Consider the following 72,089-nt stretch of genomic DNA (forward strand, 5'->3'; position numbering starts at 1 on the left):
TACATCTTTTGAATGTATAATAGATTAATAGCATGGACTAAAGTCACTTGCCCTGAAAGCAAAGAAGTCCTAACCCATTTGTACTTATAATTTCTTCTGTTTTACATTTAATAGTACTTAAGATTATTTCCAACTGTCCATGGCAACAGATGGCATAGTGGATGTAGCCCTAGGCTTTAGGTCATGAAGTACTGAGACAAATTCAGGCTCAGAAACTTTCAGTTTGTGTGACCCTGGCTATCAACTTTGGTTAACTTTCATAATTCGGTGGTGATGCTACTTCGCAGGATGACTGAAAAAAAACTAGTAGTTGTTTTATTAAGTACTTGGTACAGAACTAGCCCAAAGTCATTAGTATCCAAATCTATCCTCCTTACTTCCACTCCCATAAAAATGTGGAACAATGACATATTATCACAAGTTCTTAATGATTTATCTCATGCTGACATCTTGAATTTGTGACATGAAATCTTATAGATGGAAGATAATAAAGAAACCCCAAAGATCAATAACCACTGAACACATTATGAAATTCAGCTTATTCTTGAAAAAGGATAACCTTAGTATCCTCCATCTCTATTTTGCCATGGGTTATGAGAAGGATTTTGAAAGAAAAATTAGTCAATTTGCATTGTTCTTATGATAACCATAAAGAAATTACTCTTTATAAGTGAACTAATTGTTCTTTATATAATCAAGATGTAGGAAACTGAAATAAAAGCCTGGGGGGGTGACCCTTGTATTTTTATTTTTTATTAAAGCTTTTTATTTTCAAAACATATGCACAGATAATTTTTCAACATTGACCCTTGCAAAACCTTGTGTTCCAGTTTTCCCCCTTCACTCTACCCTCTCTCCTAGATGACAAGTAATTAAAAAATATGTTAAATATGTTAAAAAAATATGTTAAAGCCAATATATAGATACATATTTATACAATTATCGTACTGCACAAGAAAAATCAGATCAAAAAGGGAAAAATGAGAAAGAAAACAACAACAAAAAGAGTGAAAATGCTATGTTGTGATCCACACTCAGTTCTCACAATCCTCTCTCTGGGTGTAGATGGCTCTCTTCATTTCAAGAGCATTGGAATTGGCCTCGATCATGTCACAGTAGCCATGGAGGACCCCTGTGTTCTTAACAGCTTGACTTTCTTCATCTGTCAGTAGGAATTAATTTCTATTTAACTACATGGGTTTCTGGTGTTTTCTGAGGCACATGCTGCATAAAATTTCTACATTTCTAAATTTCTACATTTAAATCTCCATGTGATTTAATCACCTACTTATTTACTTCATCTTTACATTGTGAGTCTCACAAGTAATAACTTAAAAATTAATGTTTAAAACTGAGATCTTTAAATGCCAAATTCATTCATCAAGTGAAAAAAAAAAGTTTCTCCAATAAGTCTCATTGTCTGTCAGTTGTTTATTCCCCCAATATTGCATACATGAAAAAGAAATTTGTAATCTTCCAGTTCAAGTCTTAACCAAAATTTTAATCTACTCTCGATTTCAAATCACTCAATCCCCATATAGGTTTTCACTGTAAGATAATTTACACTCAGTTATTCTAATTATATGATCTAGACCAAATTTTTTTTTCCCTCCGTCACATTACAGTGCTTATTCACACTATACTTCAAGATTTATCCTTTTCAACTTCTTATTTTTAATAGTTTCTGTAATGATTTTTCAAGATTGGCTTGGTATTTAAGAAATCAATTGACATTCAATTAATAATTAAATTGACATTTAAGTTCTAGATTTTCGGTTGTGATATATTCTGTTCAAGACTTAGCCTTCTGCTCTGCCATCCATTTTAATACTATTGTATACCCCTTTCTAATATATATTCTTTATTTCTTTTGCTGACATTACTTATTTATTTTTCCTTCTCTTAACTCTTTTATGTCCCCTTATGAGCCTTCTTTATGAAATTTATGGTTTTATCAATTTTGCTTCAGCCCCTCTCTAGATATTCACAGTGTTTTCCTTCATAAAATGTTTGTACTGTCTAGTTGACTAATTTACAGTTTTCCAAATATGTTTATAATAATTTTACATGTTTAGCCTATTTTTGATTAGGTGAAGAGAGAGAGAGATATATTTGGAACACAAGGTTTTGACAGGGTGAATGTTCAACACTATCTTTGCATATATTTTGAAAAATAAGAAGCTAAACAACTTCCTCAACATTATAGCCTCTGTAACCTCTTAAAAACTATCAGCTTCAACTAAAATATGTTCTATCCTCATTTCTCTTCAGAGACTTCTCTTTGTTTAAGCATAAACTCACATACCAACTCTCTTGTGGAAGTCACCTTCATAAGACCATTTGCTAATTTTCTTCCTCCCTCCTCAAATATCCTTGCATGATATGTGCAAATGTCTATGAATATTGTGTCATCTTTTTAGTCTATTTTGCTCTGATTCATGGTACATTCAGGAAATGATACCTCAGATAATCCTTAGGTAGGAAGACGTGTTCTGGGTGGTATGGTGACTGCAGTATGGATTTCCTCAGACAATTAATCTTAACTGGATTTATTATTTGTATTTCTGCATTAATGGTGTAGCTCTAAAGAGTAAGATTCATACTTTCCTTATCTATAAAAGCCCAACTGTGCATATAATTCAGTGAGACATTCATAGGGAACCAAATACATACATAAACAGGCATATACAATAACAGAGCCAAAAAATTCTAAAAAACTATGGTAAAAATTGCTAAAATTTAGATAGTGATTTAATTTGTAATGCCTTTTATAAATAATAAATCATTTTATCCTCACAATAAACCTGTGAGATAAAGAATATATTTTTTTCATATCCATTTTACAAATGAAGAAACTGAAGCATGGGATTAAATGACTTATACAATGAAACACAACCAGTAAGTATCTGAGGATAAATTTGAACTTAATTTTTTCCCACTGACTCTTGGTTTTATGTTCTATATTCTGTGTCAATCAGCTCAAATCATTAGATTCATTTGTGGTATTCATTCCATTTTTTAAAATTATAATCACTTTTTAATCTCTTTTTTTTTCTTACTATTGATGACTAGACTTTTTTTAGGTCTTGCTGAAGTGATTTATACTGAAACAACAATAACAACAAGCTATGAATATACATATATGAGATTTTCAATTAACATTTCTATGGTCATAACAGTTTAGGTTCAAGAACATCTTTATTTCTCCTCAAAATATTAAAGTCTTTGTCTTAAAATCTATTGAAACCTAGCTTCTATGAGCTACAGCTAGTGCAGAGATAGACAGTGGTGGACAAAGACAGACAGAGAGACAGAGACAGAAACAAACAAGGAGAGAAAGAGAGACAGACTCAGAGACAGACAGAGAAAGAAAGAAAGAAAGGAAGACAGAGACAGACAGAGAGAGACAAAGAGAGACAGAGACACACACACACAGAGACACACACACACAGAGACACACAGAGAGACAGAGAGATACACACAGAGAGAGACAGAAAGAGAGACAGACAGACAGAGATTTATATTACTGAAAGATGCAAAAGATCCGACTTAATAAGAAGTTCTGTTAATGGGAATCTTCTGTTTTGTTGGTGATAACATAACTTTATAGCTACTTCTATTACTATAGTACAATACCTGCATGATATTTTAGAAGCCCAAAACTAATAACTTTGCACTGGTCAATAACATATATATAGAGGAGAGGGAAAAGTGTTTCTATAAACTTTATTATTATAGAATTTAACCTATAATTCATTCATTTAGAATCTCTCAAAGAAAAATTCCCCCAGCAATATACATTCAGACCTCCTTTGAATTTTATAACCATAGAAATTTGGGCTTAAGTAACTTTTCCAAAGTTATATCTATTATGCTGAAGGTAAGATTTTGCTAGATTTTCATGAATACAAGAAGCCTGGTTCATTACCCATTATACCAGCTTCCTGTATTGTTTAAAGTTTCATTATAAATTTTATATCCAGAAAGTTTAAAACAGCTAATAATATATTTCAAGAAACTGAGTAGGCTAATATTATTTAATTATCAATTAAATGGCAAATATATTCTAAGTTTATAAACTTACATTTGAGTTTTATCTGGCTTTGAGTAGCTTCTGATATACTCAGGAGTAAAACATATCTCTGTTTGATTAAACACGTTCATTTCTGCATAAGTATGTATGAATTGTCCATGTTCCCCGCCTTCTGTAATAAATGTCTTCTAAAATTAAGCAATGTTTCAGAGAGACATGAGAATCATTGTTTTTGGTCAAAGTAATCCAGGTACTAAGAAGTAGAGAAACTTAAGCTATATTCCCAGAAAATCCCAGATTCAGTTTAGCATCTGGAAAACAGTAAAGTAAGGAGAACTCACTCCTCTAATCACAGAACAATAGACAAAATCTACCATGGAAATGAATCCAAGTAGTTCTCTCAAGCCATTCCACTTCTTCAAATATCCATACAGGGGAAAAAAAGGAAAAAACTGATTTCTTCTTTGTTTACAAATGTTTAAAGAAGATCTTTAAAAAAGAATACTGGCCTGTTTGCATGCCTCATGCTTCATTCTCACTGGGCTTAATTATAAATTATTCTTGAAGAGTTTTGTTTTAATAGTAGAGATTAATTTGGCTCTTTTCCCTGCCTTTGGGGTTTTCATTTTCTGCCTTCAAAGCCATGGGGTGAAAGTTCCATTAAGACTAATCCTCATGAGGATAAGAAAGGATTCAAAACCCTGTGAAGAGAAACTTATACATGATATCATTTTAGTGTTGGAAAAAATGATTTAAAATTAATTTTTTAAAATTTTCTTTTTTTAAATCTTCTTTTTTCTTAATTACATGTAAACAAGTATTTTCAACTTTTTTTTTTAATTTTGAGTTGGAAATTCTCTCTCCTTCCTTCCACATCTTCCTCTTTGAAATGGCAAAAAAAATTCATATAAATTATAAATATGTAGTTATGCAAAACATTTGCTTATTCGCCATGTTACAAATAAGATGTAGACATAAAAGAAGAATAACAAAATGAAAAAATAAGAGTAAGCATCACTTCTTTCTCTTCAGATAGATAGTATTTTTCGTTCTAAGTCTTCCAGGATTGTCTTATGTTATTATATTGCTGAGAATAGCTGTCATTCACGGCAGATCATCATTACATTTTTGCTGTTACTGTTTAAAATGTTCTTTTAGATCTGTTCATTATATTATGCATCAGTTCATGTAAGTTTCCCCAAGTTTTTCTGAAAGCATATGCTTGAAACTTCTTATAGCAAAAATATATTCCACAAAAATCATATAACACAACTTATTCAGCCATTCTCCAATTGATGGTTATCCCCTCAATTTCCAATCATTTATCAGCAAAAAACTGTTGTAAATATTTTTGAACATATACTGCTTTTTCATTTTTCTCTGATGTATTTGGGCTATAAATCCAGAGGAGTTATTTCTGGGTTTATCAAATTCCATTTTACAACTCTTTGGTAATAATTTCAAATTCTCTTCTTAAATGGTTGGATTAGATCACAATACCAGCAATATGGCAGTAGTGTCTCAATTTTTCCACATTCTCTCAAACATTGGTCACTTTCCTTTCCTGTCATAAAAGGAAATAAAATAATTATATGATGGTATTTCAAAATATCTTTAGTTTTCATTTTTCTAAACAATCATGATTTAGAACATTTTTTTAAACATTACTATAAGTAAACTCTGATTTTTTCTCCTGAAAACTGCTTGTTCATAATTTTGACCATTTCTCAGCTGAGAAATTCATATTCATATGAATGTGACTTGGAGACCTATGCATTTACAGAGTAATCTTTGATCAAAGAAACATTCAATAAATGTATTTTCTCTTCTCTTGTTTTTTGTTTATTTTTTCGTTTTTTGTTTTTGTTTCTCTGTTATTGTTATTGTTCCCTTTAGTCTAATTCTAACCTTAGCTGTTTCCATGGTGTTTGCTGATTTTTTTTAGCTTAATGGAATTTGAATTATCCACCTCACATCCCATTATGTTCTTTCTCTCTGATTTGGTTATAAATTATTTCCCTATCTGTAAGTATTGGAAATACTTGGACAGTTTGATAATTGTTTAAGCATTGTTCCAAATGCTTCTCCAGAATGGCTGGATATATTCACAATTCCACCAACAATGCATCAGTGTCCCAATTTTCTCACATCAACTCCAACATCTTTGTTGGTAAATTTGGAAATATGAATATTAATGAAATATAACTGGACTATTTAAAATAATAAATCTGATGAGTGTGGAAAAACATGAAAACACAGGTTTGAATTATTGGGTAATAAGTGCAAAGAAGGAAACCACACAAAAATTACAAACAAGTAATTAAAAATATCAGCAGCACAAAATAATCACAATCGAAAGCTATGCAATTCTAATGACCAAGCACGATGCCCCCAAAAAGAGATGAGATTTTACTTCTTTTCAAAAGTGAGATGGAATGGGTATGAGATTTTGACTATAGCCTCAAATTTTTTCATATGTTGTTAGTTTTATGGAACTTTTTATTTCCTTTATTTTTCTTCTTTTTACTATACTATTACTATACTTTACTAATACTATAAAGAAGGTTTCTTCAGGATAGGGAGAAGGAATGTTAGGGGTAGGCCTACCATCAAACTGTCCCTTGAAAATTCTTTATCAGAATTTTTATAAAATGAGAGACACGTACATTACAAGATAGTTATCACATACAGATGCATTTCACCTTAAGCATATAATGGTCACTCAATAAAGAGTGAGGACTCATCCTGATAAATTTACCATCTCCATTTTACTTCACACACACACACACACACACATACATTTGGGAAACATAAAAAGATATGGTACTTGTTTCCCACAAAATCTGAAGGGCTCAAAATTTGTATGGAACAGCTATTTTATATCTATTGGTGATCTGGAAAATTCTTCACTAAGGGATGAACACATGAGGACACTAGGGAATTCTGCCACAGCATATTATTTTGATCTGTAAGTCTCGAGATATGCTAGAAACTTGATAGATATTGGTTCTATCACAGGAAAGGAATACAATGAGAAATGAAGTCATTGGAACAAATAATAAAAAATATATATTTTGAACAATTAATTCTTATGTAACTTGGCAAGCACCTTTCTCAACTTATTATACTTTCTCCTTTTTCCACATTCTATCATATTCCCAAACTATCCATCTCTTTTTTTCTGATAATATGCTATCTTTATGACCTTATTTGTGTCCTATCCCTTATGTGAAGAAGGTATGCCCACATCACCTCTGCTTCATAAAATTTATCACATCCTTTATTTTTACATTTATTATTAATGTAATTATTAAAAATAATATCTGCCATTTATAAATCTCTTAGAAGTTTACCAAATATTTGACAAAATTCATCATACTTGATCCTCACAAGAATTTACATTCTGAATGAGGTAGGTGATCTTGACAGAGATTATGTGACTTCCTCAAGAAAAAACAACTAGGGATGGGACTTCTAGGCAAGATGGCAGAGAGGCCACACACATCTATCTAAGTTCTTTCTTGCCCTCAGAATACTTTTTTTCATGATATAGTCTCAGAATTAGTGCTTGACTGAAAAAAAAAACATGAATACATTATGAACAGAAGATATCCTCAAAATTTGCCAGGAAAGTTCTGTTTTTGTTTGGGGCAGGGACAGCTAGACCAGGCATAGACTGCAGGAAGGCACAGAGAGCACAGAAGGCAGCTAAAGTTGAGCAGACCAGAGTGGGGTGGGGTGTAGTCACAGCCATCAAAAAATTTGTGGAGAGAACTTTACCCAGTGTGAACTTCCTTGCCCTAGTAGCAAGCCAGTATTTGACAAAAACTGCTGGGAAAACTGGAAATAAAACGAGGCATGGACAAACACTTAACATCTGATACCAAAATCAAAATGGATTCATGATTTAGACATAAAGAACAAGATTATAAGTAAATTAGAGGAACATGGGATAGTTTACCTCTCAGATTTATGGAGGAGGAAGGAATTTGTGAGCAAAGAAGAACTAGAGATCATAATTGATCACAAGATAGAAAATTTGTAATATATCAAATTAAAAAGCTTTTGTATAAACAAAACTAATGCAAATAAGATTAGAAGAAAAGCAATAAACTGTGAAAACATTTTTACAGTTAAAGGGTCTAATAAAAGCCTCATTTCTAAAATATATAGAGAATTGACTCTAATTTATAAGAAATCAAGCCATTCTCCAATAGATGAATGGTCAAAGGATATGAACAGACAATTTTCAGATGATGAAAATGAAACTATTTCTACTCATATGAAAGGGTGTTCCAAAACACTATTGATCAGAGAAATGCAAATTAAGACAACTCTGAGATTGCACTACACACATGTAAGATTGGCTAAGATGACAGGAAAAGATAGTAATGAATGTTGGAGGGGATGTGGGAAAACTGGGACACTAATGTATTGTTTGTGGAGTTGTGAACGGATCCAGCCATTCTGGAGAGCAATTTGGAACTATGCTCAAAAAGTTACCAAACTGTGAATAAATACCCTTTCATCCAGCAGTGTTACTACCAAGCTTATATCCCAAATAGATATTAAAGAAGGGAAAGGGACCTGTATGTGTGAAAATGTTTGTGGCAGCCCTTTTTGTAGTGGCTAGAAGCTGGAAATTGAATGGATGTCCAGCAATTGGAGAATAGTTGGGTAAATTGGGGTATATGAATGTTATGGAATATTATTGTTCCATAAGAAATTACCAACAGGATGAATACAGAGATGCTTGGAGAGACTTACATGAGCTGATGCTAAGTGAAATGAACAGAACCAGGAGATGATTATACACTTCTACAACAATACTCTATGAGAATGTATTCTGATGGAAGTGGATATCTTCGACAAAGAGAAGATCCTATTCAGTTCCAGTAGATCAATGATGGACAGAATCAGTTTACACCCAGAGAAGGAATACTGGGAAATGAATGTGGACTACTTGCATTTTTGTTTTTCTTCCTAGGTTATTTTTACCTTCTGAATGCAATTTTTCTTGTGCAACAAGAGAACTGTACGGTTCTGCACACATATGTTGTATCTAAGATATACTTTAATATGTTTAACATGTGAGTTAACAGAAGTGAGTGCAAGAGACAATGTTGTAAAAATTACCCATGCATATGTTCTGTCAATAAAAAGCTATAATTGAAAAACAAACAAACAAACAAACAACTAGGGAGCAGTTGAGGGAGATTTTGAATGTAGGTCTTCTTGACTTTAAATTCTGAGCTCCAACAACTATTTTAATTCACTGACTAAAAACATAGCTCATGTAAAACATTCTAAATGATACCTTGTACCATTGCACCATGGTTATCATCCAAATATACCTATGATGGATTTTTCTTATTTTTATTTATCATTTGTTAAGTACCATGCCTAAGTGAAGGGGCAGTTCACTTCTCTGAGAGCATCCATAGCTATGAATCATAACACTCGAAGGTGTTGCAAAGCAGCTTTTTTTAGATGTTCCTTGTGGATTGGGAATGAAATAAATTGGAAGCAGAGGGGAGAGGAGAGAGGAGAGAGGTCAGAGAAAGCAACTGTCTCTCAACCTCCTTGTAACATCATCTTCTTTTCACAGGGAGAGATCCATTCTACAGGTCTGAGTTAGATATCCAGCAACCACTGAGAGGTGGCTCCCATATCACAACAATCATTCACAATTTTTTCTATACATTTATATATACGGACATATTTCTATCAATTTCCAACAAAATAATGCTAAGTACTTGAAATTAGAAAAAAATATTTTTTTTCACCATCACCAAAAGTCCGATGCTTGCCACATAGCTGAAGCATATTAAATGAATTGCTTATTTGAGAGGGAGTAAAGAAGCTTGAAGAAAGAACACAAAAAGGTGTTAGATCAGCAAAAGAATATTACTATTCTTTTTTTCTCTCATTAATATTTTACTTTTCCAAGTACACAGAGATAATGTTCAACATAGTTTTTTCAAGACTTTGTGTTTCAATATTTTTCTCTTTCCTTTCCCTCTCCTCTCCACAAGACAGCAGTCTGATATAGTTAAATAAGTACATCCTTTTAAGCATATTAACACACTTATCATATTGTGCAAGAAAAATCAGAGCAGAAGAAAAAACCCGCAAGAAAGAAAAAACAAACAAAAAGGTAAAAATACTATGCTCCCATGCACATTCAGTCTTTATAGTTCTCTCTCCAGATGCAGATGGCATTTTTCCATCCCATGTCTATTGGAAGAGCCTTGAATCACTACTTTGTTGAGAAGAACCAAGATCAACAGAATTTCAATCTTTTTAAATTATGGAAGTGAAGTACTAATGTGGGATGTCAAAATCAAGTTTAGAATTATTGCTTGGTAAGAGGGGATAGAGGAATACACTGTGGCATTTGAAAAGAATTAGGAATTAGGAAATAGGGCAGCTTGAGGAAATATAAATATATAGATTGATGTCTTCTATTTTGGGGAAAGGAGTGAGGAACAATTCAATTATGAACAAGAGTACCAGTTCAAATCTACTCTGACTTTCTAAATGTATATAAAAATCTTGGTCCTATTTTTCTGCAGAAGATAAAAAGTGAGACAATCTTCAGAGCTCTTCGTCATGCAGAATTCCTGAAGTTTTTCCTAGAACTGAATTTGATCTTCAGTCTCTTTTCCACTAAATAGAATACAAAATAAAAAGTTAATGGGGAGAAGAATAACATGAAAGGAATTGGACAAATTGGACAAAGGAGACTGAGCTATAACGGAGGGACCACCTTAGCTGAAAGTCCAATCTACTTAATTTTCTTTTTGTTAAATTTAATTTATTTAATTTCTTTCTTAATTCTTCCTGAATAACATGAGTAACCCTTATTTCTTCCCAGTCTCAGCCAGACAAGAAAAGTTTTGTTTTGTTTTGTTTTCCCTTACCTGCTCTTTAGTGATCCACTAGCAATTCTAAATAATTAATATTCTTTGTTAAAAGCTATAACCACCTGGGACAAAAATAAACTTTCTCTTAGACAAGTTCTAAATACCCCTGACAAATGGGATCATTTCTCAACAGTTGGCATGATAATTATAGTCTGGAGGAAAATGTGCTTGAGTATGATAGTGACTATAAGTGCAATCCTGTCCCTGCCTTTATGTATATGCCTTCTCAAACACGGATTGCTACTGTTCTATTTTCTGTTTGGGGGAAAGAAATCAGCCTGGTAAGTGACTATGCCTTAATACCAGAGATAGTGATTATTATATTGGAGATTCTCTTTCTTTTGAGCCCTAGAGTCTAGGACGTGGAATTATTGACGGCTTAGCCAGTCAGTAAGCAATATAGTCACTTATCAATGTACCATTTATTTTGCTAAGTGTGGGGAGATAAAGAAAGGCAAAAAAAATATTATGTTTTCCAGAAATTCAAAGTCTAATGGGATAGACAGCTCTATACAAATAAATAATACAATGATTCTGTGATCACAGAGAAGACATTAAAATTATGGCTGACTTATAAAGGCAAGTGGAACTTTGGCTAAGACAAGAAGGAAGCCCGGAGAGCCAGGAAGGAGTTTACAAGTGTGAGAGATTGAGTGAATTAAGGAAAGGAAATCATTATTCCTCTTTCTCTTGGGAATGGGCCTAGGGATAAATCCAACAAAATCATAATTAAAAGAAATAGGATTACCCTGAACTGAAATTGTGCGTGCTCCAGAAGTGGCTAAAAGATTTATACATTCTTTCTGCTCTGGGCTACACCTAAGATTGGTAAAGGGAGTAGATCATGGTGAAATTAATTGAAAGGAGAGCCTGATCTTAAGATATTTGGTGCAATTGGCATCCTCAGTCACATAAATGTCATGTCAGTTATATTCTGAAGAGAAGACAGGAATCGGGATGTTTTTAGTCAGGTTCATCCCAGGATGAAGAATACAATGTCCATCATCTAAAACCAACCTCTATTAATGGGTACAGAAATAACCTTTTATCTTGTGATCTGCCCAGCCTATTCAGAGGTGGGTATGGAAAAGAATATAAAAACAAAGACCCCTGATTTCTGCTTTCACTTGCTTCCCAGCCTAATCCATCACCTTACTTTAATCTGGCCAGGTACTGTCCTCTGTACTCTGAGAGAATGTGATCAAAAAACAGAGACTTTGGGGGGCAAAAGAAAACTGATTCCAATACCCCTGAGAGAGAGTTCATGTTCTTTATCCCTTTTCTGTAATGCAGAGTCTGCTCTTTCAGAGTACAACACTAATATGCAACTGAGAGGTCGCTGACTATCGTCACTGAGTCTTCATTTCTCTCTTCTAAAAATCACCATCCCTTGGTAGTTTTCCCCTATCCCAAGATCATCTGTGTTTCTACTTGTATTAAATATGTGTGTATGTATATGTATGTATATATACATAAATATCTATACATATACATACAAATCTACACATATATTTACATAGATAAGTATATATTATATATATTATGCATATATGCAGTTTATTGAATTACTACATTAAAATTAAAGTTAGTTATATGTGGATAAAATGGTTTTCTGTCCTACTGGAATAATGATGGCTTTCCAAACAGAATGATGCTGAACTGGAAAGAATACTTACTTGGGAGTTAGAAGAATAGGGCTCAGATTTTGAGTGGATTACTTTCTGGATCCATTTACATTGGATGAATCCCACTCCTTCATTAATCCACTATTACATCATTATAAAAATATATACTAATGATTTGGACCAAATAAACTCTAAATTTAATTGTAGATGTAATACCATGGTTTCTTCACTGAGTAGGAAAGATTCTGTCATTCTCCTCCTGACTAACACAGTGAAGGTCTTGAGTAATCCATATTGCTAACTTAATTCATTCTAGGGTGAAGGGTTACAAAATCTGAAGTTTTATTTAGGGCCTATTTAATGTTTTGTTAACAATTTTAGACAAGCTAGTGGCCAGATGAGAGTGGCTAACAGAAATGATAGCTGAAAGCCTCAGAAAATAACTACATGTGTGTTCTTAAACATTGTTAATCTATGATTAAATTTTCTTTAAAATTTTAAAATAATTTAATTATGAGCAATTGGGGAGTTTTGTAATTCTCTGTCTCTCGAGTTAGAAACAGAGACTTTTAATTATATGCTAGCACCTGGTCTTAGAAGATCATGTTATATAATTTACATTTACAAAAACCTCCATGATTAAAGAGAATAAGGAAAGAATAAACTCAACAATCAGGTGTGTCTGGAGGAAAATTGTTCCCCAGAAGGCCCCCTTTCTAAGTTGAAATTGTCATTTGCAAAGCATTTCTTAAACCCACAAAATGTTTCCAAAACTATGCTAAAAAATATGAATCAAAAGAAAGAGAAAAAAAATAGTTATTGCTCTCTGAGAAACTCACAGTATACCAGGGCAGAATACATCCAAGGGAAAACTTCTAATTTTACAAGATTAATTGTTATCAACTAAGTAAAGATGCTATAATAAGGGAAAATAAGAAAATGTTTCTTGTGAAAGATAGAATTTTTCAGGAGCCTTTCAGGAAGCCAGGGAAGTTAGGAGGAAGAGATGAAGAATGACAATATTCCAGGAATGGGGAACTACAAATAAAAATCTTTGGATTCCAGAGATTGAGCATCTTGATCAAGGAACAGCAGGGCCAGTTTCCCTGAATCAATGTCTATATGGTGGGGCATATGACTTAAGGAGATTAGAAATGTAGGAAGGGATCAGCTTGTAAAGGGATTTGAATCCAAAGAGTGCATTTTGTATTTGATTTTGAATGTAATAGGAAGTAATTTTAGTTTAAATAAAAGGGTTCTGGACATAATTTGACAAGCACTTTAGGAAGATCAGTTTGACAGGCAAGACTAAGGTGGAGAGAGATTTCAGTTAGGAAAATTATCTAGCAGTTTGGGCATGAGGTGATCATGACCTGCAACAGTAGAGTAGCAGTATCAGAAGAGAGGAGAGGATATATGTAAAATATAACATAAAGGAAAATGTAAAATGATATCACAATAAAATGGACAGAGAAATAAAGGGAAAAGGGAGAAGAAATAATTCTAATCAGATTTTAAATTATTTTCATATAAAGTTCTAAACTAAGAGGTTGGGCATTAGAAAGCCATGTGAAGGTGCAATATAAACTTATAGTAGATTCAATCAATGATTTTCTCCAACTTTATTGAGTAAAATAGAGTAGGATCAAAGGCAGAAGTGTTTACTGAGATTTTATAGGGCAAAATCTGTAATAATACAGGGGGTAAGGGAGTTTAGAGTTGAGGACAGTATAGAGGTTGATGGGTTGATCAAAGGGATGATAGAATGGGAAGTGAATCTAGGCAAGGAGAAAAACATTGCAAACCCAGCAATGAACAAATTGAGAAAAGTAAAATGTGTTTGTGTGTGTAGAAACCAAGTACCAGAAATTTGATTGTGTCATGAATGTTAATTGATTGAAATATAAAGAAGCAATAAGTACTGAAAGATTCTGCAAGAGAGTTTAGAAGTAACAATAGTGGATCCAAGACTATTTCCACATCCTTGTAATCATCAGTGAGCCAATGGGATTAAGTGAAAGTATAAATAGTGATGGAAAGGGCACGCAGATAGACTGTAATGAAAAGAGAATTACATCTCAAGAAGAAGTAACAGATGGAAGGAGTGGGAAAGAAAAAATATTTAAGCTAAAAACAACTTAGTTTCCTATAAACTAAGCATTGAAGAGAGCACCATGGAAGGAGTGAATAGCTTGAGTGAGACATTGGTAGTAGGGGGCAGAGATAAGGGGGATAAGAATAAAGGAAATGGAGATCATAAGTGGAAAAATTACTTCACAATATTCTGAATCATTGGAACTGAGTATATATATATATATATATATATATATATATATAGAGAGAGAGAGAGAGAGAGAGAGAGAGAGACAGAGAGAGAGAGAGAGAGAGAGAGAGGCAGAGAGAGAGACAGAGAAAGATATATTTCTTTCTTTTCTTCTCTGAGTTACATTTTCTGTTCATGATGAGGTAATGTAAATGCCTATCTGTCATAAGCACCAGAATAAGGATCTAAGGGATTTGTAAGATAGGTAGCCTATATCCAGAGAGAAGACTTGCCTGTTCACCCAGGTCTTAAAATCTAGGCAGCAGGAGATAAGAAAAGAAGTCATCCTCCCTTGCAGAATATATGTAATGATTGCTACTGATTATGTTTCCAATGTAGCCATCCTGAAACTGGGCAACTTGAGCAAACATAAAAAAGAAACTAATTAAGAAACCTCACCAGCAATGAATCCTAGGTAACACAAGATCTCAGTGTCATAAAATAGAAAAAAAAAACAAAAACAAAAAACAAAAAACTGTTTCCCTAACAAGCATTTCTATTACCTTGCCTCCAATATAGTTGGAAGCATTTTCAGTTAGCATTTGGAAGGAGAATGGCCCTTAGTGACAAAATATCCTGCAGAGGAGATGAATCAAAGAACACAATACTTTTAGGTATTTAAAGACATATGTAGCAAGCTAAAAAAAATTACTATACTAGAATATGTCTACTGTGACTTTGAGGCATATGCTCCCACTTGCAGATACATTCTCTCACAATGGGAGAATTCTAAATATATAGCATTCTATATCCACTATATTTCTCCATAGGTCATGGATTTGAAAGTAAACCATCTTCCCAAGACACAAAAGAAACAGTCCCTGATGATGAAATGCTGGAAATAGTACACTATCAACTGACTGGAGTTGAAATCCTAGGAAATTTTATTCTCCTATTCCTATACAGCTCTTATTCCATATCTATTCAAAGACCAAGGCCAATAAACATATTTATCATTATTTTGGACTTATTCAATATGGATATTCATATTTCAGTATGGTGTTGAGGGAGTGACTAAACTGTTTTCCAGATGAGCTTGGAAAAATAATTGCTATGAATACTTTTTTACATAGAGCCCTCTTTCATCTCTCTTAAATTTCTTCTGGATATAAAAGTAGCAGTTATCTATGGTATATTAGGTCCTTTTTTATACCTTCCTATGGTCTGTTTGTTGTACCATTCAGTCCAAGAATAAGTATGTTTTGGTCACATTTTCAGAATAATTAGAACTAGGTTTAAAGCATTGTTGGGGCAATTTGCTAACTTAACCAATAGTACATTAGTGGGCAGATATTCAAAAAGCATCTTTAACATTTATCACTTTAATCTTTAATTGTCATTGTCAAACAGCATGTGGTGACACCAAAACTTAAAAGACTTTTCTCTTAATTTTATTTTATTTTTACTGATATTTATAACTATTTTATTATATTCTATGTTATAACTGTGGATAACTCGAATGTCTTTTGAAAGTTTCTTCAGTATATATATTTTGATTACTTACCTATTAGAGAAAATCAAAATTTGAAAAAAGAATGTATATTTCAAAACAAGAGCCATGACAAAAGATTACCACTCTCTTGCATCAATGAAAGATTCATGAATGTCTTATTTCTCTTAAACTTTTTAATGCATCATTTAATTTTAATGATTTTTTTCCCATAAAATATTATTTCTTTTGTAGGATGGCTTTAGAGTAGGAGGAAAGCTACAGGGAGAATTTTGGTGTTTAAAAACAATCAATAAAATTCATTTAATAATTTTGTAAAAAGATATAGAGTGATAGCTAATAATGATAATAACATAAAGTGAGGATGTTATAGAAAAGACAGGAGAATGTTTGCAGATAGTAAGGAATAAGCCAGTAGCTAAAAAGTGACTGAAGATCAAGAAAGGTGAAGATTGTCTGGCAGAAGCTGGATGTTATAAATAAGATTTGAGGTAGGGTCAAAGAAATAATGGATATTTCTTCATTTAGGAGAAAAATGAGAAAAGGTGGGAAAATATCAGAATGATATGAAATAAAAAAAACAAAAAGGGAGAAATGAGAACTCTCCTTGTGTGATCTCAATTATTCAGTCTGTGAGGTCCTGGTGCTCACCTGAAATAGATTTAGTGCCATTAGTTACCTGGGAATACTTGTGAAAGTTGTACAGAGTAGATAGATAAAGTGTTAGATATCAGTCAGAGCGGTGGTTCTCAAACTTTTGTTCTCACTATCTTTATATTATTTAAAAAACTATTGAGAAGATCTCTAAAGAATTTGTGTTTATGTTGATTTATATTGATTTTTATTTTTATATGTTGTTATATATTGATAGATATTTACCATATTACAAAAAAAATTATTTGAATTGGCAGACCTTCTGAAAGGGTTTCAGAGACCACCAGAGAATCTCTGGACTTGACTTTGAGAACCACTGAGTCAGAGTAACAAGAAGAAAATTGACCTTGTTGCAATGTAGATTCCAAGAAACATTAAGTGACAAATTTTGTAATGAATTGATTCAGGAAAAATCCCTGATTTCCTATGTAATTCTTCAGAGACAAATGAGGAGAATCAACGAATGGAGATTTTAGGAGTCCTTGAGAGAAAATGAAGCACAGGAAAAAAAAAAAGACACAAAAGTAGATTATAAAATAGAATTTAGTTACATGGACAAGGTTATTAACAGGTAATGGGTCAAGGTGAGGAAGAGTTTAGCTGTTGCAATAATGGAGGGTAGAGAATTAAAAGAAAGATAGTAGGATGGAAGATCACTGGGATGAAGTATAGAGTCATAAGTGTTTTTAATGTGTCTTGTTGATTAGTCATATATAATTCTTTGTAGCCCTCATTTAAATCCAATTCAGTTGCATGTCATGTCCTCATCTCCCTGATGTCACGATCCTCTTCCTGAATAAAGGACAATCATCAACAACAGGATCACTTGAGATTTTCCTAGCAAAAATACTTAAAGGATTTACATTTGTTTCTCCATCTCATTTTTGGATGAGGAAACTGAGACAAATATAGTTCACTGAGGAATACAAGATCACATAGGTAGGCAGGACCTAGTATTACTGAGGCTGGATTTGAACTCAGGTCTTCCAACATCAGGACTAAGATCTAGTACACTGCACCATCTTGTTCCCTAGAGATTTTCAGGCCTCTGGAAAGGTGGAACAATGCAATATTTTCATCTAAAAAAGTAATTTTTCAGTTCAGAACTTAATACCCACTGCCTTAGAAATTTTATTGATTGTCACATAAAAAATCAGAAGATCAGGGAATTTCAGTGGAAAAAATCTAAGTATGTAAAAAGCATAATGTCATGTGTTTTTCCTTAGGTCACATAGAATTTGACACCAAATCATCTTCACAATATAGCTAAAGAATGCCGACTTTTGATGAAATTCTAGGGGATAGCATATCTACTACTAACTGTAGTTGGATTCATAGCGAATTGTAAACTCTTCTTTCTAAACAGCTTTAATATCTTTACTTCTCATAGAACAAGACCTAAAAACATAATTATCATCCATTTGGCTTTTTCCAATGCCATGGTACTTCTCTTTAGGGGAATACCTACTACAACAGGAATTTGGAGGATTAGATGTCTTCTGGATGATACCGGAATTAAAATCATAATATACATTCAGGCACTAAGGCAGAACCTTTCCTTGTGTAGCACCTGCCTCTTGAGTGTCTTCCAGGCCATCATTATTAGTCCCACCAACTCTATTTGGGCACAGCTCAAAATGAGAGCATCAAAATGTATCATTCCATGCAATCTTCTTTGTTGGATCTCCAATCTACTATTAAATATGATTCTATTTCAATACCATGATAGTCCAAAGAATATAATAGAAAATAAATATGGTTGCAACACTGGATATAGAACTTTAGATGTATATAATAAAAATCATGTAACAATTGTAACAGTATCATGTGTTTATGATGCTTTGTTTATGTGTCTCATGACCTTTTCTAGTACCTACGTGATCTCAATCCTATATATATATATATATATATATATATATATATATATATATATATACACACAAGAAAAATATAAGTTATATTTATAATAATAGGCTTTCCACAAAAATATCCCATGAAGCTATAGCCACCCAAGCTATACTGCTTTTTGTGGGTATCTTTGTTTTGTTGAATGTGTTCAGTCCCATTTTTGCTTTTTGTATGTTCCATTTTAAATGCAGAAATACTTGGATAATACACACCTCAGCCTTTCTGTCCATATGGTATCCTGTGTTCAGCCCTTTTATTCTTATCAGCATTGACAACCAGATCCACAGAACTTGTGCTTATCGATACACAGAAAACTCATAGGTTTTCCAATACTTTATAATATAGATGTGCATTATTAAGGCAAAGAGAATCAAAATGTTCTACTTGGCTATAAAATTGAAGAACATCTAAACCAGTCTAAACCATCAACAGATGCCTGAAACTGAGGACAAGATTAATGAATTACGACAAAATGTTTAATTTCTCAACTCTGGCCTCCTTAATATATATATGGAAATTCCATGAAAAATTAAAAAGCATCTGAATGTACTTTAAAGAATCATGACTCTTTTTGTCTGGAATTGTGGGAATTTGCCTAGTTTTGTGTGATACTAATCTCTTCCTTTGATAACTGTTTTTTTCACTTCTCCCTTTGAAGCCTTATTCCCAACATGGTATGCCAAAGAATACCCATGCAGATTTTATGAAAAAATATATATTATATATTTTAAAAATATATGGAAGTCTCACAATGTAATATATATTATCACAAAAATATTTAGAAAAACAACCATGATGAGTGGACAGTGGGTCAATTAGTAATGTATAAAAATATCTACTTTGCCACAGTAAGGCCTTAGTCAATAATGTGGAACATAATTTTATAGTAGATTCAAGCAATATTGTTCAATGATTTTCTCCAGCATCGTTGAGTTAAATTAGGTGTGATCAAAGGCAGAAGGTATTGGGAATATGTGATTATTGAGGTTTTATAAGGCAAAAATCTACGATAAGATTTATGAGTAAGGGGCTTTAGAGATGAGAACAGAACGGAGGTGAATATGTTCATCCAAGGAGTGGTGATAGAGAAAAAAAAAATGTAGGCAGGAAGAGAAAGATTCTAAACCAAGCAATGAACTCATTGAGAAAAGTAAAGTATTCTTGGGTATATAGAAACACCTACCAGATTTGAATTGACTGAAATGCAAAGGAGCAGTAATTACTTAGAGATGATGAAAGGAGAGATCAGAAATAACAGTGGTGGATGCAAGACTATTTTGATATCTTCACCATAACCAATGAGTCATTGGGAATGACTGAAAGGTGCAATTAATGATGAAAGAGTATGCAAAAAAAAACCTGTTATCAATAAACTGGAAAAACATTTTTATAGTCAAAGGTTCTCATAAAGGCCTCATTTCCAAAATATATAGAGAATTGACTCTAAGTTATAAGAAATCAAGCCATTCTCCAATTGATAAATGGTCAAATGATATGAACAGACAATTCTCAGATGAAGAAATTGAAACTATTTCTAGCCATATGAAAAGATGCTCCAAGTCATTATTAATCAAAGAAATGCAAATTAAGACAACTCTGAGATACCACTACACACCTGTCAAATTGGCTAGAATGACAGGGAAAGATAATGCAGAATGCTGGAGGGGTTGTGGGAAAACTGGCACACTGATACATTGTTGGTGGGATTGTGAATACATCCAGCCATTCTGAATAACGATTTGGAATTATGCTCAAAAAGTTATCAAACTGTGCATACTCTGTGATCCAGAAGTGTTTCTACTGGGCTTATATCACAAAGAGATACGAAAGAAGGGAAAGGGACCTGTATGTACTAAAATGTTTGTGGCAGTCCTTTTTGTAGTGGCTAGAAGCTGGAAAATGAATGGATGCCCATCAATTGGAGAATGGTTGAGTAAATTGTGGTATATTAATGTTATGGAATATTATTGTTCTGTAAAAAATGACCAGCAGGATGATTTCAGAAAGGCCTGGAGAGACTTACATGAACTGATGCTGAGTGAAATGAGCAGGACCAGGAGATCATTATATACTTCAACAACAATACTATATGATGATCAATTCTGATGGACGTGGCCCTCTTCAACAATGAGATGAACCAAATCAGTTCCAAAGAGCAGTAATGAATTGAACTTTCAATTCATTGAAATTGAAAGCCACACCCAACAAAAGAACTTTGAGAGATGACTATGAACCACTACATAGAATTCCCAATCCCTCTATTTTTGTCCACCTGCATTTTTTATTTCCTTCACAGGCTAATTGTACACTATTTCAAAGTCTGATTCTTTTTGCACAGCAAAATAATTGTATGGACATGTATACATATATTGTATTTAACTTATACTTTAACATATTTAACATGTATTGGTCAACCTGCCAAATGGGGGAGGGCATGGGGGGAAGGAGGGGAAAAAATTGAAACAAAAGGTTTTGCAATTGTCAATGCAGAAAAATTACCCATGCGTATATCTTATAAATAATAAGCTATTTAAAAAAACTGTTTTCAAAAGATATGCAAGTCTCAAGGAGAAATAACAGATGAAGGCATGAGAAACAGAAAAGATTTAAGTTAAAAACAACTTGTTTCCTATAAATTGAGCATTCCAGGGACCATAGGGGTAAATAGCTTTGGAGTGGGGTATTGGCATGAGGGGGAGAGATGCTTCAGGGGATAGTAATAAAGGGAATGGAAATAGACATCAGACCTTGAAAAATGACATCAGTATCTTCTGAATCACTGGAATGGGGTGAGAATGATGAGATGATACTTTGTTGTGACCATCAAAGTTTCTCAGAAAAGACTCTATCATTTTCAATGGGACTTTTTTGCAACTAGTCTTACTTATTCAGTAGACTTGCTCAAATTATTACTCAGCTACAGGAAGGAATCTCCAGATGTGATCTTTTGAGATTCCACACCTCTAGAGAATCTACTTCCAATATATGTATCTGGAATTGTATTTCTTGCCTTAGGATACATCAAGGCACAAAGTTTTCTCTTATCTGAGATATATTTTCTTTCCAGAAGGAAGCAGAGTCAGTGAGGTGCTTGGCTTAAATGCCAGAAGAGGGATCTACTCATGAGAAAGATAGCCTCTATCCAGAGAGTTCATATCTTAGCAGAATTGCCTATATAAGCACCCATCTTCCTGTATGACAACAAAGAGGAAAAGATTTAGGAAAATGTATACACACACATATGAAAACACACATTTGGCAAGACTTAGGATTTTACTTTTTAAGTCCCAAATCCAGACAGCTTGAGATAAATCCAAGAAGTCCTGAATCTCTTCAAAATAGAAATGTTATGATTGTTCCTTATTGTCTTTCCAATGTAATTACCCTGATGAGATTGGGCACTTTGAGAAGATATATTTAAAAAGGAATTAATGTGTGTATCTCAAGAAAGCAAAGAATTCACAGGTAACATAAGACCTCAGTGTCATAAAACAACAACAACAAAAAAGATATTATTTGTAAAAAGAATTTCCATTACTTTTCCCAATATATATGTTTGGAAGTATTTTCAGGTAGCACTGGGGAGGAGGATGGTCCCTGATGACAATAAAAATATTTTAGAGACAAGTTTGATCAAAGAATACAGTATTTTAGTCACAGTTACTTAACAAAATAGGTGGCAAACTAAAAAAATTTACAATACTCTGTGATACTGAGACATAGTCTCCCATTTGCTGATGTATTATTTTACATTACAATGGGAAAATCTAATGATATACCAATCACAGTTTGCTATATTTCTACAAAGTTGGATTGGATTTGCCAAAAAATCACTTTCCCACGATGTCTAAGGACTAGTTTCTCATAATGAAATTCTGGGGATAGAATACTATCAACTGTCTGGAATTGCAATATTAGGGAGTTATGTTATGATACTCATATATAACACTTGTTTCATATCCGGTCAAAGACCAAAATTAATAAAGTTACTTTTTATCAAGTTAGTCTTTTCCAATAGCATGTTGCTTCTTTTCATTGGAATCACTACTTCAACAAGGTTTTGGAGGAATGTGTGAATTATGTAAAAAGATATAGTGTGATATATAATGAGAATAGTAGTATTAAATAAGGGTATTATAGGGAAGGAAAAGACATGAGAATATTTTCAGATAGCAAGGAATAATTCAGTAGATAAAAAGTGACTAAAAATCAAGAAGGGTGGAAAGTATCAGGTGAGAACTGAATGTTAGGAATAAGATTTGAGAAGATAGGACCAAGGATTTCTCATATAGGCTATTTCTTCATTAGAATAAAAAATGAAAACAATATATAGAAAGGTGTCAGAATGATATGAAGTGAGCAGAAAGGGAAAAGTAGAAACTTTCCACGAGTGACCTCAACTATTCAATCAGTGAGATACGAAGAAATGCCCTCACCGGACAAGGTAGGTAAATTTGCTGCAATGGAACATAAGAAGAAATGTAAAAGTTATTTAAAGTAACTAGAGAGAATGAGATACCAGTTGGAGTAGTGAGGAGTAGAAAACTGACCAGGTTACAATGAGGATTCCAAGTGATATTAAATGACACATTCTTGCAATGAATTTATTGGAGAAAAATTCCTGGTTTCTTCAGAGACACAGGAACAGATGCAAGAAATGGAAAATGTAGGAGTCTTTCAGAGACAAATGAGCAAGATCAACAAAAGTAAGTGATAAAGTTTAGGTGATCTAACAAGGGCATTGATATATAAAATTAAAAAGAGGTTAGCTACTGCAATGATGAAGGGAAGAGAAACAACATAAAATTTGTAGGATTGAAGATCACTGGGAAGAAGAAAAAGTTCAGATATCTTCTTGTTTTTGTCTTGTTGATTAGTTATTTCTAATTCTTTGTAGATCCACTTGGGCTTTCTTGGCAGAGATGCCATTTCATTCTCCAGATCATCGTGTAGATGAGGAAACTAAGGGTAACATGGTTCACTGAGGAACGGAGGTTTATACAGGTAATTAGTGTCTGAAGCTACATTTGGAAATGAGTATCCTTGACTTCAGATTCAATGCCCAGTCCATTGTACCACAAGTAGATCTTTAAGCATCAGGTAAGATGGAATTAATATTTTTCATAAAAGACAGAAATTTTGAAGTTCAAATTCTGAAGTTCTGTCACTGTCTGGGAAACTATTGCTCTTCAAATGGAATATCAGAGAGTCATGGAATTTCTGTCAGAAAGTCTAAGTATATAAGTTTAATGTCATGTGTTTTTCCATACATCATTTAGAATTTGACAACAAATCATTTTCACAAAATAGCTAAAAATGCTGGCTTTTGATGAAATTCTAGGGATAGTATATCTGCTACTAACTGTAGTTGGATTCCTAGGGAATTGCATCCTATTCTTTCTAAACAGCTTTAGTTTTTTCATTGTTCATAGAACAAGACCTAAAAATCTAATTATCATCCATTTGGCTTTTTCCAATGTCATGGTACTTCTCTTTAGGGGAATACTAACTACAATAAGACTTTGGAGGGTGAAATGTCTTCTGGATGATACCAGGAGTAAAATCATAATATACATGCAGACACTAAGCCGGAAACTTTCCTTGTGTAGCACCTGCCTCTTGAGTGTTTTCCAGGCCATCATTATTAGTCGCACCAACTCTATTTGGGCACAGTTCAAAATGAGAACACCATAGTGCATCATTGCATGTATTCTTATTTGCTGGATCTCCAATCTATTCTTAAATATGATTCTATTTCTATATCATGATAGTCCAAAGAACAGAACAGTCCAAAGAACTATAAATATAGTTGCAACACTGAATATAGATATCTAGACAAATATAATAGGAATCAGGTTAAAATGGCACTCATAATATGTATTTATAATTATTTGTTTGTGTGTCTCATGCCTTTTTCTAGTGTCTATATAGTTTCAATCCTCTATAAATACAAGAAGCATGTAAGTCATATTCACAGTAATAGCCTCTCCACAAAAATATCACATGAAACTGTAGCCACCCAAGCTGTCTTGCTTCTAGTGATCATCTTTGTTTGCTTTAATGTAGTCAAATTTTTGCTCTGTGTATGTTTTATTTCAAATACACAAACAGTTGGATGATACATACCTCAATCTTTTTGTCTCTGTGGTATCCAGCAGTCAGCCCTTTTATTCTGATCAGCATTGATTCCCAGATGCCCAGAACTTGTGCTCACAGATAGATTGAAAAGACACAGGGTATCCATTACCCTGTAATGCAGATCTACACAGAAAGTGTTATAGAAGCATAGTAACACTAAATATTTCAGCTGAACGGAACATTGAAGATCTAAGCTAATCATCTAACAGATACTGGAAACTGAGTTACAAAATTGATGAATCATGAAAAAACTGTTTTCCCAATTCTAGGTATCCTAACATATTTGGCAGTTGCATGAAATATATGAAAAAGAATTTGAATGTGCCTCTAATAATATTGTGAGAACTTTCTTAGGCCTGTCTGATATTAATCCATTTCTTTTGTAACTCCTTTTTTTATTTCTCCATTATTCCTTATTGTTAAAATGCCACTTCAGGTTATATCTGTGCTAGTTTTTCCTGATTCTCTCTAACTAGATATATTTTTCATTGAAAGTCTGAAAATTTAATTTTCTGAATGAATTTGCCAACCAGAAAATCATCCTTGGTCAGATAAGATAATTATTTTCAACTTTCTAATATAACTCTTATTATTAATTAACAGATGGATTAGTTGATTTATACAATACTCGTCTAAATTATTTAGGCTGTTAATTGTTTTTTTAAACTAATTTATTTATTTTTGATACATCTTCTTTTATGAATTGTGTTGGGAGAGAAAAATCAGAACAAACGGGGGGAAAAAAATTATGGGACAGAAAACAATACAGAGAAAAGAAGGGAACATAGCATATGTTGATTTATATTCAATCTCCATAGTTCTTTTTCTAGATGCAAATGACATTTTCTATCCAAGGTTTATTGTCTTGGACCACTGAACCACTGAGAAAAAGCAAGTCTTTCATAGTTGATCATTTCACATTCATCTTATTATTGTGTACAATGTATTCCTGGTTCCGCTTGTTTTGCTCTTGCTCAGCATTAGTTTATATAATCTTTCCAGGCCTTTCTAAAAGCAGCTTGTTCATCATTTTTTATAGAGCAAAAATAGATCATTACTTGTTAAGCCACTGCCTAATTTACTAATTTTCTGATTCTTTGCTATCACAAAAAGAGCTACAACAAACATTTGCGTACATGTGGGTCCTTTTATCTTTTTTATATTTCCCTTGGGATACAGACCCAGTAGTTGACACTGTGGGTCAAAATTTATGCAATTTTATGTCTTTAGGCATAGTTCCAAATTGTTCTCTAGAATGTTTGGATCATTTCACACCTCCACCAAGAAAGCATTAGTGTCCCCAGTTTCCCCACATCTAGTTCCAACAATTATCATTGTCATTTACTGCCATTGTAGCCAATCTGAGAGGTATAAGGTGGTACCTCAGAGGTGTTTTGATTTACATTTCTATATTTAATAGTGATTTAGAGCATTTTTTTCATATGACTATAGGTGACTTTAATTTCATTGTCTGATAAATAAGTGTTCTGTTCTTTGATCATTTATTAATTGGGAAATGACTTGTATGCATGTAATTTTGTCACAGTTCTTTATATATTTTAGAAAAAAGACTTTTGCCAGAATCCCTATCTGTAAAAATTTCCCCAAAACGTTGTACTTCCCTTTGAATCTCTATTGTGTTTATTTTTTTGTAAAAACAAAAAAACAAACAAAAAAAAATTTGAATTTAATGTAAACCAAATTGTCCATTTTGCATTTCCTAATGTTCTCTGGTTCTTCTTTGGTCGTAAATTCCCCCCATTTCGAAAAATCTGATAGGTAAATTATGCCTTGGTCTCCTAATTTGCTTATGGTATTATCCTTTGTGCTGAAATCATGTAGGCATTTTGATCTTATTTTGATATGGGGTTTGATGTGTAGATCTATGCCAAATTCCTGACATATTTTCCAGTTTTCTCAGCAATTTTTTGTAATATTGAGTTCTTATCCTAGAAGCTGGAGTTTGGAAATTTATCAAATGCTAGATCACTATAGTCATTGATTATTGTGCCATGTGTTTCTAATCTATTTCACTGATCCACACTCTATTTCTTTCATGACTGTTGTTTATAATAGAATTTTAGGTCTGGTATTGCCAAACCACCATACTTTGTAATTTTTTTTTCCCATTAATTCCCTAGAAATTCTTGACCTTTGTTCTTTTAAATGAATTTTGTTATTATTTTTTCCTAGATCTATAAAATATTTTTTGGCCATTTGATTGGCATGGTACTGCACAAATAGGTCGATTTAGGCAGAATTGTCATTTTTTATTATATTAGCTCAACCTACCCAGTAGCAATTGATATTTTCCCAATCGTTTAGATCTGAATTTTTTTGTGTGAGAAGTATTTCATAATTTTGTTCAAATAATTCCTGGGTTTGGCTTGGCAGGTAGACATTCACATATTTTATTTTATCTATAAATATTTTAAATGGAATTTCCCTTTCTATCTCTTCCTGATGGGCTTTGTTAGTAATATATAGAAATGTTGAAGATTTGTATGGGTTTATTTTATATCCTACAACTTTGCTAAAACTATTGATTGTTTTGAGTAGGTTTTTTGATGATTTTCTAGGATTCTCTAATTATATCATCACATCATTTGCAAAGAGTGATAGTTTCACTTCCATATTACCTATTCTGATTCCTCTAATTTCTTTTCCTTTTTTTATTGCTAAAGCCAACATTTCTAGTACAATATTGAATATTAGTGGTGATAATAGGCATCCTTATTTCACCCCTGTTCTTATTGGGAATCCATCCAGCTTTTCTTCATTACAAAAAATGCATGTTGATTTTAGATAGATACTGCTTATTATTTTAAGGAGAGCTCTTTTCATCCCTATGCTCTATATTGTTTTTTAATAAGAATGGGTACTGTATTTTATCAAAAAGTTTTTTCTGCATCTATTGAGATTATCATATGATTTCCGTTGGTTTTGTTATTGATGTGATTGATTATGGTAATAATTTTCCTGATGCTGAACCAGTCTGGATTCCTATTATGAATCCCACTTGGTCATAGTGCATTATCCTCTTGATCCTCTTCCAGAACAAAGGACAAACATCAACAACAGAACCACTTGAGATTTTCCTCGCAAAAATACTCAAAGGATTTACCATTTCTTTCTCCATCTCATTTTTAGATGAGAAAACTAAGACAATACAGTTTACCTAGGAATACAGGATCACATAGTTAGGCAGGACCCAAATCACTGAGGCTGCATTTGAACTCAGATCTTCCAACATCAGGATTAAGATCTAATACACTGCACCATCTTGTTCCCTAGAGATTTTCAGGCCTCTGGAAAGATGGAATAATGCAATATTTTCATCTAAAAAGTAATTTTTCAGTTCAGAACTTAATACCAACTGCCTTAGAAATTTTATTGATTGTCACATAAAAGATCAGAAGATCAGGGAATTTCAGTGGAAAAAATCTAAGTATGTAAAAAGCATAATGTCATGTGTTTTTCCTTAGGTCACATAGAATTTGACACCAAATCATCTTCACAATATAGCTAAAGAATGCTGACTTTTGATGAAATTCTGGGGATAGCATACCTACTACTAACTGTAGTTGGATTCGCAGCGAACTGTAGACTCCTCTTTCTAAACAGCTTTAATTTCTTCACTGCTCATAGAACAAGACCTAAAAACATAATTATCATTCATCTGGCTTTTTCCAATGCTATGGTACTTCTCTTTAGGGGAATACCTACTACAACAAGACTTTGGAGGATTAGATGTCTTCTGGATGATATCGGGATTAAAATCATAACATACATGCAGACACTAAGCCGGAACCTTTCTTTGTGCAGCACCTGCCTCTTGAGTGTCTTCCAGGCCATCATTATTAGTCCCACCAACTCTATTTGGGCACAGCTCAAAATGAGAGCATCAAAATGTATCATTCTATGCATTCTTCTTTGTTGGATCTTCAATCTACTATTAGATGTGATTCTATTTCAATACTATGATAGTCCAAAGAATATAACAGAAAATAAATATGGTTGCAACACTGGATACAGAAATCTAGATGTATATAATGAAAATCATGTAACAATTGTAACAGTATCATGTGTTTGTGATGCTTTGTTTATGTGTCTCATGACCTTTTCTAGTACTTACATGATCTCAATCCTATATATACACAAGCAAAATATAAGTTATATTCATAATAATAGCCTCTCCATAAAAATATCCCATGAAACTATAGCCACCCAAGCTATCTTGCTTCTTGCGGGTATGTTTGTTTTGTTGAATGTGTTCAGTCCCATTTTTGCTCTATTTATGTTCCATTTTAAATGCAGAAATACTTGGATAATACACACCTCAGCCTTTCTGTCCCTATGGTATCCTGTGTTCAGCCCTTTTATTCTTATCAGCATTGACAACCAAATCCACAGAACTTGTGCTTATCGATAGATAGAAAACCCATAGGTTTCCTATTACTTCATAATATAGATGCATGTAATTAAGGCAAAGAGAATCAAAATGTCCACTTGGCTTTAAAATTGAAAAATATCTAAATCAGTCATTAAACAGATGCCTGAAACTGAGGACAACATTAATGGATCATGAAGAAATATTTAGTTTCTCAACTCTGCCCTCCTATATATATATATATTCAAAAATTCAAAAGCATCGTAATATAACTTAAAAAATAATAACTCATTTTGGCTGGAATTGTGGAAACTTTCTTAGTTTTGTATGGTACTAATTCCTTCCTTTGATAACTGTTTTTTAACTTCTCCCTTTGAAACCTTATTCCCAACATGCTATGCCAAGAAATACCTATGCAGTTTTTTCATGATCTTCTTTAACCAGATATAGTCAGACCTATAGTTCTGGTAACCTAATCTCTTTAATTAATTTGCCAACCAGAAATTCATCCTTGGTCAGATGGGATAAGTATGTTCAACTTTCTGGAATATCTCTTATTATTGATTAATAGATGTGTCAATAGGTTTATGGCATATTCATCTTAAAGTTTTATGCTATTAATGGACTTTTCATAAAATGAACTAATAAGAAGAAGTAATAAAATATAATTTCATGGGAAACTGAGAACCAAACAAGGACAGAGGTGGGCCCAAAAAATGTTCTGTGTCAATAGGTTTATCTTAAAAGGAAAATAAAAATATATTTGCAAAGTATCTTGGAAATTTAATTAAAGGTGCTTTAAAATAAAAAGAATAATAATAATCAACAGAGAAGATTCTGCATAGGTTCTCAAAAATAAGTAGCAGAGAGAAAATACAAAGAAAACAGAAAAGGGAAACATCTAGGATTTCATAGAAGACAAATTCCTTGAAAATTGAAAATATAAAACCTATTATCTCAAGTACTTATAAAAATAGGCCCACAGATTAATCAAGAAACAAGATTAATTATAAGTTCCAAAGCCAGGACAGAAACTTGATAAAATTTAGGTTCATCTCTCTCTTCTTAATCCCTAAAAATTTGCCTACTGTTGTTGTTATTACACCAAAGCTACCTTTTCCAACACTGAGCATGATCTTATTAGGAGCCAAATCAAATGGCTCATTCTTCAATTTTCAATTTTCATTTTCAATCTTTTTTCTGCTTGAACTCTGGATAGCCTTTGACACTTGATCACCATTGCCTCCTAGAGGTTTTCTGGATTCTACTCTCTCCTACTTTTCCTTTAATCCCTTTCCCTGATTTCTCTCTCTTTTTTTGATGTAGTCTTCTCCTGACCATATCCTCTAACTGGAGTTATCCCCCAGAGCTATAACCTGGACTTTATTCTCTTTTCATGCTATACTTTTTCACTAGCTTATCTTATTAGCCCAATGAATTTAGTTACCATCTCAAATCTATCTACATTGGTCCCATTTCTCTGTTTACCTCTAATCTTTCATCATCAACTACCTTCCAGAATTCTGGAAAGATACAAAGGAGGACAGGTAGCTATCATGAAGTCTTGATCAAAAAATCCAAGAAATTGAAAGGAAGTATAGATGTTAAAAATATATATGTGGATAAGACTATGCAAACAGCTTTTTATAAACAGAGACCTTGAGCCTATTTCTTTGATTTCCATTCAGAAGGTCAAAACAGGGGACTAAAGATATTGATAAGATGTACAAGTAAAAATCATCCTTGAGGAAGATGGAAAATTTTCAATGATGATATTCCTAGAAAAGTAATTCAAGTTGAGGAAGTGCATAGAAACCCTAAAGCAATATAATTATTGGGAAATGGGAAGAAGTCACTTTCATAAACAGAAATTTTGTACTACATAGCCTTGCCCTAAATCAGGTGGTCTAATCAGGGGAGCAAAGAGTACTGATAGGATTTGAGTACCTGGCATATTCAATCACTCAGGATAAAAAGATTTCCAAATAATGAATTTCCTGAAAAGGAAAACATTAGGAAGTGGCCAGAAAGCATAAGAAGATAAGGATTAGAGAAAATAGTTCTCCAGTCACACCTGATTGGATTATCAACTTGAAATGGAATTAATCAATCAAATTTGTTTGGAACTCACTCTCCCAAAAGTAGAACAAATAATAGCTTCATGATTGTCCTTAGCAATTTTGTTTTCCAGATGATGGAGATAAAAAAAAAGCAGGGATAAGCTGCTGATTCACTTAGCAGAAGAAATTGGTACTTGGCATGGATATAACGAAAATATGGAGAGTGACATTTTCTCATGGACAGTGAAGGGGATTAATTAGACATGTATCCTAGTTTTTTTGGAGACATATGACACCAAGTGTTCAAGAGATAATATAATAGGATTCACTGGACCACATGGTGAAGAAGGAGTAATTCTTCTTCATACTACTCATAGTAGTATGGCAAATTCCCAGGAAACAATCAGATTGTAAAGTTGCAAAGACACTAATTTTCAGTTACAAAGGAAAAATAGAATTGATATCTAAATCTATAAGGGATCTGTAAATATTAGCTCTTATTAGCAGTAGAGATACTAATAAGAAAGATTGAAATGAAAGAAGCAGTTGCTAGGTTTTATGAAACAAAGGGGAAGAGGATGTGCTTTCTAGTGACAGGAAACATCCAAGAGATGAAAAAAAAAGTGTTGGAAAAAAAAAGATGGAATGACTTCAGAGAAACAAAGACACCCTATTTGGCAATACTGCAGGGTGTGATAAGGGGAGTAAGTATAATAAAGCAGAAAGAGAGATATGAGCCAAGTTGGAGAGGAGTTCTTTAAAAATATATAAATGCACAAAAGATAATCAGTAAAAAAATAAAATTGTTTCCTTGATCATAATAAAACATATCTGATATTTGAGATAGGATATAGTGACTATCATCATGTAATTATTTTTCCTCCTAGGTAATCAGGAATCCATGTCAGCAGTTTTTCCCTTCCAATCTTAATCAGCGGCTTCAATTACATCTGAATGAAAAAATCATTATCTTTTAAGCAAAACTTAGATTAGGTTGAATAGGAAATTAGGATATTGTTTTTAGCACTCTCTACCTCTTGGTGCAAATTGTACTATATAATTGTGATAGAATACAATTGTGCCATAAGAAATGACAAGAAATATGGATTCAGAAAAAAAAAAACTCAGAAGTCTTATTGTAATGCCAGAGAAACTGAGCAAGACAGAGATTAGAGACCAATTTAATAGTTTATTATATGGAGAGATATACTGGGACCAAATGGATCCGTGGTTGGTCCCAGGGCTGAAGGAGGTTATCACCTCAAAGAATCCAGCACTGAGTATTGGGACAGCAAGATTTTTATAGGATAACAAGAACAATGGCATAATGGGGAAGGTATCTGGATGGGGATAACCTAATGGGGGTAGGCACCTAGGATGACACAATGGAGGGAGGTACTGGAGAGGTTATTGATATTCTAATGATATCTAAAATGGATAGACCTTTATCCTGTCAAACATTAAGAAGGATTGATTATAGCCTAAAGATATAAAACCTTTATCTCATCAACCATTAAGAGGGAAAGGTTATAACCTGAGGCAGAGTAACTAAATAGGACAATTAGGGAAACTAGGTCAGGACATCAAAAGGGAACTGTGGCACAACATTATAAAAATTAATTCCAAGTGAAGCAAATAGAACCATAAAGGCATTGTACATAGTAATTTCAATATTGCTGTGTTGATGAATTGTAAATTGCTATTCTTTTTTTATATAGCTTTTTGTTTACAAGATATATGCATGGGTAATTTTTCAGCATTGACAATTGTAAAACCTTTTGTTCCAACTTTTCCCCTCTTTCCTCCCATCCCTTCCCCCAGATGGCAGGTTGACCAATACATGATAAATATGTTAGAGTATAAGTTAAACACAATATATGTATACATGTCCATACAGTTATTTTGCTGTACAAAAAGAAAAAGTATACAATTAGCCTGTGAAGGAAATCAAAAATGCAGGCAGACAAAAATAGAGGGATTGGGAATTCTATGTAGTGGTTCATAGTCATCTCCCAGAGTTCTTTCGCTGGGTGTAGCTGGTTCAATTCATTGCTGCTCCATTGGAACTGATTTGGTTCAACTCATTGTAGAAGAAGGTCACGTCCATCAGAATTGATCATCATTTAATATTGTGGTTGAAGTATATAGTGATCTCCTGGTCCTGCTCACTTCACTCAGCATCAGGTCATGTAAGTCTCTCCAGGCCTTTCTGAAATCATACTGCTGGTCATTTCTTACTGAACAATAATATTCTATAATAATCATATACCACAATTTATTCAGCCATTCTCCAATTGATGGGCATCCACTCAGTTTCTGGCCAATACAAAGAGGGCTGCCATGAACATTCTTGTACATACAGGTCCCTTTCCTTCTTTAGTATCTCTTTGGGATATAAGCCCAGTAGTAACACTGCTGGATCAAAGGGTATGCACAGTTTGAAACTTTTTGAGCATAATTCCAAATCGTTATTCAGAATGGCTGGATGTATTCACAATTCCACCAACAATGTATCAGCGGCCCAGTTTTCCCACATCTCCTCCATCATTCTGCATTATATTTCCCTGTCATTCTATGGTATCTCAGAGTTGTCTTAATCTGTATTTTTCTCATTAATAATGAATTGGAGCATGTTTTCATATGGCTAGAAATGGTTTCAATTTCTTCATCTGAGAATTGTTCATATCCTTTGACCATTTAGCAATTGGAGAATGGCTTGATTAAAGATTCCTATTCTGATCAATATAATAACCCATAACAATTCCATCATAAATGGAGGCATGATAAAAAACAAAATGCTATCCATCTCCCAAAAGAAAAGTGATAAAAGACATAAAACAGGCTATTAATCAACTCCCTAAGAAAAAATCCCCAGGACCAGATGGATTTACATGTGAATTCTACCAAACATTTAAAGAACAATTGGCCCCAATGCCATATAAATTATTTGATAAAATAGGGAATGAAGGAGTCCTACCAAATTCCTTTTATGACACAGACATGGTACTGATACCTAAACCAGGTAGGCTGAAAACAGAGAAAGAAAATTATAGACCAATCTCCCTAATGAATATTGATGCTAAAATCTTAAATAAGATATTAGCAAAAAGATTAGAGAAAATCATCCCCAAGATAATACTCTATGATCAAGTAGGATTTATACCAGGAATGCAGGGCTGGTTCAATATTAGGAAAACTATCAATATAATTGGCCATGTTAATAACCAAATTAACAAAAACCATATGATCATCTCAATAAATGCAGAAAAAGCATTTGATAAAATCCAACATCCATTCCTATTAAAAACACTTGAGAGTACAGGAATAAATGGACTGTTCCTTAAAATAATCAGCAGCATCTATTTAAAACCATCAGTAAGCAGCATATGTAATAGGGAAAAACTGCAACCATTCCCAATAAGGTCAGGAGTGAAACAAGGTTGCCCACTATCACTGTTACTATTCAATATTGTATTAAAAATGCTAGCTTTGGCAATAAGAGATGATAAAGAGATTAAAGGAATTAGAGTAGGCAATGAAGAAACCAAATTATCACTCTTTGTTGATGATATGATGGTATACTTAGGGAACCCCAGACATTCTACTAAAAAGTTATTAGAAATAATCCACAACTTTAGCAAAGTTGCAGGATACAAAATAAACCCACATAAGTCATCAGCATTCTTATATATCACTAACAAAATCCAACAGTCAGAGTTACAAAGAGAAATTCCATTTAAAGTAACTAATGATAGTATAAAACACTTAGGAATCTAAATGCTAAAGGAAAATCAGAAACTTTATGAGCAAAATTACAGACCACTTTTCACACAAATTAAGTCTGATCTAACCAATTGGGAAAATATTAAATGCTCTTGGATAGGGAAAGCAAATATAATAAAGATGACAATACTACCTAAACTAATCTATTTGTTTAGCACTATACCAATCAGAATCCCAAAAAACTATTTTAATGACCTAGAAAAAAATAACAACAAAATTCATATGGAAAAACAAAAGGTCAAAAATTTCAAGGAATGAATGAAAAAAAAAAAATCAAATGAAGGTGGCTTAGCTGTACCAGATCTAAAATTATATTATAGAGCAGCAGTTACCAAAACCATTTCATACTGGCTAAGGAATAGATTAGTTGATCAGTGGAATAGGTTAGGTTAAGGGACAAAACAATTAACAACTATAGCAACCTAGTGTTTGAAAAACCCAAAGACTCCAGCTTTTTAGATAAGAACTTACTGTTTGACAAAAATTGCTGGGGAAATTAGAAACTAATATGGCATAAACTAGGCATTTATCCACACTTAACACCGTACACCAAAATACGGTCAAAATGGGTTCGTGACGTAGGCATAAAGAATGAGATTATAAATAAATTAGAGGAACACAGGTTTACCTCTCAGACCTGTGGAAGGGGAAGGTCTTTATGACCAAAGCAGAACTAGAGATCATTACTGATCACAAAATAGAAAATTTCGATTATACCAAACTGAAAAGTTTTTGTACAAACAAAACTAATGCAGACAAGATTAGAAGGGAAGCAATAAACTGGGAAAATATTTTTACAGTCAAAGGTTCTGATAAAGGCCTCATTTCCAAAATATATAGAGAATTAACTCTAATTTATAAAAAATCAAGCCATTCTCCAATTGATAAATGGTCAAAGGATATGAACAGACAATTCTCAGATGAAGAAATTGAAACTATTTCTAGCCATATGAAAGGATGCTCCAAGTCATTATTAATCAGAGAAATTCAAATTAAGACAATTGTGAGATACCACTACACACCTGTCAGACTGTCTAGAATGAAAGGGAACGATAATGTGGAATGTTGGAAGGGATGTGGGAAAACAGGTACACTAATACATTGGTGGAACTGTGAATACATCCAACCATTCTGGAGAGTAGTTTGGAACTATGCTCAAAAAGTTATCAAACTATGCATACCCTTTGATCCAGCAGTGTTACTACTGACTGGGCTTATATCCCAAAGAGATCATAAAGAAGGGAAAGCGACCTGTATGAGCACAAATGTTTGTGGCAGCCCTCTTTGTAGTGGCTAGAAACTGGAAAGTGAGTGGATGCCCATCAACTGGAGAATGGCTGAATAAATTATGGTATATGAATATTATGGAATATTATTGTTCTGTAAGAAATGACCAATAGGATGATTTCAGAAAGGACTGGAGAGACTTACATGAACTGATGCTGAGTGAAACGAGCAGGGCCAAGAGATTATTATACACTTCAACAACAGTACTATATGATGGCCAATTCTGATGATCTTGGCCATCCTCAGCAATGAAATCAACCAAATCATTTCCAATGGAGCAGTAATGAACTGAACCAGCTATGCCCAGCAAAAGAACTCTGGGAGATGACTAAAAACCATTACATTGAATTCCCAATCCCTATATTTTTGCCCACCTGCATTTTGGATTTCCTTCACAGGCTAATTGTACAATATTTCAGAGTCCAATACTTTTTGTACAGCAAAATAACGGTTTGGTCATGTATACTTATTGTGTATCTAATTTATATTAAAATGTAAATTATATTTTAATATATTTAACATCTACTGGTCATCCTGCCATCTGGGGGAGGGGGTGGATGGAAAAAGGGGAAAAATTGGAACAAGAGGTTTGGCAATTGTCAATGCTGCAAAGTTACCCATACATATAACCTATAACTAAAAAGCTATTAAATAAAAAGAAAATTAAAAAAAAAAAAAAGAAGAAAAGAAAAGTGATAAACTTGGAGTGCAGATTGAAGTGAAGAAAAAAAGCAAATCTTTTTTTTTCTGTTATTATTATTATTATTATTATTATTATTATTTTTGCTAAGGCAATTGGGGTTAACTGACTTTCCCAGGGTTACACAACTAGGAAGTGTTAAGTGTCTGAGGCCAGATTCAAACTCAGGTCCTCCTAACTTCAGGGCTGGTGCTCTATCCACTGTGCCACCTATCTGCTCTTTTTTTTTCCTATTAAAAAAAATATGTTTAATATGAAAATGTTTTACACAACTCTCTATATAACAAAAATTATATTTCCTGGCTTCCCAGTGGATGAGGAAGAGACTTGGAACCAGAAAAAAAGTATTTGGAAATGAAAATGATAATAATTAAAAAACAAATATTATTCCATTGTACCTGCCTAAAAATAGTGGAAGATAAATGCTATAATTATCCTAATTTTATACATTAAAGAACTGAGGCAAACAAAGATTAAGTCACTTGACTATGGACACATAGATACTATATGCAAGTACAATTGTTCGGAATTCTACTCTTCCTGATTCTAATGCCAGAGCTCTACCCATTTATCTTCTTAGATGTTAAGTCATGGGACAGGTTTGTTCTCAATATGTTCGGAACTAGACACATTCTGTTAAAGTATAGTGTTTAGATCTGAGAAGAACATCATTTTGTAAATAGATTTTCAGTATTTATGCATCTTTCTTTTGATGTATAACTAGTCTATAATTTATCAAGAGGTATCAGGTTTAGGTTTATACTCTGTGTATATCCTGATTTTTCTTACAAACAAGAGGTATGATTTAATATGGGCCCTAAACAATTTACTTCAAATTTGTCACAAAAACTTAGCAAATGTAGGATTACATAATTGGACTTTGGAGGAGCATTAGTTATTTTAGTCAAAAACAGTGATTATACAAAATAATAAACTTAAGTCAAATGTGTTTAGTGACATTCACCTTGGGATGAAATAATAGTAGTTAAATATGCAAATTGGTTCTCAATCACCTACTCCAGTAATCTACTTTTCATCAGGCTGACACATTTTGTTCCTTTTCCTATAGAAATTTATATCACTCACTGGCTTTTGGAATTGAAAGATCTTGGGTCTTTTTTTCTATTATAGATTTTCTACCATTTATCTACTTTGTGCTAATCTCAGCAAAGGCTTCTTGGTGACACAGCATCAGAGGTTCTAGTCACGTACATTTCTCTTCATTAAGTCATTCCTAAACATAGAACAAGTCTTATTATCTATACATTACAAGGTTATTTTAAGAGCCAAAGATGTTTTATAAAACTCCAAGCTTTGGTAAAATGATTTTTTCATGCCTTACTTTCATTGGGGAAAATGAGAAAAATACAATCTATTTTCCCATGGTATTAAGTTTCTTGCCAAAAACTTCAAAATAGTTTGAAAATATTAAAATATCAAAGTATTAAATTAAAATATTGATGTGTCTGTCAGCTTTCCTCTTTCTGGCTTGTCAGGTCAAGCACATGTTGGGACCTTGATATATCTCCCAGATGGTCTTGCGAGTGTTATGGGCCAGAACTCTGCACTTGAAACAAGGATTCTTACAAGGTGCTAACTCAGTGGAATTGATAAGTCAATGGTTATCTAGTTTAGCATGGTGATTAATAATTCTCTAGTTCGGTACATGTACTTAGTATTTAATACAGTTCTACAACACTGACACCTATTCTACAAGATTCACACTAAGATGATGTAATTATTATAGAGTATACAAGAAGCCAACAAGGACAGAGACAGGGACTTTCCACCTTTGGTCAAGCTCCTGGTTGTGAAGACTGGGTTAGCACCCTCAATACCTTAGAATCAGCCAGAGTCAGGATAAGCAAAAGTCCTTGATTTTTATTCTTTGTCTAAGTGAGAGGAATGGACACAGGAATCTCCACCGGCCAGAAGTCACTGTAGCTTGTCTTACTCCACCCTCTAATCCCTCCTACAATTCTCTGTAAACACCAATAGATCAAGCCAACACAAGTGGGGTGGGTCATTTTCCAATATGTAATTAGCCTTAAGTGCTTGGCTGTCCAAGTGCATCTGCTCAGTTTCAGCCCATTACACCTGGTAGCTCTCCTGAGAGTCTCGGGGAAGGCTCGGACACAGACTTGGAAGGGGACTGGAACAGACTGGGGCAAGGTGGTGGCAAGAGGCTGGAGCACAAGCTCCCAGACTGAGACAGACTTCAAGATAGAGACCATCATGGTAGTCTCCTGCCTCCCCCACCAAAACCAACACACATTCTGGAGGACCTCAAGAAAGCTGGTCTGGGCCCCAGGCAAGGAGACAGACTGTGAAGGAGATAAAAAATAATTTGAACTTTATCCCTGGCTGTCCTCATGGTGATTACTCTGCTCAAAAGAAAGCTGCCTCAAAGACATCTAGAAAACCAACCAGAACATTACATGCAAGAACTGAATAAATGCTTTCTCTTTGAACCTGAAGATGTCCTGATTAGTTAATTTGGGGAAGGGGGTCTAGCTCCCATCCCACACACACTACTGGAGATGGCACCAATGTACTAGGAGACCTTGATTTTCTTTTTAGGCTGAGATCTTTGCCATGTCTCAGTTTGTCTGAGGCTATACCCATTAAGAGATAAAAGATAAGAAACAAGGCAAAAGAAGGCCTATTTTACCTACTCAAAAATTAATCTAGAAGAGGAAGAACCTCAAGGTTTCTGGCTAGAACAGAAACAATAGCTATTTATACTCATTCTGAGCCATTAAAACCCCACAAGTACTAACAGAAGCTTTGGTTGGGACTTATTATTGTCCAATCCAATTCATTTGCAAATCAGAATATCACCTTCCAGATGTCACTGGTCCTCTTCAAACATACAACAATTATGTTCTCTAGATAATTCACTTAAAGTCCATCCACTGCCATTTCCTCAGCTAAAAATAGAGATTATAATAGCATCTATCTTACAGGGTTGTTGTAAAGATTAAATGAGATAAAATATATAAAACACTTAAAACAGTACCTGGCAGATGGTAAAAAGTTAATAAATTACCTCCTACTATATAATTGTCATCTTTTGCAATTCTATGTATTTTTATTTAATGTTAAAACATTTTTTTTGGTAGAATGCAACAGCATACCCAAGGTATCCATTATACAAAAAACAAACAAACAAACAAACAAACAAAAACAAAAACCAAAACAAAACAAAACAAAACAAAACAAAACAAAACAAAACAAAAAAGGGTTTAATAACTTTTAATTTACAGAAAGGGCCTAAGCACCTATTCTATGCCAGAGAGAATGCTAAGTCCTGTACATACAAATAAAAGAGTAAAAGAATCCCTTCTCTCAAAGAGTTCATCTATTTACAAAAAATACGTATAAATGATAAGTTGGAGATAATCAGAGAAGAAATGTATGATCATTAATTGGTATATTTATTATAGTATAACCCATAGGTATCTCCAATTCAGTATGTGTAAAAGTTCATTGCTTATCTTCCCTTCCCCAAACCTATCAAACTTCTGACCTACCCTATTTTGATTGAAAGGAGGAATCCATTCTCCTAGGAACCCATATTTACAGTGTCTGGATGGTCCTGAATGCCTCAATTTCTCCATTTGGCTAATTAGTTACCATATATTGCTTTTCATCTCCCTCCACAATATTTTGCACCTAACTTGTTGATATTGTTTGAAGAATTTGTGTTATGGAGCACTGAACCTATAGTCAGAAACATCTGAATTAAATTTCTAATTGTTCCTGATATTAAAATCAGGGCTGAGACACTTAGCTAGTTATGTGACTAAAGTAATACTAGAGCAAGTTACTTAAACTCTATTTATCTTGGTTTCTCATCTGTAAAATGTAAAAACAGCACGAAGCTCTCAATCTTACGAGGAGAAAATGAGATAATATTTATAAAGCATTTAGCACAGTAACTGACAGAGAGTTGTCATTATACAAATGTTAACTGTTGTAATTATTATTATCATTATTTTATTATTTCTTGGATTATAACGAGAGCCTTTTGCCTGGTATCACTGACTCAAATCTTTCCCTTGTCCAATTATTCCTCCATAGAAATGGAAAACTCATTTCCCTAAAATGCAGTTGTGATCATCTTTTTATTACTCTGCAACCTCCAAATGTTCCTATTTGTCTCTAAAGTCAATTATAAATTCCCCTGTTTGATTTTTAGGGTTCTTTGCAATCTGACCCTCAACCTAACATTCCAACATTATTTTATACTACTCTGAGGGAAATTGATATTATGCTCATCTTAATAGCCAGTTTCAATTAGTGATCCACCCTTTTCTCTCCTATTTTGACAAGGCCTCACTCCTGAAAAAGCCAAGGCCTTTATAAAGAGCATGAACCCAATAGAGTAATAGGTTGAGGTCCCTTCTGGTCTCCAAGGTATCTGCACAGTTAATTGGGGTTGGACCCCAAAAATGGGATCCTGGTTTTTGTTACTTTGTTAAAAGGATGCAGTTCAAAATAGATCCACCCCCAGGGAATCTGAGCATCCTTCTTCCTCTCTTTATTAAAATTTAGGATGAACTGATCTGCAAAAGGGAAAACAAGTCCTTGAAAATATTATTGAGATAGCATATATTTTTTCTGGTTCGAATTGATTTGGTGTTGCTATTCAGTCATGTCTGAGTTTTTGTGACACTTTTTGGAGTTTTCTTCACAAAGATACTGGAGTGGTTAAATTATGAGGGGCAGCTAGGTGGGACAGTGGATAGGATGCTACACCTAGATTCAGAAAGATTCCTCTTCTTGAGTTAAAATCTGCCTCAGACATTTACTAGCTGGTAAAATCATTATCTCCAGCAGGTTTTCAGTGCTTTGTTTTTCCTTTTGGAAATCAAGTCACCCTAAATTTAATAGAGAGTAAGAACAACGGTCATACTCATTCTACAACAATGGGACTGACTCAACAACCACAAATTTTCATATATGGTCTTTCTTTCCCAAATCTAGAAACTTCTTTAAGTAGACTACTGGTTTATTTTTACCGTTGAATCATAAGTATCTAGCAACTGCCTGCCACTCAACAGATGATTAATAAATGGTTGTTGTTTTATTGCTTGATTTAGACTACTTCTTTCTAGTATAACTAAAACAGACAAAAATCTTTCCTTGGTCCTTGGCTTTTAATACGCAATATTAATCTTAGTTTATATTATACTTTAATACCCCTATTACTATTCTTATAATGTCCACACATTCGTATTCTTCTTTTACCTAATTTTGCTTCTATACTTCATATTAACCTTTAAAATGTAACTCCAAGATCCTGTTATAGAAATCTTATTAAGGTATTTTTACACTGGAATTATTTCCACATATATGTGATGAAAACTTTTATCATTTGGGGGAAGTCAAAATGGTCATTGAAATTAATTTCAGCTAAATTTAAATTGAGTAATATTTTGTGACATGTTAATAGATACTTTGTAAGTTGTTCTCTTGGTTCTATTTACTATTTACTATTTACTTAGGCAAAATTTCCCATTTTTGAAAAATTCCTCATACATTAATTCTATACTCTGCCACCTCTTCATAGACAGAGTTCCACAACACTGATCAGAATGAGTCACAATTTACTCTCTAGACCAATTACCAGTCCCCCAGCAGATGGCCAAATCTGCTTATCCATTCAACCTCTCTTCCAAAAACTTGATAAGGAGTAAATGCATTTTGCTATTACTGTGCCAGCTCCACCTATCAGGAACAATTACAAATCCTTGGAGGAGCCAAGTTGTCAGTATATCATTCCAACTTTGAATAAAGTCAACAATAAAGCTTCCTTTGCATTCAGAGGCAGAAGAAAATTCTGAGAGGTTTCAGGAATTTTTTTTAGGAGCTTATCTCAGAGGGAAGGGATCACATGTATGACAGAAACTATCACTTATTTAATTCTGTTTCTGATTATAGGCCAATGGAAAAAGGAAAGAGACTGTGTTCCTGGGACTAAAGAATCCTCTTAAGTCAGGACACTGGAATTCTGAGAAACTGGCTTTGGAAAGGAATTTGCCTCAGGTGGAACTTTCTGATCCAGGTAATTTTTCATGGTACCATTAGCTATGCTTTTTTTTAAAAAAAAAAAAAATCCCTTTTTTGAATATTCTTTTCTTAAAATCATGATCTTTTCCCTCAGGATTTATACTATGTTGGATCACTGATTTGTGCTTTTAAAAAAAATTAGATATTGTCAGTGATTTTTTTCATGAAGTCCACAGAAAAATGGTGAATTGTCATATAATTCAGTATTGATTAAAGGAAGGAGGAACTGAATTCTAAAGATCTCACTTGAAATCTATTAACTAGCACTGTAATCCTGACCAGATTTGTTTTGGTCCAGGCTTTGTTTCTTTACCTATAAAATAATTTTCATTTCATAATTTTCATTTCTACATGTACCTACCTCTAAATCTTTTATATTGGCCTAGAAACAAGATCTAACCTTTGTAGCTTCTGCCCATATGCTCTTTGCAAAATTAAATTTTAAAAATAAATTTTTTTTACTTGTTTATCCATTTGTTTATTGCATTAAGGTAATGTGACAGCATCTGTGACAATAACTACATAAATCTTCCTTTGAAAAAGCAAAGACTATTCCAACATCAAAGAAATATAATTTGAACAAGCTAGTCAGCCATGATTTATTGTATTCAATGAGATTGCGTGAAGATGGGAGCACTTTTAATCTGCAAGTATATATCCCATGACCAGTACTCTAACCACTTTGGTGTTTATAATAGTAAAGTAAATGTTTTATTTTTTTAAGTTTTATTAACCCATTTGCCATAATAATGAGGTCTAGATATGGGCTACCTAAATGAAATTAGGTTTTAACTGAGATCTAGTGGCAAGTTCAGGATACAAGGAGTCAAAAAGAGCTCCCCTGCAATCCCCCTGGATTTGGCACAAGGATACAAAGTTAAATAAGGTCTAGTGGTGGCGCAAGGGTCCCCAATAAAGGAATTTATTGGCCCCAAAAGCTAGATTGATAAGAGGTTTATTATGGGGTTTGGAAATAAGGTTAAAGTATAGTTAAGGAAATAGATGAAGGTATAGCTAAGAAGGTCACCGGACACAGGGTTCCAGTGGACAGAGCGTCCTGGCATGCCAGGCGTAGGGCTGCCATGTTTGGGACCTCTGCAAAGAGGGGCTCCCAGCGTGGCTCTTTTATAATGGGAGATTTAGCTAGAGGGGCCTGTGAGTGTAATCCCAAATTGACTCAAATCCAGGTGGAGCTGGGATAGGCCTGGATCTTCTACTGGAATTCAAAGGGACCAGGATTTGTGAATCAAAAGATCCTTGATTGATAATTACATCAACTAGGAGGGGTTGGGAATCAGAAAGAAAGAAATCTTAAAGGGACCACTCCTGCATCAATAATACTGAGGAATCAATAGAGTAAATATTACCACCTCAAATTGAACCTCTGCCTCCTGATTTGAAGTTTAGCATTCAATTCTCTTTAATTCTTATTGAATAATGAAGATATTGTGTAGTGAGAAAAGTGGAAAATGTAACAGGATAGTGTGAGTCCAAATCCAGTCTCAAATACTGGTCAAATCAGTTAACACTGAATGCCTCCAAGAAAAGAAAGGAAGAAAAAGAGAAAAAGTAAGGAATGGAAGGTAGGAAGGAAGGAAAGAAGGAAAGCAAAGGAAAGAAAGAGGAAAAAAGGGAGGTAAGGAAAAGAGGGAGGAAGAAGAGAAGGAAGGTAGAAAGGAAGCTGCTAAGGAAGGGAGGGAGGGCGGAAGAAAGAAAGGCAAAAAGAGAGGAGAAAGAAAGAGAATAAAGCAAAATATTCATGGCTCCTTAGAAAATATAGCAACCAGAAGATGATTAGAAAAAAACAGCACCAATCTCCCACATTTCGATTCCATTAAGAAGAATAGGAAATCAGTCTCTAATGCAAGACATTATGGTTACTGCTCTTGAAGGTGAGTAGACTTGAGTTGAGCTAAACATACCTTACAATATGTCAACAAGAGAGGAGTCACTTAAAATAACACTTCTTTCTTAAACTATAATAAGGATAAACTTTGATATGGTAGGAATATTATTTGTTGCATTTAGAGTTAACATTGACTAGGTTTCGAATGTCATGTCTGATGCTTACTATTTGTGGCAAATCATAAGTTATTGGATAAATGATTTACTACACACACACACACACACACACACACTCTATACAACCCATTCAAATGTACTCATATATGTGTGTAGGTATATATATGTCTGTGAATGCGTATATAGTTTATACTATATACTCATATATATAAGTGTGTGTGTATGTGTATGAATGCTTACACATATAGGACACATAGATATATCTACATTTATAAAAGCATATATATATTATATATATATATACACATATACATAAAACCATTATATATTATATCATGTACATAATATATATGCAAATATATTGAAAAATACTCATATATTAACATATAATTAAATATATATCTATATGTGTTAATGCATATGTATATATATGTCTATGTATATGCATGCACATTTATTAAGCATAGCTACAGAACATAAGTATATATTTTTATATAGTGCATTTAGGTTTGTAAAGTTTTTTATGTATATCATTTGATATTCACAGCTACTTTATGAGATTATTGCTATCATTATCCCAAATTTACAGAACAAGACATTGAGGATAGAAGAAATGACATGATTTGTCTAAGGTAAAAACCAGAATGTATCTTTTCCAGAATTTGAATTCATCTTACAGACCCCAAATCAAGAATCCAAATCACATTTATCTTATGTAAATCATTGTAAAGGAATTAAGTAATTTAAGGAATTGAGGGGGAAGAGGGAGATTAAGGTAGAGAAACTAGAAGTTGGAGAAATCCAGAAGTACATGTACAATAAAAAGTCACATATGTCAAAACATATGTTGAGCTTGTAAGAAACTAAAACTATTAGATATTTCTCCTATAAATTATTGTCTTGGAAAATTGTGTTTGTGTATTTTGTCATTTTTTATGCTCATTGCCCCCATAGCTCTTGTAGTTCCTCTCATTTTCCAGGAAGAGAAACTTTCTTGTCTTGTAGGGATTCTATCAATTTCCCAGGCAATGAATTATATTTTCACGGAGCCTAACAACAGTTCAATTGGTCAGATCAATTCACAAATTGCATCCTCTTGGAGTCAAAAAAGTTGAAATGAGTGAAGATGTTGGTTATATAATAGACACAACCTAGAAATAACGAGTAGTAAAGACAGACCACCACTTCCTTTTACTCTCAGCCACAGATCTGAGGAACAGATAAGATTTAAAGTCATAAATTTTAAGCTACAAAAGAGCTTAAAGCTTATCTAGTTTAACTCTTTTACTTAAAGAGGAGGACATTAAAACAAATGGATAAACATTTCTTGAGATCATATGGATAATAAACAAGAGGTTTAGAATTGGAAGTTATCTTCTCTGTCAAAGCAAGTGATTTTTGTGATTTCTGATACCTCTTATACTTTCTCTGCTTGGCCATTGAAGGCACAATTGAAACCAGTGAGTGATGGTTAAAATGATATGATGATTGACACAAAGTTAGAAAAATGATCTAATAGTTAAAGCTATTTGAAAATTAATCTTCATAGGTAATGAGTATCTCATCAATGGACATCTGCAACCAGAGAAATAAAAATTAAATGATTCTGATCAAATCGGACTTAGGTTAAACAATAAGCAACATAGATACAAAATGGGGGTAAAGTTAGCTAGATAATATGAAAATCTTCTCAGTTGTAATGACCTTCAACTTTGATATGTCTTGTCTTCATGGCATGACAGCAAAGAAATTGAATGAAATATTAGACTGAATTAAGAGAAATAAATGACCTAGAATCAGAAGGTATTAGGTTTGTCAGACTGTGACTAGCCCCTAATATTTCTGGAGAAATGTCTTTAGTTAGGAGCGAATATTTTTAAATGGTCATAGAAAATTGGGAAACAATTCAGGAAAGATCAGAATGCATAGATCTTTGGTCTAATGAGTATTAGCTCGAGCAACTGAGGATGTTTAGCCTAGAAAAAACAATATTTAAGGGAGACATGTCTCCCTTAAATTAAGTAATTAAGGAGATTTTAGACTTGACATCAAGAACCCATGGTCCCAATGAATTAAACAATTAAACTGGGGTTTGATGTTATGAAAATATCTTTATCCTAATATCAAATTGTTTTCTTTTGAGAAATAGTTGACTCATTGGAAATCTTAGACAGTGGATAGACCCTTCATTTCTTTTACATATTTCAAACTCTCTTATTATAAGAACTAATCATTGTGATTGTGGGAGGATTAACTTTATTTCTAGAGAGTTCTGTATGTGTGTGTATGTATGTATTTGCTTATAATACGGCTTAAATATATTATGTAGGTGTCAGGGCATATGTCCTGAAAATTTAATATATAGTTGGCATTAACAAGAATAGAAAAATATATTTCTCATGCTCCTTTTCCTTCTAGACATTTCTGCTGGTTGTTACTAATACATTGTTTACTGAAATATTCTTCCCAGTAATCAAGAGAAAATGAATTTACAGACTAGGAGAAAAGGCTGAAGAGAAGGATAATGGAGGCAGGAATAAGAATTAGCTTTGGTTCCACCTCAGTTCTGAAATCTACCAATTAAAAAAATTAGGGATTAATCTTTTAGTTAACTTATTTAATGCCTTTCCCACCAATATTTAAAATGTTGTTCACCCGAGAAGATATGAAAAAACATAATTTATTAAATTTAAAATCTCCAATCATCATCATATTTTCATTTCACTTAAATCAATATGAACATTTGTGTTTTTCATCCCTGTATATAGATGGAAGGTATTAATAATGTGACTGAATTCATTCTCCTGGGCCTCACACAGAATCCAGAGATGCAGAGAATCCTATTTGTGATGTTTTTGTTTATCTACTTGGCAACACTGGTGGGCAATTTGCTCATTGTCATCACCATCACCTACAGCCAGGTTCTGGGCTCCCCCATGTACTACTTTCTGTCCTATTTGTCCTTCATAGATGGCTGCTGTTCATCCTCCATGGCCCCCAAAATGATAGTTGACTCACTCTCTGAAAGAAAATCCATCTCCTTCAATGGCTGTATGACCCAGCTCTTTGCAGAACATTTCTTTGGTGGTGCTGAGATCATCCTGCTCACAGTCATGGCCTATGACCGCTATGTGGCCATCTGTAAACCTCTACACTATATGACCATCATGAACCAGCGTTTGTGTGGCATGTTGGTAGGGATTGCTTGGCTAGGGGGCCTTCTTCATGCTACAGTACAGATTGTATCCATATTCTGGTTGCCTTTCTGTGGTCCCAATGTCATAGACCATTTTATTTGTGATTTCTTTCCTTTGCTGAAACTTGCCTGTATTGATACTTATCCCTTTGCTCTCTTTATTGCTGCCAACAGTGGAGTGATGTGTGTGCTAATATTCATCATGCTACTTGCTTCCTATATTATCATCTTTTACTCCCTGAAAATGCATGGTTCACAAGGAAGGCAAAAGGCCCTTTCTACCTGTGTTTCCCATATCACTGTAATCATCTTATTCTTTGTGCCCTGTATATTTGTCTATCTTCGGCCAATGGCCACCTTTCCCATTGATAAAGCCATGGCTATATTTTACACTCTCGTGACACCTATGTTAAACCCATTGATCTATACTCTGAGAAATGCAGAGGTAAAAAGTGCTATGAGGAAGTTATGGAGACAAAGATTTACCTGGAGTCTCAAATAAAATATTGGGAGGAGACAATATAAATATCAGGATCTCTGTCAACATTTTGTTCAAAATGAAATTTATTCATTGTGTAAATACTATATGAAGGAAATAATATATATACAGGGAGAGAAAGAGAGAGAGAGAGAAAGAGAGAGAGAGAGAGAGAGAGAGAGAGAGAGAGAGAGAGAGAGAGAGAGAACTGTAATTATTTCTTTAATGATTATTTATACAGCCCTCACTGAATGCTCAGTTGTTTCAGATATTTTCTAAAATTGTAGGGGATCCAGCCTCTGCAGGGGGTCCAGGGGGCTGAGCAGAATGAATAGGGTCGGCGTCAAAGGAAGACAGGAGTTGTGGGGTAGTTTGAGTGAGGAACTGATGAAAGTGATGCTTCCACTTCTCTCAGGCTCCTTCAGGCTTTGTTTTTATACTGTATCATGATCATATATTTTTTTTTAGGTCAACATACTCTTCAGACATGTGTCTGACTTATTGACCTTTATATGCTACTACATTTGACATTTAATATTTGAGTAACTTTTTTATGGTAAGTGTTAATTATTGATTACTTACAGGAAGCCAAAAATGAAAGGTAAATGTTATACAAGGTTAAATGTCAGGGAATTTTGTTAGTTTACTTATCTCTTCTTTGTTAATTCTATGGATTGTTTGATTCATCTGACTTGAAACCATATACATAATAAGCATTTAGGGCAATTCCTAGTTATACTTTAACCATCTTTTGGTTCCTAGATATACTGATCTTTTCTGAGTCTAAGTTGGTAAACACCATTATTTCTTGGACCTTTGGATTCTCTCTGATACTGACAATGCTTTCCATGATGTTCTCTCCTTTATCATTTGACTCAGTGAGAGATTAATTTTATTAGGACAGAATATGCATGTGGAATCATTTCTAGTTAGCTTGCTCAAATTCCCCTTGTCACCAGATTGTTTTTAGATAATGTTTAGTGCTGTAATCAAGCCAATTATAAATAATATAGGAAATAGTAGTCCACTAATGAGAATCATAGAAGGAAATGTTGTTCATGCATGAGTGCTGTGCATATTTGATCTCAGTGCTGGACTCTGCCAATCAGTTTAGAGATTATGGCTCCCGACATAAAATGTATCTTTATATGTGAATCTAATATGTTGATTGCATCATGTCATCCCTCTCCCTCTGCTATTACTCCCACTAATCCCTCTTCCCCCTATTCTCCAAATCTGAAACCATGACCAATAAGTTCTAACACTGGCCTTGATTACATGAATCAATTATCCTTCTTAGAATTCCACTTGCCATCTCAGCATCTCTGTTACTTTGCAGAACTCGGTCTTCCTTCCTGTCCCATTCCCTTTATCTTTTATCTCCATTACAATATAATTTCTTTCAGGGCAAAGATAATTTCTCTTGCATTTATGTGCCCAGAACTTAGGGCAGTGCTTGATAAATAGTAAGTATTATACTCTGTTCTCTCTGTCTCTCTTTCTGTGTCTCTTTTTGTGTGTGTCTGTGTATGTCTCTTTCTCTGTGTGTTTCTCTGTTCCTCTCTGTTTATCTTTTTCTGTGTGTAACTCTCTCACTATCTCTTTCTTTGTGTGTATTTCTGTGTCTCCTGGTCTCTCTTTGTGTCTCTCTGTCTTTCTGTCTCTGCCCTTCTGTCTGTCTCTCTGTTTCTCTCTGTCTCTCGTTTTGTCTCAACAATCCAATCTTCCTTGAGAAGCTTTCACTTTTCAATTTTCAGGTGATTTCTCTCCTATGATTCACTGTCTGTTTTGTTTTTCCATCTCAGTCTTCTTGGATACATCATAATTCATAGTGTGCCTTTTACTTTTGGATGTTTCACTGCGATCTGTTCTCTGTCTTCTCTTCTTTTTCTGTCCTCTTTTATTATTATATCAGCTATCATGAGCTTTTCATCTCTCTTAAGTGACACATTTGGATATCCAGCCTAATTCTTTCCTTTCATCTTCAGTTCCACATCATCAAATAATTCTTTATCTTTGTAAACTGAATATTTCTGAGACTTCCTAACATTTGTAACCCAAAACTTAATATCTACCTTCTTCCAAACTTTTAATTTCTTTTTCTAAGGTACCACCAGGATATCAGTCTTCCAGATTTGAAAGCCATGATGTTTCCCTCAATTTTTTTATCCTTTTATTTCACATACAAAATGTGTATTTTCTACTTCCCTAAGTCTTGCATCATTTTATTCTCACTTTTTACGTCTATAACTTTATTTCAAGCTCTCATCAGTTATTATGTATGTTATTATAAAGCCTAATAAGATCTGTCTCCACCATCTGTATTCACATCCATCCTTCACATATCTATCAAAATCTTTCCTTACAAACAACTATAATAATATCCTTCTAGTCTTTACTATTTTTACTATCTCTTTACTATCTTTAATAGTAAATTAAATACTTTAATCTTTACTATCTCTCTCTTTTGTCTCTTGGAAAAATATAAATTACTTGACTGAGCTTTATTAAAGTCATTCAAAACATGATCTTGTCCCCCATTTATAGAATTATTGAACAATATTTCCCTCTCATACTGTAATCTGGTCAAATCAGTGTTGTGTTTTGTTTTTTCTCTCCTAGACAATGGCATATATCCTATTTCACAGTATATTTCTGTGTATACTTATATAAGTATCTAAATATAAATATATACCCATATGTAAATTTGGGAATCAAATCAACTGAAATTATATTACAGTCCAAAGAAAGTGATCAAATCATCAAGTGAAACAATAAGAAAGAAAAGAGATGTTTGAATCATATGGTGAAATTGGAAACTGTATTAAAATGAAAGAATGGAGGTAGTTACTATAGAGCTCCCATAAAATATGGTTGTCACAGCCTTAAGATGATAGCTTCATATGATGGTAGAGTCAAATGAATTTTTAAAAGAATTTGGAAAATCTGATCATATTTGTATGCCCCGCAGAGTAAGCCAGAATATGAAGGCATTTATTTATTTATTTATTTATTTTTTACTGAGGCAATTGGGGTTAAGTGACTTGCCAAGGGTCACACAGCTAGGGAGTGTGAAGTATCTGAGGCCAGATTTTGAACTATAGACCTCCTGACTTCAAGGCTGGTTCTCTACCACTGCTCCACCTAGCTGTCCCTGAGGGCATTGAATTTGAGCAAGATCAAATTCTTGAGGAAGCAAATTTTCAAAAGACATGGAAGAGAGAAGGAGATATAAAGTTTTTGAGTATTGTGGAAAAGGCTTGAATAACCCTCCATAAAACTGTGATTGCCTATAATTGAAAAATAAAAGCATTATTTTGCAATAGAGAGGACACAGTTGAAATTAGTTGATTACAACTTGTTGTTCTTTTTATATTTTTTCAATTTTTATTCATTCAAAAGAAGCTTGAAAATATGAAGTGAAATGATGGGTATCCAGGATATCCAGCCATCTGGCAAATGATATGATGAGGGGACTAGGGACTCAGTGGTACAGGATACCATAAGATTTAATTCATCAAATCTTAGGAACAAGACTGTGATTTGGAAATGGTGAGTAGAGAAGAACTGATAGGATTACAAAAATTAGAAATTCATGAAGTAATGATGCAAGAAAATAATAGATTTATGAAAAGTCAGGTTGATGAAGATATTAAAGAGTAAGAAAAGATTGTATGCCAGAAGAGATAGTTTCAGAGATCTAGGTTATAGAATAAGAATAGGTGTGGGTTATAATGAGATCTCGGTAATTACTTTCCCCTTGTGTGTCTGAAATAGAGTAAAATTAAAACTGCTCTGTCTTGAGGAAGCTCATGAAATAAGTTCAGAATTTTACTGGAAATGTCAATGAGTACATTTAAGACTGTAATTAAGAGAGGGGGCTTGTATTGAAAAGGACAGTTGAATTGAATACTAAAGTCAGAATGGAGAAAGAAACACAGAGGCCAAGGGTTATCTGAAAAAATGATAAGAGATTCCTGATAAAGACAGAGTGATTTCCCCCCCAAAGAAAGCATTGTTGAGTGATGAAGATTAAATGTCAGGAAGTGTTATTGGGAACTCTTTCAGTCCCAATAACTGACTCTCAAAATTTCAAAAAAAACAAAAACAAAAAAAAAAAAAAAAAAAAAAAAAAAACCATGATTAATTCTTAGGTGCAGTCTGATTTTGTAAGATTCCTCTATCCCACCATACATTTGTTTCCAAGGTATTCTCTTCCCATTGGTGAGTTCTTTGTAGAATCTCTGTTTTAGGGAAGGGGCAGGCTAGGTATTCTTTAAGTCCTCTTATAACTCTGCTTTGAAACTCCATGTTTGCCATCATATCTCCTTACAGGGACTTTCTCACCTCCCTACCTCTTTTAATTTACTCATCTTCCACATTAGAATTTAACCTCAATGAGGGAAGGGATTGCATACATTTTTATTTTGTATTCCCAGTGCTTAGCTCAGTGCCTGGCACATGATAACTGTTTAAGACTTAACTTGAATAAAAGTTAGTGATGGAGCTCTTTCTTGAAAGAAGTGAGGTGAAGGTGAGATAAAAGTATATTCCAGACACATTATAGGTACCACATAATTATATTGACAGGATATGAAATATCATGGAACAGAGGGGAGGGTAATTTGTATAGAAAGGAAAGTAATGCAAAATGAGACTGCAAAGATCTGTTGGGGATTAGATTCCAAAGATATTAAAACCAAGCAGAAGAGTTGGCATTATCTTAAAGAACTACTGGAAATAAGTCCATATCATACAAAGACTCAGTATAATTTCAGTGTGCACCCTCACTTAATCTGTTTCCCATAAAGTTAGAATGTTCTAATGATTCTGAGACTGTCATTGGAGGAAAAATAAAATGGTGATCTTTTTTTCCCCACTTTTTTATACCTTATTATTTTCATATGATTTAGGTCTATGTCTTTTTTCTCAATATGAATAATATGGAAATATGTTTTGTATGACAGTAAGATTTTGTCTACCTTCTTGTTGTGTTAGGGAAGGTGAGTGAGGGAGAGAATTTGAAAGTCAAAATTTTAAAGTATTTGTTGAAAATTGTATTTAAATGTAATTTGGAAAAATAAAATATTTTAGATCTCACCTTACCTGTGTGAAAAGTGTTTTATATAAAGTGAAAAGTGTGTTCACATAGTTCCTGGCTTTGTCTTGGCAAGTAGACTCCCAAATATTTTTATATTATCTATAATTATTTTAAATGACATTTCTCTTTCTATATCTTGCTGGTGGATTTTGTTAATAACATATATAAATGACAATGATTTATGTGCATTTATTTTATATCCTGCCACTTTGCTAAAGTTGTTGATTGTTTCTAAGATTTTTTGTTTGTTTGTTTTATTTTTCTGATTATACATGTGTAGATTTCTTTATGAATCTGGTAACTTGATCTTTAAGATCATCTCTAATCTACCAAAGCAAAATGCCAAACCTAAAGTCAAATGCCTGGTGTATGTTGAAGCTAAGAATCTATGCTATCTTAATTAATGTAATAGAGTCTTCTGTTATGTGTCTTGCAGTTGAGGATTAAGATCAGATAAAATACTTTTGTAAAAATAATTTTGAAATAATGTGTAAATTTTGGCTATTATTTTTAAATTAATGTGTATCCAGTTTAGATGCCCTAAGATAAAACACTATGTTTATTTGCTACTCCAAGAAGAAAGGTACTTGTATACTAGGCCTCAAGGTATATGATAATCTATTCCTTGTAACATTTCCTGATCCTTCCTTTTGTGTGTCTACAAGTAATGCACAATGAATTTAAGAAATGTTTGGCCTTATGAAACTTGACACATGTTGTCTTTTGAAATTGGAATTGTTATTGATACTGTTGTAAATTGAATGATCTTTTACTTCTGTTAATTGTTGCTAGTGTAATCTTATTTGTTGTTGTTCATTCATTTAGTATTGTCCAACTCTGTGTGACCCCATGGACCATATCACACTAAGCCTTTCTGTCATCCACAAATGTGTTGGATATCTTCCAATCTGAGTGACTCATCTTCTGAGTTCATACCTTTTAACATTTTAATACTTATCCAAGAGGAGATGATCATATTATGCTATAAAAATATTTTATTTTGGAGCAAAATCAAAATTATTTGACTTTGCAATTCTCATTTCATCATTACCATGCTATTCAAAGAACATTAATTTATATTTCCATTACCAGATTCTTCATCCTGGACTATATCATTATTTACAATATTCATATGATACCTTTCTGTTTGACTATTCAACTCATCACTTTCTCTTCTAACCAGCTGGAATACTCCCCAACACTGAGTTTCACTTCAACCAAGTTTGACAGATTTCTATGTTCTTATAATTAAAAGAAACATTTTGGAAGAAATTAAAATGAGATTCAAACATTTTTCAGTTACATATATTTTTTGATGGAAATAGATGAATAAACTTATAGAACTATCCAGGACATTAGATAATCATTTATATAAAGTAGAACTCAGAAGAAAGAGAATATATGCTACTTGAGATGGGTGAAAAGTTAGAGATCATGTAACCCAAATCAGTTATTTTACCAACAAAGTCCCAGATTCAGAGAGTGGAGGAATATAGATTTCTGAGGTTAATTGTTGAAATATATCAACATTGCTCCAAGTTATTGAAACCATTAATTACCCCTGGTTTTCAGAGTTATAGGGGATCGCTATCATTCAACTAGCACTCCATATTTAAAGGGACAAATGCTTCTTCAGAGAAAACGCCCAGATTTGGTATTTCTCCTTCAGAAAGTCATTTGGGGAGCAGAAATAAGGAGAAAAGGTTAGAAAAGATGCCATTGTGGTAATATGGTTTCAAAATATGGAAAGTGAGGAATAGGACTGGGAAGAGAATAAAAGAATGAAGGCATAATGGCCTGGGTCCATTCATATAATAATAATAATAAAAACAGTAGAAACACTCAAAATGGGAACAGGTCTTGTTGAAGAATATTCTCTGCAAGAATAGTAAGTTGTTCTAATGCATAGAGACTTCAGACATTGTTATAGAGAGATGGTTTTAGAATTTAGAAAGTCAGCAACAGGATAGTTTGAAGAATTTACAAAGAAGATGGAAAATTTTTGTTGCCAATCATTTGAGAACTCAGTTACCATGAAAAAGTCTATAGATTGGTCATATTCATGCTGTTTCTTTGTCACATTGGAGTCAGTATCCTTAGCAAGCTAAACATTGACATCTAGGAACTTGCAAATTAATAGGCACAAATGAGCTTCCAAATACAAAACAAGCAACCAATTAGACAAGAATGCAGGTGTTACCAAACATATCACCGGAATAAAATCTCTTTCCAAAAACAAGAGATAATTAACTCCTCTGAGAGTACAAAAATAGGCTCTGAACTTTTTAGAAGATCTTCTTTAAGTCACATTGCAGATATAGGAGAAACTCTCTTCTCTGCAACAATATAAAGAAATCAATAAGGGATACATTGATGTATAAAAAGAGCCATTTAGAGATATTCCCAGTCCAGATGCCACTTTTAACTGGTTTGTTAAGCCAAGTACAAGAGGAAGTCAATGAGCCCGCCTACATGCTTTAAGTCTTTCCATAGCTGTAGAGTTTGGAAAGAAAATAACTTAGTTTTCTAAACTTTATAGCATGGAAACAGCACTGGATTTATAGTCAGTGGACAAGGTTCAAATTCTGGTTCTTTTACTTCTACCCTGTGTGAATTGGGGCAAATAATTTTCTCTGAACTTTATTTTGTCCATTTATTAAAAAAAAAACAAATCTAGACCATATCTTTGGTTTCTTCCAATAGTGAATCCATCCTATGATGGATGATTGATAATTGTGATTTCCTATAGTTCTTTCTCAAGTGGAGTATTAAACCTTTCACAATAGAAGGCGCTTATCACATAAAGATAGTATCCTGGAGAATTTGCCTAAATAATACAGATGAATGATACCATCTATAAATAGGACCACGGTAAGTTTTCTAGCAGTGTTGATGTTTACTTCAGCTCTACTATTTCCTTGACATTTATAGAAGTTATTATCACTAAACTCTTTATTTCAAACATTGTTTTAATATCAGGTTGGTTATGCCTTCCTAAATTCATAGAAACACCTGTTTATCTCTGCAACTTTAACATAGTTATCAGTAATAAGGATGAGGTTTGAAATACTGGGGTGATCTGTGGGTCACTCTGTAGGATAAAGATACAGTCATTTGGTAGATTTTACTATGCACTGTGAGCAACTTGAGTGAATAAGAACCCCCCCTCCCCCATATAATCAAGCAGTATTCCCTTGAAGTGGGAGTCCAGGGATTACATAATAATAGCTAGATTAGGACAAGAGATAGAGACAGAGAGAGACAGAGACAGAGACAAGAGAGGCAGAGTCAGAGAGAGATGAATAGGAAAGAGGGAGAGAGAGAAAGAAAGAGAGAGAGAGAAAGAGTCCTTTAAAATAATGCTTATATTTTGATAACTAGAATACTAAAAAGGACTCTTTATATCATGTATACAGAAAAAAGTCCCTAGTACTCAGAAGAGAAGCTGAAAGGGAGGTGTAAAGTGTTGGGTGGGGGGAGTTGGGGTGGAGTTGGTATAGGTGGGGGGGAAGGGGGAAAGGAAAGATGAGAGACAAAGTAGAGAAAGGACCATTTAAGCCTAGAATTTTAAAAGCTGTTTCACAATCAAGTAATCATAAAATGTGCTAAAGTGGAAAAAAAAGATTGGCTTTAGAAACAGGAGGCCTGAATTCTAAACTCAACTTAGGGGCCATATGCATGGCAATCACAAGACATTTAATAGCTTTTGTCCTCAGTCTCCTCATATGTAAAACATATATGTAATTGTCTTTGCATGCCAATCCATTTCTGGAATAATGACATATCTAGATTAGAATTTTAGTATATCATTATGCTTTTTTATTATTTAAAAACATTTCTTCAACTATTACACAACAGATACTTAGGGAAAATATATTAAAGAGTCAAATTAAGAAGGGCAACTACTAATCCTACTTAAAAATCTACATCAGCTAAAGTTCCAAGGAGGATAGCCTTCTCTTCTCTCCCTCAATTAATTCAGTTTTTCTCATATTATATGGCCTAGAAACCCTTTAGTACCCTATGCTGAACCTTTTCTGGAAATTCTCCAACTTGTTATTATTCTTCCTAAAATATAGTCTCTGAAGCTGAAGTCAATACTTCAGATGTGCTCTGACCAGATTCCAGAGAACAAAGGAACAATTGCTTCTTGATCATTTGAAGTCGTGTCTTTGAATGCAACCCCAAATTATGTTCATTTGCTTGGCTATCATTATGCTACCAGGCTTATTCTATTTGATTCTATATGGTTGAATGAGAATCAGTGGATAGAAGATGTAGTAGGAAAATTGAAGTTCTGTTTAAGAGGACACAGTTGTAGAAGGAAACACAGACCTCAAAATTTAGAAATCTTGCAAAATGGAATGGACTGCTTTTGAATGAGTGAGTTTCCTATTTACTTAAGTTCTTCAAAGAAATATTGGATGAATCTTTGTTGGTACTATTGCCGCCTGGATTCTTTGTCAGGCAGAAATCAAATTAAATGACGTCTGAGATCCCTTCTCACTCTGAAGTTCTGTGATTATGAGTCAGTATTTATTCCTCTGCAATATAACCCTTTGCTACAATGGTCTTCTAGACAGATAAACTGCTCATGAATATCAATTTGCTTGTTTACTGTAAAATTCCTTGTATGTCAATTTTATTTTTTTTTCTATTTGTGTGGGAATGTTATAGGGAGTTATAAAGTTAGAGAATTCTTTTACTATCTACATCCAAAACACCCGAGTTGCATTTTACTGTAAAAGTCTGATGAGAATTCCCTTTTATGGTTCATAAATTTGGGGGAATGATTCAATGAAATTGAAGGTGGTGACAGAAGGAGCAAAATAGAGACTTCAGGGAAGAGAGGGGAAATGCATAATAAAAGTGCCCATGTAACTACCTTTTTACTACTTGATCTGCTACTTCTCATCTATCTGGGTCACATGATTTCAAAGAGGAAAGGTTGTTTGTCCTTTGAACTCCCATCTGAAAATAGGAAGAGACCTTTCATTAAAAGAGGACTATCTTCTTATATAAAAATGGAAAAATTGAAACACAATTTGAGAAAGTGATTTGCCAAAGGCCAGTTAGGTATCAAAAAGTTGGAATTGAGTGTCAAAGCCAAATCCTCTGGTTAAATTTCTGGTTTCAACTTTTCTATCCTGGATTTGATTACCATCTGCTTCAACAAGTATAAGTTTAACAAGGCTTCCAACTTCTTTCCTTAAAGCACTCTAGTCTGTCATTTATGTTATCAAAAATGATTGTTGATTCATGTGATCTGATCTTGTCATTCTGTCTTGTAATTTCTATCATTCTATTTAGGGTATGGCCTCCTAATATAATTACCACTTTAATATAGCATTGTGTTAGGCAGATAGGTAGCACAGTAAATTTTTTCAGTGGGCCTGAAATCAAGAAAGGCTGAGTTTATTTTTAACTTTTAAATTTTTTTCTTTGAATAATATTATAATTGACTAAAGTATATGTAAAAAAAATGCATTTGTTTGTTTAATTTTTAATATTTGGTTTTTTTTTAAATTTTGCCTTCCAAATTTTCTCTTTCCCTTCTTCCCTTTACCTCTTCCTGATATAGTAAACAATTTGAAATAGGTTATACATATACAATCATGGAATACAAAACATTCCATATTAATCATGATGTAAAAGAAGACACAGACCTTCTCCACTCTAAAAAAAAAATAAAATAAAGGAAGGAAAGAAGGAAGGAAGGAAGCATGGAAAGAGAAAATGTTATATTTTTGAATTCAAACCCCATTAGTTTTATCTCTAGAGTTGGAAAGCTTCTTTTTCATGAATCTTTTGGAAACTGTCTTAGATCATTGTATTACTGAGAATAACTAAGTCTTTCACAGTTGATTATCATGCAACATTGCTATTACTATGTACAATGTTCTGTTTCTGTTCATCAATTATATCAGTCCATATAATGAGGTGTTTTCTGAAATCATCCTATTTGACATTTTTTATAACATAATAATATTCTATTACACGCATATATCACAGCATCTTTAGTTATTCCTCAATTGATGAACATCCTGTCATTTTTCAATTCTTTCTTACTATAAAAGTACTGCTGTTTTTAATAAAAAAATCCTTTTTGCCTTTTTTATGATCTCTCTGGGATACAGACCTATTATGATACTATTGCTGGATTAAAGGTTATGCACAGTTTTATAACTCTTTAGGCATAATTCCAAACTGATCTGCAAAATGGTTGAATCAGCTCATAACTACATCAATAGGGTATTAGTACTCCCATATCCCTTCCAACATTTTTCATTTTACTTTTCTGTCATATTAATAAATCTAAAATATGTGAGCTGGTACCTCAGAATTGTTTTGCCTTGCCTTCTCTAATCAATAATGATTTAGAACATTTTTTTCATGTGCCTATAAATAGCTGTAATTTGTTTATTTGAAAATTACCTGTTTATATCTTTTGATCATTTATCATTCGAGGAGTGATTTATATTCTCGTAAATTTTACTTACAGGGGCTGCTGTTGCTGATGATGTTTATCACAATGCCTGGTATTATATAACTATTTATTACCTTTACTTCTCTTCCTTCCTGTTCCTTCTACTTCTATCCCCTTTCCTTCCATTCCATTTATTTTCCTTCTATAGTTCCATAAACATGTCTATCTGTAGACTTCTTGTCTGTTTCCAGAATTAAGTGGGATTAAAGGGCAGGTAGGGTACAGTAGACAGAGCACCAGGGTCTGGAATCAAGAAAAACTTCATAGCTGTGTGACCCTGGGCAAGTCACTTAACCCTGTTTCCTTCAGCTTCCTTAATTGTAAGATGATTTGGAAAAGGAATGGCAAACAATTCCTGTATTTTTACCAAAAAAAAAGAAAGAAAGAAAAGAAAAAGAAAAAAATCTGGATTTAATAGAAAAAAAGACTAAACACCAAGTGAGCAAAACTCAAAGATCTTTTATGACTTATGATTGCTTACCAGGTAAAATTCAGGTACCTAACCTGGGTATTCCAAGCATTCTGTAATTTGTTTTCACTCATCCTATTTGATGGAATGTAATATTATTTGATTCCTGCCAAGTTCTGATCCAATCAAGAGGTAAAGTAAAATTATGATGGACTAGTCTTTGAACCCATTCACAAAGACCTGGGTTAATATTTGTCTTCAGACACTTTGTGTTCCTAAAGGAGTCATTTTCTATTTCTGTTCTTCAGATTGTAACATCTTTAAAAAGAGGGGCTGAGCAATAGCCCCTAAGTTACCTTCCAGTTACAAATATATGATGCTATGAATTCTCTCTTTTCCTTATTTATACTTTCATGGGACCATATTTTTCTGACATTCAAATTTTGGCTGTGTTCCCTTACCTCTTCATGTCTTTCATTGTTAATTTGGGCATTAATAATACTCAGAATGACTTATTTACTAGCAAGCTTACTATAGGACACTGTATTATAGTTATTAGCCATCATGTTTTATTCTCTGTCTAGATTCAGAATCCTATAACTTGAAGTTTCTAAGGACTTAAACAATGTTTGTTAGTTACACTGTCTTACTATATGTCATGTTGCAGTGTACTCTATTGCATTAATTAAAATTTGATTCTCTTCAGATAATTACCTCTTGTAGTGAATATTGACACTGAAAAGTACAGATAAATCATCTATATTACTTCTAGCTTGTGGAAGAAGAATATGCTTTGGAGCCAGTAGATGATAAAACCATTATGCTTAATTTCAGTGTCACTCTGAACGCTATCTCCATGTTCATTAGCAAATTAGAAAATTTTGAGCTTGCCCCTAACTGCCTTTAAAAGTTAAGAAATCATATTATGATAGTGAGAGGTTCAAAGATCTCAATGAAAATAGTGATTCATAAAAATATCGATTGTAAATAAAGGGAGATAGAAGATAGATATCATCTTAGGTGGAAAGGATGAAGCATGTTTTGACTTTCAGAATCCTTGGGATAATCTTTTTTCAGATACAATTCCAATGTCCGAGAAACACTGTTTCTAATAATCTTTTGAGAACCCTACATTCATTAGCAGCCCAGAATTTATTTGGAGGACTACCTTCCAGCAGGATGATAGGATGCTCTAATAGGCTACAATAAAATTTTAAGCTTTTTAAATATCTAATTCCAAAACAGTAATAAGCAAAGTGAAGAAATTATAAAAGTGCACAATGAATTTTGAACAAGAATCAATGGAGAGGATATAATTTCAATATATTCAAAAAGATGGTGGTTGATCATCTTTTCAGTTTTTGAACTTTATGATTTTGCAATCTTCTTTGCAGGTAAAGCAACTTTCCATTCCCTCAGTTTCTGTTTTGACAGTATAAATGGAGAATGAAAACAATGTGACTGAATTCATCCTATTGGGCCTTACACAAAATCCAAAGATGCAGAAAGTAGTATTCACGGTGTTTTTACTCATCTACTTGATAACTTTGGTGGGCAACTTGCTTATTGTGGTCACTGTCACCACCAGTGAAGCTCTGAACTCCCCTATGTATTTCTTCTTGTCTTTCTTGTCCATTATAGATGGCCTTTGCTCTTCTTCCATGGCCCCAAAATTGATAGTTGACTCAATCTCTGAGAAGAAAACCATCTCCTTCAATGGCTGTATGACTCAACTCTTTGCAGAACATTTCTTTGGTGGGGCTGAAATCATCTTGCTAACAGTCATGGCCTATGATCGTTATGTAGCCATCTGCAAGCCTCTACACTATACTACAATTATGAGTCCGAGGATCTGTGGCCTTCTCGTAGGGGTTGCCTGGGCTGGGGGCTTTCTGCATGCAATAATCCAGCTTCTCTTTACAGTCTGGTTGCCTTTCTGTGGACCCAATGTCATGGATCATTTCATGTGTGACTTGAATCCTTTACTCAAACTTGTCTGCATGGATACTCACACCCTTGGCCTATTTGTTGCAGCAAATAGTGGCTTGATCTGTCTGTTAAACTTTCTCCTTTTGATAGTTTCCTATGCTGTCATCCTTAATTCTTTGAAGACTCATACTCTTGAAGGGAGACGTAAAGCCCTCTCAACTTGTATCTCTCACATTACTGTTGTTATCTTATTTTTTGTGCCTTGTATATTTGTGTATCTGAGGCCTGTGGTCACTCTTCCCATAGACAAAGCTGTGGCTGTATTTTATACTTTGGTGGCCCCCATGTTACATCCCCTGATCTATACTCTAAGAAATGCTGAGGTAAAAAATGCCATGAGGAAGCTCTGGAGTCAAAGGGTATCTTCAAGTAAGAAATAAATGTCACTGTGTAAGAACAACTTTTGAAATTGTTGGGTTTTATGATTTATAGTAAAAATATCAACTCATGTCTACACATTAAAAAAATTTGGCAGTGTTTTCTTTGTAATTTCCCCATGATAACAAAAATGAATCTGAATTTCCCAAACTGTAATGGAAAGTTCCTTTCTTCCCCTTTTCAGGAATCATTCTGCTCGTTGATGAAAGGGGCAGTATGGTATGTCCTCCATCAATTGACAATTTTTTTTTCTTTATTCAAAATTATTTCCTCTGCCACTTTTAGCATAAAACTTCTTCTTCCAAAAGGGAAGTATCATAAATGGATGATAATCCTTATCTAGATATATTTGGCATATTTATATAAAGCAGAAAGGAAAATGACACTTGATTACTCATTGAAGCAGTATGGTCTGGACAGAGAATGTTAGCTCTATTGTCAGAATATCCATATCTAGCTTCAGGGATCCAAGTGAGATGCTTAATCTACATCCTCATCCTGAAAAGGAATGGAGTTAAACTAGATCAATTAAATTCAACAAAGAATTTATTAAATATTCACTATGCCAAAAAAGTTTTCACTGTCCTGGAGAGGCAAAGAAAATCAAAAAGAAAAGACTGTATCAACTGTCTTAGGGACCAGGAACATTCACTGAAAAAATAATATTTGATTTGAATCTTGAAGCAATTCAATGGTACCAAGACATGAAGATAAAGACATGGTGAATTCGAGCCAAAAGAACAGATAGTATAGAGGCACAGAGTTGGGAATGGAATATTATAGATGAAGAAGAGAACAAGAAACAGGAGATAAAAGACAGATCTAAAATCTATCTATAATTCCAGTTCACATTCCATTGTGTGTGTGTGTGTGTGTGTGTGTGTGTGTGTGTAATAGAAGTAAGTAGTTATATAAGTTGCAAGTTAACTTTTAGTTGTATCTTGACAAAGATTGATCAAGCTGTCTCTTATCTATCTATATACATCTATACACATATATAGTATAGAAATAAATATAATATATAAATGGGTGTGTGCAGGTATGATGTGTCATACCTTCCCCATGTCCCTGCCCTTGCCCATCATTTCCCTCTTATTCCTCCTCCTTTTTTTTTTCCCCTGAGGCAGTTGGGATTAAGTGACTTGAGCAGGATCACACAGCTAGGAAGTGTTAAGTGTCTGATTCCAGATTTGAAATCAGGAATCAGGAGCTCCTGACTTCAGGGTTGGTTCTCTATTCACTGTGTCACCTAGATGCTTCTTTTCTTCTTCTTCTTCTTCTTCTTCTTCTTCTTCTTCTTCTTCTTCTTCTTCTTCTTCTTCTTCTTCTTCTTCTTCTTCTTCTTCTTCTTCTTCTTCTTCTTCTTCTTCCTTTTTTTTTTCATTACTGTGGTGGCCTAACAAACCCTGTTTATTATAAAGGATGATTCATTGAAGAAGATTATTGGGGGATGACTACTAAAAAATCATGAGTAAAACAAAAAAAAATTATCAATTAACCTATCAACATGTATTTATACATTAGTAATCATGTCTTACTATATGCCACGAATTATGTATTTGTGTCCCTGTGGATACAAATAAAACAATGAAATCATCTTTGTCCTCAATGTGTTTACTTTCTAGGTTGATTAGACAATATGTACATACACAGAAGAAAAGTAAAAAATATATAAAAAGTACATAAAGTAAAACTTTTCAGAGAACTTGTTTGTATCGGAGAGAATAACAGAGGTTTTTGTTGATGAATATGTTTAAAGTGAGCATTGAAGAACACTAGGGATTCAAAGAAATGGAGGTAAGGGACTAGTGGATTCTAGGGGGGAACAAGGTGTACACACAGGTACAAAGTGAAGAGATATTCCACTTGTAACTACTGCGTAGCCCAATGTTTATTGATTTGGAAGATTCTTTCTATATTCATCATATCTCTAAAACTTTCTCAGCTTTAAAGTTATCATAACTGTTTTATGAAATTAAATTTTTGCTTTATTTTTTAAGTCAATTAAAACCTGTATTTTCTCTTTCCAGAAGCTCCTTTTTAGGAAAACAAAAGCAAATATGGAAAACCAAGAAAATATGATTTCATTATCAATGTCCATTATCAATGTGCAGACATATCTTGATATACAATTGTACACATGTCCATGTGTCCGTGTGTGTGTGTGTGTGTGTGTAATTTTAGAATTTTTCAATTATGTTTGATCACTTTACCATGATCTTTATGAAGGAAGTGAGTGTTGTAGCTGACAGAAGAACTAAGAATCTGGAAGTTTGATTTACAATTCCATTTTTCATGCTTACTACTCAAGGTCAAGTTACTTAAAATATCATCTCATCCTTACTTTCACTATCTTTAAAATGGGGATAATAATAGCGACTTCATTACCATTACCACATTATTGTGAGTATAAAATAACTGAGCAAATATAAAGTATTTTGCTAACTTTTAAGCACTAAATAATGCTTTTTCATTGTCCACATCATTTTTATTATCACCATCATTATCATCATCATCATCATCATTTTTCTGGAATCATGGTTGAAAACCTTGTGATCAAAATTCTTAAGTCTTTTAATGTTATTTGTCTCCACAGTATGTGTTATTCTTTTTCTCTTGGTTTTGTTAATTTTACTCCATATGCATTCATATTAGGTTTCCCCATATTTCTTTTTTATTCAAGTTTTTTTTTTATTTTCAAAACATATGCATAAAATTTTTCAGCATTAACTCTTGCAAAACCTTGTGTTCCAATTCCGTACCTTCCTCCATCCATTCCCTTGTATGGCAAGTAGTTCAATATATGTTAAACATCGTAGAAATATATGTTAAATCAAATATACATGTTTATACAATTATCTTGCTGCACAAGAAAGATCAAATTAAACAGGAAAAAATACGAGAAAGAAAATAAAATGCAAGCAAACAGCAAGAAAAAGAGTGAAAATATTTTGAACCACACTGTTTCCACAGTAATCTTCCTGGGTGTAGATGACTCTCTTCATCACAAGTCATTGAAACTGGTCTCAATCACATTACTGTTGAAAAGAGTCATGTCCATCAGAATAGATCATCTTATGATGTTGTTGTTGCCATGTACAATGATCTCCTGGTTCTGCTCATTTCACTTAGCATCAGTTCTCTCAGACTTTTCTGAAATCATCCTGTAGGATCGTTTCTTATAGAACAATAATATTCCATAACATTTATATACCATAACTTATTTAGCTATTCCCCAACAGATGGGCATCTACTCAGTTTCCAGTTTCTTGTCACTACAAAAAGGACTGCCACAAACATTTTTCTATATGTGGGTCCCTTTGGCTCCTTTAAGACCCCTTGGGAATATAAGCCCAGTAGAAGCACTCTTAGGTCAAAGAGTATGCACAATTTGATAACTCTTTGGGCATAGTTCCAAATTTCTATCCAGAATGGTTGGATCAGTTCACTCAACCAACAATGTATTAGGATCCCTGTTTTCCCACATCCCCTCCAACATTCATCATTATCTTTTCCCATCATCTTAGCCAATCTGAGAGATATGTAGTGGTATCTCAGAGTTGTCTTAATTTGCATTTCTCTGATCAATAGTGATTTAGAGCATCTTTTCATATGATTAAAGATGGTTTCAATTTCTTCATATGAAAATTGTCTGAACATATCCTTTGACCATTTATTAATTGGAGAATGGCTTGAATTCTTGTAAATTTGAGTCAATTATCTCTATATTTTGGAAATTAAGCCTTTATCAGAACCCATCACTATAAAATGTTTTCTCAGTTTATTGCTTCTCCACTGATCTTGTCTGCATTAGTTTTGTTTGTACAAAAAAATTAACTTTATATAATCAAAATTATCTATTTTGTAATCAATAATGATCTTCTCATAATAAGTTCTCTTATTGTCAAAACTAGCATTTGTAATACAATATTAAATAGTAATGGTGATAGTTGGCAACCTTCTTTCAACCGTTATCTTATTGGATTTTTCCATGTTTCTGTGAAACCTACTCATGTTATTTCTATGTATTCCATTGTATTTCATACTATTTGTACATCTAATCCCTAATTTTTTTTGGTTTAATAGAAATTTATTCTTAAAATTATGTTTCTGCTATGGATTAAAATTTGATATAGTTTAATTATATATAAAAACTACAGAGATGACATGGATGTAAGATCAGGTAACATCAAATAGAGATATAGAGCTCAAATTCAGGCATTGAGAGAAACCATTGGTTCCTGCTCTGAAAGCAAGGTTTCTCTTTCATACTCATGAATTCATAGTGTAAACATCTTCTATAGGAGTCTTATTTAGTTTCCAGTTCTTTGCTTCAACAAAAGATATTATAAATATTTTTCACATTTATATTTTTTTAGTATTCTAGAGTAACAATGCCATTCCATTTGTCTCCCTAACCAAAGAAGATGTTTCAGAAGTATAATTCTGATCATTTTATTATCTCCTCAAAATGCTACAGTTTCTCCTTATATCTAGAATAAAAATGTCCCAGGTTTAGAACCGAATAGATCTTATAATGTGGTATGTTGCTAATGTTTCAACGTTGTCATATCTTACTCCACTCTATGAACTGTATAATCTAGCAATACTGACCCCTTTGTCAATCTTTAAATATGACTTTCCCATCTCCCTGAGACAGAAATCCACTGCCTCTTCATCTCTGCCTCTTAATTTCCCTGACTTCTTTTACCACTCACTCAAAAAATCACCTTCTTCAGGAAATGTAAGCTTTCCTGGTTTTGCTCTTTCCCCTTATCAATACCATGTCTTCCTATCAATTACATCCTTTTCAGATTAACTCCATCTGCTCTGTATATATCTTTTGTGTACATAAATTTTTACATTTGGTTTCCCCTATTAGACATATATTAAGGCATCTTAAGTCCAGCCTTAAGTTAAGGCAACTTAAAAGTGTCATATCTGTGGCACCAGAGTGAGAGTCCAGTGTACAGACCACAGCAGTATAGTCTGAGGTACAGTCCCAATATCACAACAGCAGAGCAGATTTACAGACCTCTGAATCAGCCCCAGTACTAGTGGCTTCCAGACTTCTCAGCTCAGATTTACCAAAGACAACTTGGAAGGTGGGTAAATAAGATTTGTCAGTAGGGTGAGAGGACCTTGGGAAATCAGCAAACCAAAAGAAGCATGGACAGTGGTGATGGTATTGAGGAAAGTTTCTGTTATTTTAGCCCACTCGATATTACAACTACATGGGACAGGGACATGACTAATAATTAGTTCTAGGAGAGAAAGGAGTGCTTGTGATCAGGTCCCTAGATATTTTAAAAATCAATAAGAGAGATAGCAGAAAAAATTAGGAAGAGAATTGATAGCAGTGCAAAGGGAAATAGAAAAGGCTAATGAGGCAGACTACCTTAGAAAGTAAAATTGATCAAATCGGAAAGGAGGTACAAAAGCTTACTGAGGAAAATAATTCCTTAAAAATTAGAATTGAGCAAATGGAAGCCAATGAATCTATGAGAAATCAAGATAAAATAAAGCAAAACTGAAAAAGAATTGAAAAATGGGGGGAAAGTGAAATATCTCATTAGAAAAACAACTGATCTAGAAAATAGCTCAAGGAGAGATGATTTTAAAATTACTGGTCGATATGAATCATGACCAAAAAAAAAAAAAAAAAAAAAGCCAGGACATCAGCTTTTAAGAAATTGTCAAGAAAAATTGTCCTGATGTTCTAGAACTAGAGGGTAAAATAAAAAAAATTGGCTGAATCCACTTACCTCCTGAAAGAGATCCCAAAATGAAAACTTCAGGAATATTTTAACTAAATTATAAAACTCCCAGGTCAAGGTCATTGAACACATCCAGAAAGAAACAAATCAAATATTGTGAAGCTACAATCGGGATAATACAACATTTTGCAGCTTCTACATTGAAGGACCAGAGGGTTTGGAACATGATGTTTTGAAAGCAATGAAGCTAAGGTTGCAACCAATAATCACCTACCCAGCAAAACTAAGTGTTATCAGATAGAGAATTTTCAAGCATTTTGTGATGAAAAAAAAAAAAAAAAAAACTAAACAGAAAATCTGATTTCAAATACCAAGTGCAGGAGAAGCATAAGACAGCATAAGGTTTATCTGTGTACATTCCTGTATGGGAGAATGATACTCTTATCTCATTGGAATGTTATTATTATGGCAGTGTGAAGGAATATATACAGATAGAGGGTACAAGTGTGAGGTGAATATGAGGAGTTATCTTTAAAAAAAATAAAATTAATGGGTGAGAAAAGAATGTACTGGGAGAATGGGAAAGGGAGAAGTGGAATGGTATAATTATCTGTCATAAAAAGAAGCAAGAAAAAGCTTTTATAATCGAGGGGAAGAACAGAAGGAGAGGGGGAACAAATAAATTTTAGTCTCATCAGAACTGGGTTAAAGAGAAAATATTCTAAACAGTCTCCATATATAGAAATTTATCTTAACCTACAGGAAAGTGGGAAGGGAATGGGATACAGAAAGAGGGGAGAATGGTAAAAGAGGATATATTGGGGTAGGTATTATTCAGTGGCAAAACTTGAGAAAGAACATGGTGAAAGGAGAGATAGAATGGAATAAATGTGGAAGATATGATAAGCAACAGTAATTGTAAGAAGAATTGTGAAGCAAGTTACTCTCATAATGCCTCATTTCTCAACATACAGAGAACTGAGTCAAATTTACTAAAAAATAAATAAGAAGGGCTATAAATTCATATATATCCTTAACAGTACTACTATTAGGCATGAATACCAAAAAAGATTTTTTAAAAGGAAAAAGACATATATATATATATATATATATATATATATATATATATGGTGTGTGTGTGTGTGTGTATGTATGTACAAAAGTATAAGGATATAAGCAGCTCTATTTTCAAGGCAAAAAAAAAAAAAAAAAAAGGAATTGAGGAAAGCCCATCAATTGGGGAATAGCTAGATAAATTATGATATATGATTATGATGGAATATTATTGTTTTATAAGAAATTACAATCAGGATACTCTTAGAAAAACATGTAAATTCCTCCATGAACTCAAGCAAAGTGAAATGTATTGTGTACAAAGTCATAGCATTGTTCTGGGTTGATCAGCTATAAATGACTTTGCTGTTCTCAGCAATACAATGATACAAGAGTACTCTAATGGATTCTTGATGAAAAATCTTATTCATATCCAGAGAAAGATCTGATTTTATCTGCATACAGATTAAGCATTAAAAAAACACTTGAACACTTCTCAACAGACTATCAACAAAATCTTTGCTTTTGATCCTATTCAATTCAAACCCAAAATTTATTTCACTACAGGGCAATTATTGATTGCCACATTTCACCTTTGTATTCCAGAGTTTCCTCATGGCATTTTTAACCTCCTTGTTTCTCAGAGTATAGATTAAAGGGTTTAGCATAGGGGTAATAAGTGTATAAAACACAGCTACAGTTTTGTCAATGGGGAAGAAAGTCAAAGGACGCATGTACATGAAAATACAAGGTATGAAAAATAGAACCACCACGGTGATGTGAGAGCCACAGGTAGACAGAGCTTTACGTCGCCCTTCACTGCTGTGGGACTTTAGAGACAACAGAATGACTACATAGGAAACGAGCAACATTAGGAAATTTAGCATGCAGATGAGTCCACTGTTGGCTGCCACCAACAGAGCCAAGACATGGGTATCTGTGCAGGCCAGTTTAAGCAATGGGTACAGGTCACACATGAAATGATCAACAAGATTGGGACCACAGAAGGGCAACTGGAAGGTAAAAAGGAGCTGGATCAGAGCATGAAGAAAGCCTCCTGCCCAAGCCACCAAGACAAGGAGGACACACAAACGTCGGCTCATGATGGTCATGTAATGCAAAGGCTTGCAGATGGCCACATAGCGATCATAGGCCATGACTGTTAGCAGAATGATTTCTGAACCCCCAAACAAGTGTTCTGAAAAGAGCTGAGTCATGCAGCCTTCATATGAGATAGTCTTGCTTGCAGACACTGAATTGATGATTATTTTGGGGGCTGTAACAGAGGAATAACAGGCGTCTATGAAGGATAAGAAGGCAAGAAAAAAATACATAGGGGAGCCCAGAGTTTGGCTGGAAATAATGGTGATCACAATAAGCATATTACCCACTAGGGTTATAATGTAGATGATGAAAAATATAACAAAAACAATTTTTCTCCAAATTGGGGTCCTGAGTGAGCCCAAAGAGAATAAATTCAGTCACATTCCTCTTATTCTCCATATATGTGTCCAATGTCAAGATGAGTAGTGTACAGAGAAGCTCATGCTCTGCAAAAAAAAAAAAAAAAAAAAAAAAATCACTGATGTAATTGTTATTTTGAATTTCTTTCACAAAATAAGAAAACCTCTGGGAGCCAACATGATTTTGCCAAATTTCATAAACAATAACAGAATGGATTTTTTCATCATTTTTTTTCATTGTTGAACAGGGAGAGGAAGGATGGAGTTAAATTGTACTAGATTCAAAAGGAGTCCAAAGGCAAGGAAGAGGTGATCCCTGGGACGTACTACTTACCATTGAGGCCAGCTTGGGGAAATCATGTCTCCATTCTGGATCTCATTTTGTTCATGTAAAAATAGGAGAATTATATTAGATGATTTCTGATGTTCCTGCAGCTTGTAAAT

General features: G+C 33.6%; 4 protein-coding genes and 2 pseudogenes across 4 annotated transcripts; 5 read left to right on the top strand and 1 right to left on the bottom strand.

Moving 5' to 3' along the window:
- Nucleotides 1-11,072: 11,072 nt before the first annotated feature.
- Nucleotides 11,073-19,240, top strand: LOC116420115 (vomeronasal type-1 receptor 4-like). The gene is made up of 3 exons (XM_031943706.1): nucleotides 11,073-11,240; nucleotides 18,310-18,908; nucleotides 18,949-19,240. The coding sequence occupies exons 1-3, from the start codon at nucleotides 11,073-11,075 to the stop codon at nucleotides 19,238-19,240; spliced, it is 1,059 nt and encodes a 352-aa protein (XP_031799566.1).
- Nucleotides 19,241-24,235: 4,995 nt separating this feature from the next.
- On the top strand, nucleotides 24,236-25,139 carry LOC100922244 (annotated as a pseudogene).
- A 3,450-nt stretch (nucleotides 25,140-28,589) lies between these two features.
- On the top strand, nucleotides 28,590-29,489 carry LOC111721460 (vomeronasal type-1 receptor 1-like). The gene has a single exon (XM_031943707.1). It carries the CDS (start codon nucleotides 28,590-28,592, stop codon nucleotides 29,487-29,489), a length of 900 nt encoding a protein of 299 aa, XP_031799567.1.
- Nucleotides 29,490-48,142: 18,653 nt separating this feature from the next.
- On the top strand, nucleotides 48,143-49,072 carry LOC100921723 (olfactory receptor 4C12-like). Its single transcript, XM_003773770.1, has one exon. The coding sequence runs from the start codon at nucleotides 48,143-48,145 to the stop codon at nucleotides 49,070-49,072; it is 930 nt and encodes a 309-aa protein (XP_003773818.1).
- A 13,412-nt stretch (nucleotides 49,073-62,484) lies between these two features.
- On the top strand, nucleotides 62,485-63,414 carry LOC100919888 (olfactory receptor 4C12-like). The gene has a single exon (XM_003773764.1). It carries the CDS (start codon nucleotides 62,485-62,487, stop codon nucleotides 63,412-63,414), a length of 930 nt encoding a protein of 309 aa, XP_003773812.1.
- A 7,340-nt stretch (nucleotides 63,415-70,754) lies between these two features.
- Nucleotides 70,755-71,711, bottom strand: LOC100921461 (annotated as a pseudogene).
- Between the last annotated feature and the right edge of the window lie 378 nt (nucleotides 71,712-72,089).

Source organism: Sarcophilus harrisii, chromosome 6 (genome assembly GCF_902635505.1).
Source record: "Sarcophilus harrisii chromosome 6, mSarHar1.11, whole genome shotgun sequence".
NCBI classification, from domain to species: Eukaryota; Metazoa; Chordata; class Mammalia; order Dasyuromorphia; family Dasyuridae; genus Sarcophilus; species Sarcophilus harrisii.

Excerpts from the sequence above, each read along its gene's own strand:
- LOC116420115 (XM_031943706.1), top strand. The coding sequence starts at position 11,073 with ATGGGATCATTTCTCAACAGTTGGCATGATAATTATAGTCTGGAGGAA. Across the intron at positions 11,241-18,309 it reads GGGGGAAAGAAATCAGCCTG|GGGATAGCATATCTACTACT; the intron begins GTAAGTGACTAT and ends ATGAAATTCTAG. Across the intron at positions 18,909-18,948 it reads GTGATCTCAATCCTATATAT|ACACAAGAAAAATATAAGTT; the intron begins ATATATATATAT and ends ATATATATATAC.
- LOC111721460 (XM_031943707.1), top strand. The coding sequence starts at position 28,590 with ATGCTGACTTTTGATGAAATTCTGGGGATAGCATACCTACTACTAACT.
- LOC100921723 (XM_003773770.1), top strand. The coding sequence starts at position 48,143 with ATGGAAGGTATTAATAATGTGACTGAATTCATTCTCCTGGGCCTCACA.
- LOC100919888 (XM_003773764.1), top strand. The coding sequence starts at position 62,485 with ATGGAGAATGAAAACAATGTGACTGAATTCATCCTATTGGGCCTTACA.